The 60,948-nt window shown below is 52.7% G+C and overlaps 3 protein-coding genes across 3 annotated transcripts; 1 reads left to right on the top strand and 2 right to left on the bottom strand.

Annotated features, from left to right (window-relative positions):
* Positions 1-427: 427 nt before the first annotated feature.
* Positions 428-4,790, bottom strand: LOC136302536 (olfactory receptor 14C36-like). Its single transcript, XM_066206009.1, has 2 exons — positions 4,773-4,790; positions 428-1,363 (listed from the first exon to the last, which is right to left on the bottom strand). The coding sequence occupies exon 2, from the start codon at positions 1,358-1,360 to the stop codon at positions 428-430; it is 933 nt and encodes a 310-aa protein (XP_066062106.1). The 5' UTR covers positions 1,361-1,363; positions 4,773-4,790.
* A 21,753-nt stretch (positions 4,791-26,543) lies between these two features.
* On the top strand, positions 26,544-27,509 carry LOC136302526 (olfactory receptor 14J1-like). The gene has a single exon (XM_066205996.1). The coding sequence runs from the start codon at positions 26,544-26,546 to the stop codon at positions 27,507-27,509; it is 966 nt and encodes a 321-aa protein (XP_066062093.1).
* Positions 27,510-45,989: 18,480 nt separating this feature from the next.
* On the bottom strand, positions 45,990-46,988 carry LOC136302585 (olfactory receptor 14C36-like). The gene has a single exon (XM_066206052.1). It carries the CDS (start codon positions 46,920-46,922, stop codon positions 45,990-45,992), a length of 933 nt encoding a protein of 310 aa, XP_066062149.1. The 5' UTR covers positions 46,923-46,988.
* Between the last annotated feature and the right edge of the window lie 13,960 nt (positions 46,989-60,948).

The raw sequence follows: 60,948 nt of genomic DNA, 5'->3' as shown, positions 1-60,948 counted from the left end.
AGCCCTGAGGCCTTCAACCAACACAGGGGCCCTGAAGGGGAGTGTAGAAGTAAAGGAAGGGGAGGTTATGGAGGACAAGCCCTGGGGCTCCCTGGCAATGAGGAGCACTGGAGTTCCATTTTCTCCCCCAGCTCTGCACAGAAGCACCAACCCTTCAGCTCCAGAGAAGTCAGGGTGGAAAGATGTCCGGCAAACATGGCAATACAGAATTCTTTATGTTCTGTAAGCACATATGTAGCACAACTCCTTGGTTGTACCGTCTCTGGGTTTGCTAGAAAGGCAAATACTGAACCAAAAATTGTGTAGTCACAGACGTTTGCGGGAACAAATTCTCAGAAGTGTAACTCCTGTGTCAGCAGCAAAAAATACAGGACACAGAGTGAGCATAAATGAGTAACGCAAGAACACTGTGCAGAAGAATGAGAGTTTATGGCTTCTGAAAACCAGGTGTGATCATTTTCCTCATGGCATCCTTGAGCTCCTGATTCCTCAGGCTGTAGATGAGGGGGTTCAGAGCTGGAGGCACCACCGAGTACAGAACTGACAATGCCAGATCCAGGGATGGGGAGGAGATGGAGGAAGGCTTCAGGTAGGCAAATGTGCCAGTGCTGAGGAACAGGGAGAGCACGGCCAGGTGGGGGAGGCAGGTGGAGAAGGCTTTGTGCCGTCCCTGCTCAGAGGAGATCCTCAGCACAGCCCTGAAGATCTGCACATACGTGAAAACCATGAACACAAAACAACCAAGATATAGAGAAGCACTTAGAACAACAAGCCCAAGTTCCCTGAGGTAGGATTTGGAGCAGGAGAGCTTGAGGATGTGTGGGATTTCACAGAAGAACTGGCCCAGGGCATTGCCATGGCACAGGGGCAGGGAAAATGTATTGGCCGTGTGCAGCAGAGCGTTGAGAAAGGCACTGGCCCAGGCAGCTGTTGCCATGTGGGCACAAGCTCTGCTGCCCAGGAGGGTCCCGTAGTGCAGGGGTTTGCAGGTGGACACGTAGCGGTCGTAGTACATGATGGTCAAGAGGAAATACTCTGCCGAAATGAAAAACACAAACAGAAAGAGCTGTGCAGAACATCCTGCATAGGAGATGGTCCTGGTGTCCCAGAGGGAATTGTGCATGGCTTTGGGGACAGTGGTGAGGATGGAGCCCAGGTCGGTGAGGGCCAGGTTGAGCAGGAAGAAGAACATGGGGCTGTGCAGGTGGTGGCCGCAGGCTACGGCGCTGATGACGAGGCCGTTGCCCAGGAGGGCAGCCAGGGAGATGCCCAGGAAGAGGCAGAAGTGCAGGAGCTGCAGCTGCCACATGTCTGCCAATGCCAGCAGGAGGAAGTGGCTGATGGAGCTGCTGTTGGACATTTTCTGCATTGGGGTATTGAAATCTGTTGAAGGAGGGAAGAAAGTGACTTGGAGGGAAGATTTCTCGCAGTAAAGTCAAAGGTCTTTCTCACAGACCAGTCCCTGCCAGTAAATATATCCCTCTTGTCTATGTCTAGGAGAACTTCCTTCACCTTGGTTGCTCAAGACCTGATTGCTGCTGGCCAATGTTCAGTGAGGAGCCAGACCTTGACCTCCAGGACACCTGCAAGTAAGCCCTGACCCCCAGTCAGTGCAGGGGAACAGTGAGGGCAGGGGCCAGTCCTAGGGTTTGAACTTGAGTCTCCTCCTAAGGCACAGGAGACACCAAGTGAAAGGGATAGGGATTGCAGGTGGCAGAACAAGAGATTCTGCTGCATCTGGATAGAACAGAGAGTCCAGTGAGGCAGGGGCATTGTCTGAGCCTTAGTGCAGACTGAGGGGAGCTGCTCTGTCCCTCTCTCCTGTTCCCAGCAGCCCTGGATTTGCACCTTTCTGAGCTCCAATCCTGTGCTACCCTAGAAAGCCAGGTGACACTGCTGAGAGCAGAGGGATCCCTGACACACAAAGTGGCCCCTGCCTTTCCCTAAATCAGGGAGATTCGGCTCATTCCCAGCCTGCCCTGCCCAGAGCTCCCCGGGGCAGAGGGAGCTGGGACACCCCATTGCTGTGCTCAGCCTGCACAGGAGGAGCCCAAGGGCTGGGCCTGAGCCTGCAGCTGGAACTGCCATTCCCAGAGAGCCCGTCAGCAATGCCAACAGCACCTGGGCAAGGCAGGGTGAGAGAGAGCCGGGCCCTGAGGAAAAGCCTTTCCCTGCCCAGCCCTGAACAGCCCCTCCCAGGCAGCAGCAGTGCAGGACAGTGGCCCTCAGGCCCTGGTCAGCAGGCAATGGGCACATGGCAGGAGAGATGCCCTGCATCTCTGGGGCTGCTCTGCCGGCCCAGGAGGGGACTGAGGGCCCCGAGCCCCCGGGCTGAGGGCTGTGCTGGCTGGGAGGGGACACAAGAGCTGTGCTGCTCAGGGCAGTGTGTGCCCTGCAGGGCAGGGCCGGCAGGTGCCACATGTCCCCTGCAGCAGGGCTTCCCTCAGCACTGCCTCCCTCCCTCCCTGCCCACGGCTCTGCTGCTGGAGCTGTCCCAACTTTGCCAAGGCACATCCTGTCCCTCCCTCAGTGCTCAGGGCTCTTCCTGGCCCACTGGGATGTGGGGATGTGCAATGCCAAGGGCAGAACCATGGGGCGGCCCCTGCTGGCTGCTGGGCAGGGACAAGGAGGCAATGAGGCCCCAGGCCTGCAAGGGTCACTTGTCTCCTCCTCATGGCTCAGGCCCAGGCCCAGCAGCCATGGCCAAAGTGCTGCAGGAGTTGGCTCTGTCAGGGCCTTGCAGCTGCTGCCCATCCCTGTGCCCTGTGCAGCCCAGGCTGTCCTAAGGTGTTCGTGCTCTGCGCCTCTGTTCCTGCAGGCTGTCGTCATCCCCCGGCTGCCCCACCTGGCTGGGCCGTTCCTTTGCTGACAGCTCTGCATCCTGCCTGCCTCTGCCTGGCCACACAAAACCTTGGGCTTTAATCCAGGAGGGTTTATTCAACTTTTCCTGTGCCTGTGATGTTTTAGCACAGGGAAAAGTCATGCAGGGCCTGGTTTCCCAGCAAGGATGGTTATAAAACACGGACAAGACATCTAGCTCGAGAGTGCAGTGATAGAAAATCATGGAGTGAATCTCAGAACTTGGTGTGAGTTTTATGATAATGGGTAAATTGTAATTCACATGTAGCAACTGTAATTAAGAAACACTCTTTTAGAATCACATGTCCATGTAAGATTATGAGTTACCCCACTTTAGACCTCGAGGCTGCATAACTGATGCTCTCTTATTTGCAAATTAGTGTTAAGGAGTTTTATTCTGATATTTATGTAAATTGGGTTACAGAAGGGCCTCAAAGAACCAAAGACTCTACTGTGACACCTTGGAACCTCATGGAACCAAAATCCTTTTTGACACATGTCCTGGGTTGAAGTATATTCTATCACCATCTTCAAGAACTGTTGAAACCAGGTGAGGCAGTGCTCCCTGCCTCCTCCACTCTGGCTTATCTTCTGTTAATGGGCCATCAGCACCTTTGCTACACAGCTCACAGATAACCCCCTCCTGGACTACCTCCTGTTAATGGGCCCATCAGGCCTTATCACATGACTCACCATCCCATTGTGGGATGCTCCGCCCAGAGGGAGAAACCAAGCATTCCAGCCTGGATATAAGCTGAGACTCTGAACACCAGAGGGGCGCTTACCCACTGGATTCCCAGAGGACCCGAGCTACCAGACTTTTCTACAGGATCACTGCTTCAGGAAGACCACCTCATCTGGACTGCTTCCATCACTACGCTCAGGTTGTATTCTGACTCTGTCAGTGGTCTTTTGTATTATTGCATTGATTTTATTTTACTTTCTTTCCTTTTTTTCTTTTTTCCTATTAAATTGTATCTCTGACTTGGAGCCTCTCATTTGTTTTGCCTTGAAACTACTACATTTTTGGCGCCCAACGTGGGGCACAAGGCACTGAGAAAAGTCAGAATTACAATTTTGTATTGAAGAAGACACCTGTTCGCTATGATGCTCAACATGCTTACATGTGTCTTATATCTATCTCTCTATATTTTTCCACAACTGGGGTACTATCTGCCAGTCTTAATGCTCCTGCGTAGACCAGGGTATGGTACTAAAATTGCTTTAGTAGTCTATTATGTCCATTGCTTGATAAACTCTGAGGCAATGAACATTATTCAGAATATACACCCACTTTTGTTTTCTTGTTCTGGTCTAGGATGCTACATCTGGGGCCTCAACAATCTCACCCAGCCCCTGTGGGGAGGGGTGAAGAATGATTTTTTCCAGCTTTTCAGGCATGACACAGCAGTTTTTGAAAATATGGAATACCCTCTGGATGCCAAGGACAGCATGATGTTGTTGTTAGTCCTGCTTTGTCTTCTCTGCACGGCCCGCACCATGCTTAGAATCAAAACACTACATGGTGTGATACAGCGTGTTCTGAAGGAAGAGGAAGAGGGAAAAAGAAGCAGAGCAACGATATCAGTGTCTACACAGAGTGTCACAGAGGTGAAAGGAACCAAAGGCAAGGCAACAGTGTCCTCATCTACACAGACCGTCACAGAGGAGAAAGAAGCCAAAAGTGAGGCAACAGTGTCCACATCTACGCAGACTGTCACAGAGGAGAAAGGGACTAAGGGTGCCATCAGCATCTCCACACAAACCATCACCGAACCGGAACAGCCTAAACCAGTAGCAGTTGCCCCCGTTCAGAAGAAGAAATCAAGGACCAAATCAGTCCGCATAGTGACTGATGAGGGTGCAGCAGGACCTTCACAATCAGCAGAAGAGACAGAGCCAGAAATCATCACTCGCTCTCTATCTCTGGGTGAGCTGCGTGACCTGCGAAGGGAATTCACCCGCCAGACCAACGAGTCCATCCTGACCTGGCTGCTCCGCATCTGGGACGCTGCAGCCAATGACACCATTCTGGATGGAAGTGAGGCCAGGCAACTGGGATCGTTGTCCCGGGATGTGGTCATTGACCAGGGGATTGGGAAAAGCCAAGAACCTCTCAGCCTCTGGCAGCGACTGCTAACAAGTGTGAAGGATAGATACCTTTGTAAAGAAGACCTCCAAGTGCACCAAGGAAAATGGAACACAATAGAACAAGGTATCCAATGCCTGAGGGAATTGGCTGTGTTGGAAATCATTTTTTCAGAAGATGAGAGATTTCCTAAAAACCCAGATGGTGTCCAGTGCACATCACGGATGTGGTTGAGATTTGCACGGCTTGGACCCGAGATGTACTCACGTTACCTGGCAACACTGCAATGGAGGGAAGGTGAGGACAGGGTAGGTGTCTTGGCTAATAAACTAAGAATTTACGAGGACACTGTCACTGCCCCAGTTCGTACCCATGTCTCGTCTGTGGAAACAAGACTGGCTGAGCAAGTCCGGAACTTGATTGAAGAAGGCCATCAGAAACTGAAAAAAGAACTCAAGGAAGAAATTTACCATATCCAGCCAGAGCCAATGAGAGTCTCTGCCATTAGGAGCAGGCGCTCCCCAGCCAGGGAGAGAGGATACACACCCCGAGGTAACCTCTGGTCTTTTCTTCGGGAGCATGGAGAAGACATGAGGAAGTGGGATGGAAAACCCACCTCCTCCTTAGCAGCCCGGGTACGTGAACTGAAAAGAGAAACACCTACCACAAAGAGCCCATCTAGAATCAATGTTGCTCCGGTCTCTCGTGCACAGAACTCCAGACGGTACAGGAATGATGATATGACTGATCCTCTTGAAGGAACCTCAGAAACATATTTACAAGAAGAGAGCAATGTATGCCATGACCAGGAATAGGGGGGCCCTGCCTCTAGCCAGGTAGAGGAAAGGGACAATCGGATCTACTGGACTGTGTGGATCCGATGGCCTGGAACATCTGACCCACAAAGATATACGGCTCTGGTTGATACCGGTGCTCAGTGTACTCTGATGCCATCAAGGTACGTGGGAGCAGAACCCATTTCCATTTCTGGGGTGACAGGAGGATCCCAGGAGCTGACTGTACTGGAAGCTGAAGTAAGTCTAACTGGGAAAGAATGGCAGAAACACCCCATTGTGACTGGTCCAGAGGCCCCATGCATTTTGGGCATAGACTATCTCAGAAATGGGTATTTCAAAGACCCAAGAGGATACCGCTGGGTTTTTGGCATAGCTGCTCTAGAGACAGAAGGCATCAGACAACTGAGTACCTTGCCTGGACTCTCAGACGACCCCTCTGCTGTGGGACTACTGAAAGTTGAAGAACAACAGGTGCCGATCGCCCGAGCAACAGTGCACCGTCGGCAATATCGCACCGACAGAGACTCTGTGGTCCCCATCCATAAGATGATTCGTGAGCTGGAGAGCCAAGGGGTGGTAAGCAAGGCTCGTTCACCCTTTAATAGCCCTATATGGCCCGTGCGTAAGTCCAGTGGAGAATGGAGACTGACAGTGGATTACCGTGGCCTGAATGAAGTCACACCACCACTGAGCGCTGCCATACCAGACATGTTGGAGCTTCAGTATGAGCTGGAATCCAAGGCAGCAAAATGGTATGCGACCATTGATATTGCAAATGCCTTTTTCTCCATTCCTCTGGCAGCAGAATGCAGGCCTCAGTTTGCCTTCACCTGGAGGGGCGTGCAGTACACCTGGAACCGACTGCCCCAGGGGTGGAAGCACAGTCCCACCATTTGCCATGGACTGATCCAGGCTGCACTGGAAAAGGGTGAGGCTCCAGAACACCTGCAATACATTGACGACATTATCGTGTGGGGAAACACCGCAACAGAAGTCTTTGAGAAGGGAGAGAAGATCATTCAGATTCTCCTGAAGGCCGGCTTCGCCATCAAGAGGAGCAAAGTCAAGGGACCTGCTCGAGAGATCCAGTTCCTGGGAGTGAAGTGGCAAGATGGACGGCGTCAGATTCCCACTGAAGTCATCAATAAGATCACTGCAATGTCTCCACCGACCAACAAGAAGGAAACACAAGCTTTCCTAGGTGCCATAGGTTTCTGGAGGATGCACATTCCCGAGTATAGCCAAATTGTGAGCCCTCTCTACCTGGTCACCCGCAAGAAGAACGATTTCCACTGGGGCCCAGAACAGCAGCAAGCTTTCGCCCAGATCAAGCAGGAAATCGCTCATGCGGTAGCCCTTGGCCCAGTCAGGACGGGATCAGAGGTGAAGAATGTGCTTTACTCTGCAGCCGGGAGCCATGGTCTGTCATGGAGCCTTTGGCAGAAGGTGCCGGGTGAGACTCGGGGACGACCACTGGGATTCTGGAGCCGAAGCTACAGAGGATCCGAAGCCAACTACACTCCCACAGAGAAGGAAATCTTAGCCGCCTATGAAGGAGTCCAAGCTGCCTCAGAGGTGATTGGTACTGAAGCACAGCTGCTTCTGGCACCTCGACTACCGGTGCTGGGGTGGATGTTCAAGGGAAAGGTTCCTACCACACATCACGCCACCGACACCACGTGGAGCAAATGGATCGCCCTGATCACGCAGCGCGCCCGTATTGGAAACCTGAATCGCCCTGGGATTCTGGAAATTATAACAAACTGGCCTGAAGGTGAGACCTTTGGATTATCCTCTGAAGAAGAGGAGGAGCAAGTGACACGGGCCGAGGAAGCCCCACCATATAACGAGCTACCAGAGAGTGAGAGACGATATGCCCTTTTCACCGACGGTTCCTGCCGAATTGTAGGTGCTAACCGGAAATGGAAAGCTGCTGTATGGAGCCCCACACGACGAGTTGCACAGGCTACCGAGGGAGAAGGTGGATCGAGTCAGGTCGCAGAGCTTAAAGCTGTCCAGCTGGCTTTGGATATTGCTGAACGAGAGAAGTGGCCAAGGCTCTATCTCTACACTGACTCATGGATGGTAGCTAATGCTCTGTGGGGATGGCTGGACCGCTGGAGAAAGGCCAACTGGCAGCGCAGAGGGAAACCCATCTGGGCTGCTGAGATTTGGCAGGACATCGCCACCCGAGTAGAAAGGCTGACCGTGAAGGTTCGACACGTGGATGCGCATGTACCCAAGAGTCGGGCTAATGAAGAACATCATAACAACGAGCAGGTGGATCGAGCTGCCAAGGTGAAAGTATCTCAGGTTGATCTAGACTGGCAGCACAAAGGAGAATTGTTCCTAGCTCGTTGGGCTCATGATGCCTCTGGTCATCAAGGGAGAGATGCAACATATCGATGGGCTCGTGACCGAGGGGTGGACATTACTATGGACAGCATCTCCCAGGCTATCCATGACTGCGAGACCTGTGCTGCGATCAAACAGGCCAAGCGAGTGAAGCCTCTGTGGTATGGCGGACGATGGTCAAAGTATAGGTATGGGGAAGCCTGGCAAATTGACTACATCACCCTTCCCCAAACCCGCCAAGGCAAGCGCTACGTCCTCACCATGGTGGAAGCAACCACTGGATGGCTGGAGACCTACCCTGTGCCTCATGCTACTGCCCGGAACACCATCTTGGGCCTGGAAAAGCAGGTCCTGTGGAGACATGGCACCCCTGAGAGAATTGAGTCAGACAACGGGACTCATTTCAAGAATGGCCTCATAAGCACTTGGGCCAGAGAACACGGAATCGAATGGATATACCATATCCCATACCATGCACCAGCTGCCGGGAAGGTGGAACGCTGCAATGGACTGCTTAAAACTACCCTTAAGGCACTTGGTGGAGGGACCTTCAAAAATTGGGAACAGAACTTAGCGAAGGCCACCTGGATGGTCAATACCCGAGGGTCCATCAATCGAGCTGGTCCTGCCCAGTCTGAATCCTTGCATACAGTGGATGGAGATAGGGTCCCTGTGGTACACATGAGAGGTATGTTAGGAAAGACTGTTTGGATTAATCCCACCTCGGGCAAGGGCAAACCCATCCGTGGGGTTGTCTTTGCACAAGGACCTGGTTACACTTGGTGGGTGATGCAAAAGGATGGGGACACCCACTGTGTACCACAAGGAGACCTTATTTTAAGTGAGAACTGTGTGTAGGATTTCATTATATATATATATGTGTGTGTGTGTAGTTTAAGGAAGGTATTGATTTGGGATGATGTAGATGGTAATAGAATAAGGGGTGGATAATGTCCTGGGTTGAAGTATATTCTATCACCATCTTCAAGAACTGTTGAAACCAGGTGAGGCAGTGCTCCCTGCCTCCTCCACTCTGGCTTATCTTCTGTTAATGGGCCATCAGCACCTTTGCTACACAGCTCACAGATAACCCCCTCCTGGACTACCTCCTGTTAATGGGCCCATCAGGCCTTATCACATGACTCACCATCCCATTGTGGGATGCTCCGCCCAGAGGGAGAAACCAAGCATTCCAGCCTGGATATAAGCTGAGACTCTGAACACCAGAGGGGCGCTTACCCACTGGATTCCCAGAGGACCCGAGCTACCAGACTTTTCTACAGGATCACTGCTTCAGGAAGACCACCTCATCTGGACTGCTTCCATCACTACGCTCAGGTTGTATTCTGACTCTGTCAGTGGTCTTTTGTATTATTGCATTGATTTTATTTTACTTTCTTTCCTTTTTTTCTTTTTTCCTATTAAATTGTATCTCTGACTTGGAGCCTCTCATTTGTTTTGCCTTGAAACTACTACAACACAGCAGAGCCACATGGAACCAATGGCCCATTGTGATATTGCAGATCCAAGGAGACCATGGTCACACTCTGCAACCTCATGGAATCAAAAGTACATTGTGACAGAGAAAGGCTTCATGGAACCAAGAGTCCATTGTGACACAGCAGGGCCTTGTTGGAACAATGGAACAATTGCTGATAGTGCAGAAACTCATGGAACCAAGGGGCCGCTGTGTCATTGTGCAGCTCCATGGAACCAAGGAAACCATTTGGGCACTGCAAGGTCTCATGGAAGCAAGGGACCATTGTGACACTATGGGGCCCCACGGAAACCAGGGGGCAATGGGACACAGCGGGGCCTGATGGAACCAAGGATCCAATATGACACCACCATTGCTACACTGTGAGGCCCCATGGATCCAAGACAACAGGGAACAGGTCTCGTTGACTTGGCCTGACTAAATTGACCTTGGCATGTTGGGGGTCCCTTCTCATGTGCCCCTGAAACACTGGGGCTCTGTGCTTTCCTTCCTATGGGAATGTACTGCCCTTCTCATGCAGGTGCTTATGGCTGAAATAAAGATTCTGCCCCTAAAATTCCATATATCCAAGGTACAGAATCCAAGATATTTATTCCATTGTTCCCAGATGAAAGCTGCCAGGACAGAGAGACCTGGCTGGCCATGGCCTCTGGTGGCTGCCGTTCATCAGCCCCTGAAGCACTGGGGCTCTGTGCTTTCCTTCCAGTGGAGACTATGGTGACACTCCAGGGCATCATGGATCACAGGGACCATTGTTACACTGAGAGAAATCATGGAACCAAGGGGATCATTGTGGCACTGCTGGGCCCCATGGGACCAAGGGGCCACTGTGCAGCAGCAGGGCTTTGTGGAACCAAGAGGCCATTGTTGCATTACAGGGCCTGGTGGAACCAAATGTGAACCATTGTGATCCTGCAGGGCACTGTGGATCCATGGAGACCATTGTGACATTGCAAGGCCACATGAAATCATGGAGACCATGGTGACACTGCAGGGCCCCACAGAACCAACTGTGACCCTGCTGGGCCTCATGGCAGCAAGGGGCCAATGTGACACCTCAGAAGCAAGGAGAACATTGTGACACTACAGGGCCTCATGGAACCAAGGGAGCATGGAACAGATCTGGCTGGTTTGGCCTCCCAAGGGCCACTTGACAGGTCCAGCTGATTTTGTAATGTTGAGGGCTGCCTCTCATCAGTGCCTCTGGAGTATAGTGCCTCAGTGCTTTCCTTCCTATGGAAAAGAACCATCTGTCTTTCCAGGTGGTCATGGGCAAATATAATACTCTCCCTGAAAAATTCCCTATATGCAAGGGTTCTCTGAGAAAAAAGCTGCCAGGACATAGAGCCCTGGCTGGCCTTGGCCTCTGGTGGTCACCTCTCATCTCAAGGAGGTTCTGAGGAAAGTATTTGAACAGGTTGGACTACTGGAGCATCACTGAGTCTCTCATCCTCCAGCACTAGGGCTGATCTGGAGCCTGATCTCCCTCTCCGCCCCTCAGCAGCTGCTGAGCCTTTCAAGGGGGCCAGGGCTGTGGGGTGAGTGCACCCAGTGCTGGAGCAGCCCAGAGCAGGCACTGCCATGCGGTTTACCCAGATTTGGCTGGGCTGGGTTGAGGGCAGGGGAGGTGGGCAGAGCTGGGCAGAAGCTGGGCTAGACTGGGAAGTGTCCAGGAGATAAAACGCACCCATGTCAGCTGAGCTGTGTGACTCTGCAGGGCCAGGACACGTTCCAGCAGGTGTGTGGTGCTGTGCCAGTCCCCTGGCAAGGATCCCACACTGGCAGGTGCAGCACTGAGGAGGTTGGTCTGTGGCCTTGGCGGCATGGCCAGTGTGAGAAGGTGCCCCAGGGCTTTGACCATCCCTCCAGCCTCTTCCATCAGCCACTGGCACACCTGGGCACTCACCCCAGTTTATTGGTCTATTTGTTCTGTGGTTGTCTCCTTCCTCCTGCTGATTTCAGCACCAGTGTAGGGGCAGCATCAGCCCTGCCCAGGCTCCCTCCTCACCCAGCCCTTGGCAGTCCCCAGGGCTGGGCTCTCTGTGAACCCTGGCATGGGATGTGGGTGTTGGAACTGGACACTGAGGTCTGCTGTGGACACTCTGGTTGGAACATTTGCCCACCCAAAACACACCCTGTGCTGTGCCGTGTCTACTGAGGGGGATGTGGGGCCTGTGCTGGGAATGGGGGGCTGTGCTGCCTCAGGGACAAATGACAGGGATGAGCCACAACACAACGACCAGGAGGTGGAAGTGAGGACAAGCTATGGCAGAGGAATTCAGAGATCTGACCTGAGCGTGTGTTCATGTGTTTAGGAAAGCCAAAGCTCAGCTGGAGCTGATGGAGGCCTCAGGCAATATCTAGAGCAAGGGTAATTCTGCTGCTGTATTTGCAGGAAATGGCTGCAAAAGGAACATGTCAACCTGCTGCTAAATGAGAGCAGGAGGGGCAAATCTAGGATCATGGAATGGCCTGGGTTGGAATCCTAAAGATCATCCAGTTCTAATCTCATGCCATGAGTAGGGACACCTTCCACTGGACCAGATTGCTCCATGCAACCTGGCCTTGAACACGGCCAGAGGTGGGGAGTCTGCAGCCTCTCTGGGTAACCTGTGCCAGGGCCTCACCGTCCTCACTGGGAAGAATTTCTTCCCAATATCCTATCTAAACCTGCCCTCCTTGCCCTCATGGCCATTCCCTGTTGTCCTGTCACTCTGAAAGCCACTCCCTCTTTTCCTGTCACTTTGTTCAAAGTCCCTCTCCAGCTCTCTCAAAGCCCCTTTAGGTGCTGGAATGGACTCCAATGTCTCCCTGGCGCCTTCTCACACCCAGGCTGAACAGCTCCAGCTCTCTCAGCCTGGCTCCAGAGCAGTTCCAGCCTTGCAAATGTCCATTGTGACACTGCAGGGCTTCCTGTAACCAAGGGTGCATTGTCACACTGTGGAACCAAGGAGACCCTTATGACACTGGGGTCCCCATGGAAACAAGGGGCCACTGTGACACTTTGGGGCCTCAAGGAACCATAAGTGTCCTTTGCGATACTGCGGAACCAAGGGGCCTTTGTGACACTCTGGGGCCCCATAGAAGCAATGGGACATTGTGACGCTTCAGGCCCTCATGGAACCAAGGAGAGCAGTGTGGCACTACAAGGGCTCATGGAATAAAGGAACCCTTGTGACACAGGGGAGGCCAAGGAAACCAAGTGGTCCATTGTGACATTGAGGGGCCTCCGAGAACCAAGGGGCCATTATGACACTTTTGGGCGTTATGAAAGCAAAGGGGATCCTTGTGGCTCTGTGGGGTCTTGTGTAACCAAGGGTCTGTGTGGCACAGCAGGGCCTCATGGAACCAAGGCCATTTCAAAACTGCTGAGCCAAGTAGACCATTGGGACACTGTGGGGCCTGATTGAACTGATGAGAATATGGTGACACAGTGAGACTTTATGGCAACAAGGATCCATTGTGACACTTTGGGGTCTCCTTTAACCAGGAGTCCAATTGTGACACTGCAGAGCCAAGGAGATCATTGTGATCCTACAAGGTCTCATGGAACCAAGTGGCCATTGTGTCACTTTGGGGCCCCATTGGACCAAGGACACCGTTGTGACACTGTAGGGCATCATGGAACCAAAGGGCCCTTGGGACACTGCAGGGCCCCATGTGTAAGAGACAATCCAAAGATCCCTCATCTGCCTCATGACCATTGTCAAGGACAGAGACTGAAACCCCTAAAAGGGACTTTAAAATCTCAACACGGGAGTTCTGGCCTGGCTGAGGTGGGATGTTGACCAAGTGCTGCATGCCGGTGTGTTTGATGGAAAAAACCCAGCACGCATTTCTATCGGAACATCAGAACCTGAGCAGAAACAATGGGCAAGTCACGGTGAAGTGACTGCGCCTGCTGACTTGTACTGGTTGACACTGTACCTGCTGACAGCTGACCTGTTCTGAGTTCTCAAAATGAGCACACTGTATTGATTTCCCCCACCTGTTTGGCCAACTGCCTGTCGCTTTGGAGAGGACTATAAGGACCCCTGAGTTAACCACAGACTTTGAGATCTCCCCACAGAAGAAGACGGATCTATTGGCCAGACGACGAGGATTTCGTCTCTTCGTTGGTAGCTATAACCCACCTCCTCTTTCTCTTTTCTCGCTATCCTTTATTTCCCTTCAAATCTCCACTATTGCATTTGTTGGCACTAAATAAAGGTGCATTTTTGATTGAGTAAACTGAGTTGTCCCCTGCTGTGTCTTTTGCGCCTTGAGATCCTTAAAACAAACCCTCAGGTTCCCTGCATATATTTGCGGACCCTGACATTAAATTGGCGTCACGGACAGAATCTTGATGGACAGAGGGGTTGCGGGTTTTATATAGTTTGTAAATGGGGAAGGACCCTCGTCTCAGCCGCACCTAGCACGCCACTTTGGTGAGCGCTGTTAGAAAGCAAGGGGGGCGAGAGAAAATTCCCACAAACTCTATATGCCCAGGCAAATAGCACTCCCTGCCATCATGATTTCACAAAAAGATCTCATTGTGCAAAAGATGGGACTGTAGTTAGGTTTTTTTGTGTGTTTTGGGCTGCTTGGTGTAGTTGAGGAGACAACTATTTGTAACTAAGGTGAACCTCCCAGGCAGTTTTGGTCTCCTCGCCCATTCCAGGGAAGCGAAGGGAAACACAGTTGTAGCTGTGCTTTTGGTGTAACTTTAAAAATACCTCCCTGAGAGTGGTTTTGGTCCCTTCACAAAATGACTGAAAAAGATAAGAATGCATTTTATGCTTTGTTAGCGAAACATGACGCTAGACCTTCTCCAGATGGAGAAAGGTGGGCACAGAATAATTGGTTTAACTTTGAAAACATAGTAAATAGAATATATTCTTTACAACATGATGTTAGATATAAACTGGGCAGAAATAAAACCATTCTTTGCTCAGTTTTGGGGGCCTGTCTCTCGGCAGCCATAGCAACCCGTTTTAAACGGGTAAGTGAAGAAAAAGCTGTAATAGAATCCCTGCAAAATTTGGTAGAAGCTTTGCAAACACAATTAGAACAGGAGAGAAAGAATTATTTGCTGCAGACTTCCCTTGCAGAAGGGCGAAGTAAAAACTTAAAATCTGCAGATTCACCCACAGAAATAGAAGGAAAGGAGACATACAACATTAAACAAATCTACCCTCAGAAAGAATTAGAACACATGCAAAATTGTGGGGAACACTGTTGCTCCAACTTGAGACCTCTCATCAAAACAGAATATAATTCTGTAAATGAAGAGGATCATGATCCCCACATAACCACCAAAGAAATACCATACACGGCCACTGAATTAGCTAAATTAAAGAAAGAATACTCCCGCCTCCCAAGTGAATAAGAGACGGAGTATGTGTTTAGAGTTTCCCTCACTGGGGTTGACCAAATTAAATTAAGTGAACAAGAAGCAAGTGGCTATTGGGGACATGGAGTTTTCTTAACAACAGGAAATACACGTGCTCCATGGTCCCTGACACAGCGTGCAGCTTACTGGGCAGGGGGGTTAAACCCCCTTGAGAGGGGTGACCCTCTGGCAATAGTCAGCACTCCAGACCAACTCCTAGAAAATTTATACAAAGCTTCATGCTTGCAAATGATACATGAAAGGAAATTAATCTCTGGCTATGAGTCACCAATGCAACAGCCTGCCAAACCTGAGATTATGACCCCCCTAATTCGAGGTTTGCCAGAGTCTCTTAAACCAACAGCAATTCTTCTTCAATAAACAAGAGCATCTATCTCTCCGGCAGATAGACTTGAAAGATTTCTTGGCCATACAAGAGATCAAACTGGTTCCACTGACTCCACTGACTCCTCACCGTTTACAACTCCTAGCACACAATATAACAGCAATCGTAAACTTTGGACATGGAGTGAGGTAGCAGAGGAGTTAATAAGTTACAGTAGAAAATATGGACCAGTGAAGTACTCAGAGGACAAACAAGAAAAACCCAGAGGAGTCAGGCACATTGCCTCTCCTAATGAAAAATCAGAAAAGGGAAAACAAATTTCCAACTGGCAGCAACGGTGGTGGCTAGGACTGAAAAGGGGAGTGCCACAAGAAGTAATGGATAAATTGCCATATGATAAATTGGCTAAAATAATTTCTAATTGGCTCTGTCCCAAACATATTGTATTGGAACCATCAAACCAACAACCCAGCGCACCTCCTCTCCGCAAAGACGACAGCCCATCCTCCACTAACGTGGAAATCCAAGCAATTTTTGGACAAAGATCTGCAGAACTAAGGCCATCTGCTGGATTCGGAGAACCAGTGTCCCAAGAACAGTAGCAGGAGCCAGTGAAGAGAACATCGCTCAGTGTTACTCCAGGCATGGCTGATGCCGGGAACAGCTCAGCCTGTGGGGAGCTCCCATAGCTCCTGCCTTCTCCCTCCCTTCTGACAGCTCCCTCCCTCCAGCCCTCAGACCCTGCCCATCCCCCCTTATTCCCTCTCAGCTCATCCCTTTGCTTCGCATTCCATTAATAAACACTTTGGCTTCTTCACTTTACCTGCGTCTCTGTGGAGCTGAAGCGGCGTAAAAACCTGAGCCCTGGCACACACAGGCCCCTGCTGCCGTCGTCTTCCGCGCCGTGTTTTGTGCAGAGACACAGAGGAGCGAGGCCGGGTCAGGCTGGAAAGGTGCCTGTGCTGAAGGTCCAGTTCCACAACACTGTGGCGTTTAAGGCCCTACTGAGCAGCCTGAAGCTCCTGGATTTTGGAAGAGCCAACCTGAGTATGCTCTGAACCCAGCTGTGAGGGATTCCATGGCAAGCATCTACAGAGGGCAAAGGAGCTTGGAATGCTGGAAGCTTTCAAGAATAGCTTCCTGAAAGCACAGCAGTGCACCATCCCTGCACAGGGTCAGGGAGAGGGCAGAAGCAGAGACCATCAGGCCTTAACAGGGAGCTTTGGGTGTGCCTTAGGGCAAGTGAAGCAGCAGCAGCATGGTGGCCGAGACTCGGACGCGTGACCGAGCCAATGTCCCGAGCGCCGTCAGGCAGTGCCAGGATTCCGGCTGCGGTTCTGGTCCCCAGAGCTTAGGAATCGCAGCCCCTGCCTCAGAGCCTGTCAGAAAGCCAAGCAAGTGAAAGCAGAGGGAGGGCAGCCTTCCAGTCTCCCTTGGACATGGCCACAAAGCAGCCCCTGCTTCTCCTTCCTCCGCCTGTGTTTGAGGTGTGCTGATGGCAGCGCCAGCCAGGCTGTGCTCTGTGTTCCAAAGGCTGTGGAGAGCGGGCATGAAAAGTGCTGCGTGCACAGCAGAGAGTCCTGGAAGGTGCTGGCAAGAGCGTCCTGCGGGAACAGGGCTCTGGTCTCTGGCCAGGAAGAGCCTGGTTTTGCTGCTGTGAGCGCAGGCAGGCGTCGAGGCAGGTGAAGAGGCAGCGGGCAGCTTGTATTTGTAGAGGGCCTGGGGCTGCATGTGCGAACCTCCACCTGGAATCACACTGGGGGAAATCCCAGCTAGAGCTGGAGCGCCTGTCCAAAAAGCACCAGAAGGAATTCAGCCGTGCCAGGGTTTCTTAAGAGTGTGTTGGTGTTCCCCAGGAAAGGTACACATTTGGGGAAACGCCTCTGGGGGAAAGGGGCTTGCTGCGGAAGGAAAGCGCTTTCCTAGGAGCTCCCGGTGCTGTAGGAGCAACTGTCCCCCTTTGGCTCTCTGTGGTCCTTTCAGTCCTTGAGGCCCGTTGCACTTGGCAGATGGACAACGGAAAGGAGCAGGCTGTGAAGAGCAGGTTAGGAATCCACTCGGACCTGCGGAGACCAAGGCCAGCACCTGCAGCAGGGTGTGTTCCCCCCCGTTTGGACACAGGTGTGAGCAGGAGCATCTCTGTCCAGCTGCCAGCCCCAAAGCTGTCTTTGAGAGCTGTGAATTCAAAGGCCTTCACTCACACACCTCTCACATCTTACCTGTCTGCTGTGTTTCAACTCTTGGCAATATGCATTTGCCTCTTGCTTGCTGGAAGCTGCTGCGGCCCAGATGGCCGGCACCGAGCTGGGCTGTGTGGGCCAGGCAGCACGGAGAGTCTTGGCTGATCTTGGGGTGTCCGTGGCCTCAGAAAAGGCTTGGAAGGTTTGCCTCCCAAGGCACCCTGCTCACTGGCTTTTCCTGTGCATTTTGGAGAGAACAAGGCAGGCATTTCTGGCACCTGGGCATTAGCAGGCCTTCAAATGGGGGCGTGTTTTTGAGCAGGCCCAGCTGAGACACCCTGAGAGCAGGCCAGAGTTCCTGGCCCCTCCCCGCAGACACGTGAGCGTTGTTCGCTTTAGGGATGACCACGGCTGTGTCAGGGAGTGCTGCTACGTGGACACGAGAAAGCCGGTCCTGTCCTGCCGGGTCCCAGAAGTGCCTCGCAGCAGTCCTGCATCCCCGTCAGGATGCCAGCCAAGAGAGGTCCTGGATGCTGAGGCAGCTGATTTGAAGCTTGCGCAAGTGCCTACAGGTCAAGGCCAAGGGCGTTCCCTCAGGATAGAGCAGTCCTGAGAGGTCTCTAGAATTCAAAGAAATCAGCAGACAAATGCATTGTCCACCAAAAGCTCTTTGATTGGCAGGAGGTTAGGGCTCTGCACCCCACCACAAGGCTTCTTTGCCAGGTCCAAATTGCAGTGGATTTCTGTAGGAATTCTATCAAAAATACCTTCCGTCTTTAGACTGCTGAGGTGATTCCATAGGCAGGGGCTTAGAAAGAAACACATTGCATCAGAATCCTAGACTTGAAGCTAATGTCTACCTGCTGGCCAGGAGGAGTCTCAGCGCACCAAAGCAGCTCATCTTCCTCACCCCTTCCCTGCACAGGGCTGATTCTGTAGCCGCCCTTAGGTCTTCCCCAAGGCTATGTCTATAGCTTTTTGTCAAGTCACTCTCTTGCCAAGTTAGGCTTCCAGGTTTTTCTTATGTTAACTGGTGCTAAGTACTTCTGGATATGTGTGCTAAGTACTCTTTCCTTCTGTCAATTGCCTGTGCTTCCTTACATCAAACAAAGGCCTTGTTTCATTCCTAAATGTGCCTGAAGCTGGCCCAAGTCTTTTGGCACTGCTTGCTTTCTACTGGCATGCTCTACCTCCCCCGAGAGGAAAGAGGGAGATGGAGAAGGAGCTTGCCAGGCTGCTCTCCATCCTTTACCAGCAGTCTTGCTTAAGCGGACAAGTCCCAGCTGAGTGCAAATGGAACAGCCGTGCACGGGAAGGGTGGGTGGGAAGGATGATCCAGGAACCATAGGCCTGGCAGCCTGAGCTTGCTGCTGGGGAAGGCCTTGGAGCACATCCTCCTGAGTGCCATGCCACGGCATGTGCAGGGAACCAGGGGGTGGGAAAGCTCTGCGGCGGGATGGGGACAGCTGCGGGTCCTGGCAGGGCGTTGAGCTGGGTTTGGTGTTGCTGGGCGTGTTGGGGAAGGAGTCGTCTGGAAGAGGAGAGGTCTAGGCTGGAACTGGAGTCACTTTGAAGGCACCACCTGTGGTATGGCACAGCTTTGGTTATGGAGGACAGAAGGAACAGCTGAGACTTATCAAAAGCCTGATGTCTCTGTGGAAGTGAAGAACGACTCAAGAAAAATGCAGAACACTTCCACAAGCCAAACACAGGTCCCAAATGGGAAAAAAAAGAAACAAAACCTTGTGACCTCCAGAAGGAGCCCATGCACCCTTGGGCTAGAGCGCTGCAGAAGCCAAGACATAGAGCTTCACTGAGCCAGATGCTCACCTAGAGCACCAGCCCTTTGGTGCCTCAACATGGCAGATCAAAGCCCATTTTCCAGCTGTCACTGGCTGGGGCAAATGCTAGGTCCTGGCAGGACTGCAGCACTCAGCATCCTTAGCCAGCAGCAGAGAGTGCTGTCTGGGCATAAACTTGCACCTCTGCCTTGCACTAAAGACAGCACCCTCCAGAATTGGCATTTACTATCTCAGGAAAATCTGACTCTGCTGTCACCAGAGCTGTAGGATTGTGGTAACTTTGCTCATTTTGCTCCTCTTTGGTCTCTTCTCCAGCAGAAGAGAGAGCCATCAGCACTGCAGGTGGCTGAGGAGCTACCACTAACTGTAGCAATGTATCTGCAGAAATGTATCTGCATAACTTGGAATACAAAGTGCTCAAGCCCAACTACCACCTAGAGATATTAGTTACAAGTAGCAGCTCTTTGGGAATATATCAAGGCCACAGAGACATAAACTGGTCTAAAAAGAAGAGGAGCCTGGGAAATTGAATACCAGGACAAGAAAAATGAGCTAGAGGCCATGAAGGCTCGGAATTATAGCCAATCAAATTGCCTAAGGCATGTGTGCTGAGCCAACAAAGCAGTTGAACCAATCAAGAAAGGCATGAAGGTCTGAACAGTGGTCTTACAATCTATAAACATAGTGTAATGTAAATATGAAATGGCTTCTGCAGAAATCCTATTGGTTCTGTCGTTCAGAGGTACCGAGCTCCCAGAAGTATCATTCAGATGTATTTGCTGGCAGCCAGAAATGAAAATTCCGGACTCAAGCTGTAGCCCAAAAGAGCAGGGAGATGCTCGAGGAGGCACCACCTTTGTTTTAGCAATTCAGCAAGCGAGCGAGTCCTTCTGTGAAAGGAACCACTACCCTCCTTGCCTTCCTTCTGGCACCTGAGAAGGACAAAGACTGTCCCAAATGCAATTTGCAGGCTGCCACAAGTCTGTGCTTCTTGTTTCTTTTCAACACAGCTCTACCCAAAGCTGCAGCCACAGCTGACACCAGAGGCGAAAGCCCCTGAGAGCAGCAGAGTCTGTAGGGGCTGTTGGCATTTACCTCTCCTCCTGTGGCAGTGTTGAGTGCTTTACAAACCTCTCCAAAAGTCCGAGAAACAAAAGAGCCACAAAGAAAGGAGAAAGCGTTTAGATCTTGGAGTGCAAGCCAGCCCAGACTGGAGATCTCTGCTGGAAATGCCTAAAACCTGCAGGATGCAGAAGGGCTCTGTCAGAAGGCAGATGAGGCATTTTGCTCTCAAGTGCATGGCCACTGGGCCTGAAGCATTGAGGATGACTGCCTCAGCTCAGAAGGAGAGTTTCTTCTTTCTTCTCGGGTTTCAGTCTCTAAATTATGCAGTTCTAATCCTGACCATGGAGTATTTCCTTCAGCAAACTCTTGGAAAGAAAGCTATGATAGGGGGTAGGTTTCTCTTTCAGGCAAGCAAGATTCTACTCCCTCTGTACGTGTAGCCAGCTGAGTATAGATATACAAAAATGCTAAGGAAATAAACACAGAGATGTCCCATGCTTGAGAGACCAGGAGATCTACCAGGTCATTTTCCTTGCTCCAGGCAAGACCTTGGCAGTGTGACAATTTGACAATTTGACAATGCCTTCTGGCCACGCTTACAAATTCTGACTGGTACTGAGAGATGGGACAATCTATCCTCAGTGTCTGAACATTTTTGCAGCTTGCCTGACTTCAGACTTGATAGATATTCTACCAGGAAAACACCTGGCCCATGGTTTTGTGGTTGGACTCACCCGCTGCCGATATTTTTGACTTTGATGGATTTTGTCATGGGATTTTCCATGCTCACAATTGTCCCTGAGGAAAACAAAATTCAAGATGCTCGCTTTGAAGCAGAGATCCCAGCTTCCAGGAGGCACAAAAGGCAGCCCCATTGCTGGGGCTCTGAACACTTTGTGGTCAGCTGGGTAACAACAACAAAACAACCAGACAGACAGCTCTGAAGCAGAAATGGCCAGCAGAGACTGATTTTCTCCAGAAGTTCCTATGGGGAATCCTAAATGTCCCTGTGATATCAAACTGAGGAAAAACATTTGGTCCAGCTACGCTGCCACGTGCACACAATACGCTATCCTCCAGACAACAAATACACACGATGTACTCAGTAGCTCCAGGGAGTCCTCCTCGATCTGCTGTTGCTGAGCAGCAGCTGTGTCAGCGCAGGAGATGAACCGACTGCCCGGGATCACCGTCTCAGCTCGGGGAGCAAAGGCTCCTTGACACAATGCTCCTGCTGCAGCTGGTTTGGTGCAAGAGCCTGTGTAGATCTGGGAGAAGAAATGAGTTTGGTTCAGAAAGGTGGCTGGCAGAGATGACCCTGAGATGCCATTCCAAATGCCAGCCCTTAGGAAGATGCTGTCAGCCTGCCACCAGCAGGGCTCTTCAAATGGATTTTTTGCACGTCCACTTCCCTTTGACTGGATGGCTCAAAGCCAAAGGCTGGTGTTACTGGAGTTCATGGCCAGATTCATCTTCCATTTTCAGGGATTTTCTGAAGGAGGACTGCCACAAGGACCATATTCCACTTCCTCCCAAGGACCATATTCCACTTCCTCTTTTCCCCCTCCGAGGGCTACAGACACACTTGCAGCTCCTTGTTCAAATGTTCTACCTCCTCCCACGGAGTGCTCTTGTCCTCCACCACGTTCAGGTCATGCTCAACTGGCAGCACTTCTGGTGGAGGCAGTTCCTGTGGCTCACACCGATCCTGGGGCTCCTCCTCCTCAGTCATTTGCAGGAGGCCTTTGTAGGCTGCCTGGGGAGACGTCAGCACTTCCACCTCGAGTCAAACAGAACAAAGCAGTCAGAGACTACAGCTTGTCCCTGTCAGCCAAGAGTCATCAGCTGTGAGCAAAGGGAAAGAAGAGATTTGCAAGGGCTACAGACAGCTTGTTTCCATCCTCCGTCTTGGGCACCATGTTCCACTGTTAAAACACCACAGGATCAGGAAAGGCCGAGCCATGGGGGAGGGAAATGCACAGGGACTCCCCATGGGAGGGACCTCGGGAGGTTTCCAGGCCAGGCCAAAGCACAGTCAGTGGAGAAAGGGACATAGGGAGGGGCTGTCTGTGTGCTCTGCCATGGCAGGATGAGATGCAGAGCTGCACAGACACCCAGACCATGTGGATCCCTGCAGGAGCTGATCTCACTCAGTGACTCTCTGGCCTCTGCTGCTCTCTGGTTGCTCTGGTTTGATGTTCCCTGGTGGTCACACCCAGCCCCACACACACCAGTGCTGTGTGCACACACACCAGTCTCAACAGTGCCTGGGCCCCAAAGGACACAGGACCTGATGGTTTGTGGTCCCCACGCCAGTATCTGGCACTTGGACATCCCTCAGTACCATGAGCAGAGAGAGCTCCCTTGTCCCAGAGAGTTCTTGGCAGCAGGGGGTTTAGGAAAATGGCACAGGCTGTGGGGATCAGCTGTAGGGCATGGCCAGGGATGGGCACTGACCATCACCTCTGAGCAAACCACCTTGATCCCCCATCCTTTCCCTTCCTGGGGTCCTTTCTTAGATACTCCATCGGAAATCTCGCACATTGGCCAAATGCCCTTTGGGAATTTCCATCGTAAATCTCAGACCCCAACGCAGAACCTCCCATGCTCAGATGACATCATGCTGGAAAGCTCTGCCATTGACCCCCTTGGTGAGGCTTTCATGAGGAGGTGTCAGAACTTCCCTAAAATTAAATGTTTATCTTCTGTTTTTTTAAAATTGGAATGGCCCTAAAATATTATGTACTGCAGCCCCCTTGCTGTGAGAGGGCACAACTACCACTGCAACAGATGGTCAAAGCTCCAGATCTTGAACACTTTTTGGGATGGGGCACTCACTTTTGTGGACAACCTGTTCCTGTCCTGTCAGCATAAACACAAAATATTTCATTCTTATATCAAGTCTGAATTTATGCTTGACAATTTTAAAGGCTTTTCCCTTTCCACTGCCAATACAGGCTTGTAAAAATATGCCAATTTTTCTGGGATTATGACCACGATGTTTTAATCTGAAAAGACCTTGAAAAGACACAAAAATCTCCCAAGATATGATCTGGAGGCCACAAGCACAAAGCCCGTGAGACTAAGGGCCCTGGGCTCAGTGGTGTGAGTAGCCTGAGAGGGCCTGAAGGGGTGTTTCAGAGATGGTGGAGCTCTTCTTCATTGTGTGAAACTGCCTGAGGATGAAATAATGCCAAACGAATCTCCTGGGCAGTTCCAAACTGGACACAAGGGGAGAGGAATTTCTGTCCCAGGGCAGGGCTGTGGTGCAAAACATCCCCCAGAAAGAGTGAAGCAGCCCAAGGCTCTGTGTGGCCAGGCAGAGGCAGGCAGGACGCAGAGCTGTCAGCAAAGGAAGGGCTCAGCCAGGTGGGGCAGCCGGGGAATGACGACAGCCTGCAGGGACACAGGCGCAGGGCACGGACACCGGAGGACAGCCTGGGCTGCACAGGGCACAGGGATGGGCAGCAGCTGCAAGGCCCTGACAGAGCCAACTCCTGCAGCACTTTGGCCATGGCTGCTGGGCCTGAGCCTGAGCCATGAGGAGGAGACAAGTGACCCTTGCAGGCCTGGGGCCTCATTGCCTCCTTGTCCCTGCTCAGCAGCCTGGCAGGGGCCGCCCCATGGTGCTGCCCTTGGCATTGCACATCCCCACATCCCAGTGGGCCGGGAAGAGCCCTGAGCACTGAGGGAGGGACAGGATGTGCCTTGGCAGGGGCTGGGGCTCAGGCCTTGGCCTTTGCATTTCTGAAACACATGCAGGATTGCTCAGCATCAGAGACACCTTTGCCTTGTTTGTCCCCACCTGTCATCAGTGCCTACAGTATTCTGCTCTAACTGGAACCTGGGGACATTTTCTCAGTCATGTCTGTCAGTGGGACCCATTAAAACTTCAAGAAACTTTGGAGTTTCAATCTGATTAGGAGTTCTCAGAAAGTTATTTTAACACTCTCTTAGGGACTGAGTCTGATGTAAACAACACCAAAGCCCCAAGAGGGTCATTAAAATCCTGGTACTGTGTCTGTGCTGCTGAGCTGGGCCGGGCTCCTGGCACAGAGGCACCTCCTGGCAACCAAGAAGAGCTTTAAAAAGACATTTCTCCTCAGGAGCAGCTCCACTCCCAGCCCAACAGGGCTGAGGGCACTGCCTGCAGGTACCTGACAGCAGTGAGGCAGACAGAGGCTTAAACACCTGGAAGGAAAATTCTGAGCTTCTTCGTGAAGAAATGTTCACCACTTCAGACACAGTCAGTCTGTGGCTGCAGGGATCTCCTAAAGCTGACCCAGGACAGGACTGACAGCACTGTAAGGATGGCTCTGCTGCCCTTTCTGCTTTGGGGAAGGATGTGCTCCAGAGCGGAGCTGCCCGGGGCACCGTCAGAGGGACAGGGCAGGACGGCTCCTGCTGCCAGGGACGGCTGCAGGGGCTGAAGCTGGGGCTGCAGCCAGGGGTGCCCAGGGCTGTCGTGCAGAGCAGGTGCTGCAGCCCTGAGGGCTCTTGGCCAGGCCGGGGGATCTGTCACCTGCCAGGGGCAGCTCTCAGCCAGCCTGGCATCTCCCATGGATGCTGGAGGGGAGCTGTGAGTGCAGTGAGTGACTCCTGCCAGGGTAGGTCCTGCTGCTGTGGAGAGGGTGCTGTGTGTGCCAGGGCTGCTCAGAGCTCCAGCTCATGCCCAGGTAATTTCTGAAGGGACTTTTCATGAGCTCATTCAGGGCAGGAGTTTCCTGCTTGTGTTTCTGCTTTCCTCAATCTGTGCTCCCATTTTTCCCTGACTCAACTTGGCAGCAATGGAAACTCAGCTGTGCAGGGCAGAGCAAGGGCTGTGGCTCTTAAAGCATCAGGATGAGGATTCCTGGGAACCTCAGCAAGTGCCTGCACTTCCCCAGCCTCCAGATCCATCCAGCATCACCTTTCCATGGTGCCCAGTCCTGGGGGAGCTGCTCTTTAATCCCTGCAGCCCCGAGCAGCTGCAGGGCAGAGCTGGCCCAGGGCTGGGCTGGGCTCCGGCAGCTCTGGCAGGGAAGGAGCCCGGGGCCACAGGAACAGCTCGGGCTGGGACAGCTCCAGCAGCAGAGCCGTGGGCAGGGAGGGAGGGAGGCAGTGCTGAGGGAAGCCCTGCTGCAGGGGACATGTGGCACCTGCCGGCCCTGCCCTGCAGGGCACACACTGCCCTGAGCAGCACAGCTCTTGTGTCCCCTCCCAGCCAGCACAGCCCTCAGCCCGGGGGCTCGGGGCCCTCAGTCCCCTCCTGGGCCGGCAGAGCAGCCCCAGAGATGCAGGGCATCTCTCCTGCCATGTGCCCATTGCCTGCTGACCAGGGCTTGAGGGCCACTGTCCTGCACTGCTGCTGCCTGGGAGGGGCTGTGCAGGGCTGGGCAGGGAAAGGCTTTTCCTCAGGGCCCGGCTCTCTCTCTCCTTGCCTTGCCCAGGTGCTGCTGGCATTGCTGACGGGCTCTCTGGGAATGGCAGTTCCAGCTGCAGGCTCAGGCCCAGCCCTTGGGCTCCTCCTGTGCAGGCTGAGCACAGCAATGGGGTGTCCCAGCTCCCTCTGCCCCAGGGAGCTCTGGGCAGGGCAGGCTGGGAATGAGCCGAATCTCCCTGATTTAGGGAAAGGCAGGGGCCACTTTGTGTGCCAGGGTTCCCTCTGCTCTCAGCAGTGTCACCTGGCTTTCCAGGGTAGCACAGGATTGGAGCTCAGAAAGGTGCAAATCCAGGGCTGCTGGGAACAGGAGAGAGGGACAGAGCAGCTCCCCTCAGTCTGCACTAAGGCTCAGACAATGCCCCTGCCTCACTGGACTCTCTGTTCTATCCAGATGCAGCAGAATCTCTAGTTCTGCCACCTGCAATCCCTATCCCTTTCACTTGTTGTCTCCTGTGCCTTAGGAGGAGACTCAAGTTCAAACCCTAGGACTGGCCCCTGCCCTCACTGTTCCCCTGCACTGACTGGGGGTCAGGACTGACTTGCAGGTGTCCTGCAGGTCAATGTCTGGCTCCTCACTGAACATTGGCCAGCAGCAATCTGGGCTTGAGCAACCAAGGTGAAGGAAGTTCTCCTAGACATAGACAAGGGGGATATGTTTAGTGGCAGGGACTGGTCTGTGAGAAAGACCTTTGACTTTACTGTGAGAAATCTTCCCTCAAAGTCACTTTCTTCCTTCCTTCAACAGATTTCAAGACCCCAATGCAGCAAAAGTCCAACAGCAGCTCCATCAGCCACTTCCTCCTGCTGGCATTGGCAGACACGCGGCAGCTGCAGCTCCTGCACTTCTGCCTCTTCCTGGGCATCTCCCTGGCTGCCCTCCTGGGCAACGGCCTCGTCATCAGCGCCGTAGCCTGCGGCCACCACCTGCACAGCCCCATGTTCTTCTTCCTGCTCAACCTGGCCCTCGCTGACCTGGGCTCCATCTGCACCACTGTCCCCAAAGCCATGCACAATTCCCTCTGGGACACCAGGACCATCTCCTATGCAGGATGTTCTGAACAGCTCTTTCTGTTTGTGTTTTTCATTTCAGCAGAATTTTCCCTCCTGACCATCATGTGCTACGACCGCTACGTGTCCATCTGCAAACCCCTGCACTACGGGACCCTCCTGGGCAGCAGAGCTTGTGCCCACATGGCAGCAGCTGCCTGGGCCAGTGCCTTTCTCAACGCTCTGCTGCACACGGCCAATACATTTTCCCTGCCCCTGTGCCAGGGCAATGCCGTGGGCCAGTTCTTCTGTGAAATCCCACAGATCCTCAAACTTTCCTGCTCACATTCCAATCTCAGGGTACTTGGGGTTCTTTTGTTTTCCATCTGTTTATGTCTTGGTTGTTTTGTGTTCATGGTTTTCTCGTATCTGCAGATCTTCAGGGCTGTGCTGAGGATCCCCTCGGAGCAGGGACGGCACAAAGCCTTTTCCACCTGCCTCCCCCACCTGGCCGTGCTCTCCCTGTTCCTCAGCGCTGGCACATTTGCCTACCTGAAGCCCCCCTTTATCTCTTCCCCATCCCTGGATCTGGCATTGTCAGTTCTGTACTCAGTGGTGCCTCCAGCCCTGAACCCCGTCATCTACAGCCTGAGGGACAAGGAGCTCAAGGATGCCCTGAGGAAAATGATGAGTAGATGCTTTTCAGGAGCAACAAACTGCCTGTTTTCTTCTGCATAGTGTTCGCAATGGAACTCATGAAAGGCCCAACAGGCCTACCCAGGTCTTTGGAAGTATTCAATTGGTTTTTCTGACAGAAAATTATCCCAAATTATTTTTTTTAATCACCTCCATCTAATTCACTGTCTTCCTCTTGAATTTGACCAAGAAGCTCTGTAAAGCATGATGTGTGCTATTGCTACATTTGAAGAAAATAAACCAGCTTGCAGTGCTGTTTTATCTGGGATCCCAACTCTGAGACCTGCATGAAATAAGAAGGGAGAAGGGGAAAAGAGTCCCAGCAGAGCAGCACTGCCAGGGAGCAGTAGTGCGTGGTCCTTTCAGTGCTGCTCTTCCCAGCTCCAGCCTCTCCTTCCCTGCCCTTCTGTGGCTGTAAGGCCGCAGTGCTCTGGCACATTGGTCACTGTCCTGCTGCATGTCCCTGCTGTGACCACAGGCAGGGACTGGCCATGGGCACTGCTGGGACACAGCTGGGCTCCAGCACAGCAGCTCCAGCAGCACAGGGAGGGCAGGGCAGGAAGGCTTTGCTCTCCCTGCAGAGTCACTCTCAGGAAGAGGCCCAAGGAACAGACTCTGAAGAGGCTCCTTGTGCTCCTTTTTCTCCCAGGGCTCAGTGGGATGACATCAGGGTCCCAGCGTGGCCTTCAGGGGACTCAGGGCTGCCTCAGGTTCTGCTTGTTGGTGGCCAGGGCCCATCAGATGGTGAATGGCCTGTGCTGAACCTTCCTGGGGCTCTGCAGCTTGTGCCAGGGCTGATGGCAGGGGAATGTTTGTCTGGAGGGCCTTGGGAGCTGCCAGGAGAACACAGGGGAGCTGCAGGGACAGCGTGTGCCAGGGATCAGCAGGGAGTGGAGCTCCCTGGGCACAGGTCTGGCCAGGGTGGGGTCACCCCGAGATCAAGGACTGAATGTCTGCTGTGAGCCAGGAGAGCTCTGCAGCCCCAGGGGACACAGCAGGCACAGGGAGAGGAGTCTGGGCACTGACTGCTCTGGGCCTCAGGGAACTTCCCCAGGAGGATCCAGGGCAGCCCCAAGGCCATGTGGCAGCCCTGGAACAAGGCAGGCAGCTCTGAGCAGCCTCCATGGCCCCAGCAGAGCCTGTGTGGAAGGGGGTCAGTGCAGGGAGCACCATCAGCTGCCTCTGTCTCCCGGGCTGAGCAGCAGAGCCCAGCAGAGGCAGCCCAGGGCCCCGGGCAGCACAGCCCCTGTGCTCTGCAGAGCAGCAGCCCCAGCTCGGGGCTGTGGGCAGCAGGGCAGGGGCCGCAGCAATAGCTGCTCAGGCCAGCACAGATGTGTTCCCCTGGGAAAGGCTCTGTGGGCAGCTGCCGTGTGCCAGGAGCAGAGCAGGAGCCCGTGGGTGTGCAGAGGAGCCCTGGCAAGAGGCTGCCCTGTCCCTGGGGCAGCAGCAGCAGCCTGAGGAGCCCCGGGGCCAACTCTCTGTTGCTGTGCTGGGCAGCGGGGCTGGCCCTGGGGCTGCAGGAGCTGCCTGAGCTGAGCATCTCCTGAGCATTGCAGACACAGAGTGGCTGTCCATGACCTCCAGTGCCTCCAGTTCCTGCTGCTGGGCCAGACTGGACTGGGCTGCTCTGCAGGGCTGGGACAGGGAGAGGATATCAATGGGCCCTTGATTATAAGAGTCTACGCAGTTTCACGCCGGTCCCTTGGTTCCATGGGGCCCCACGGTGTCACTCTGGTCCCCTTGGTCACACCAGGCCCCGCAGTGTCACAATGTACCCTTGGTTCTGTGGGGCTGCAGTGTCTGTTCTGCCACTGAGCAGGGTCAGCACCAAAAACACAGACACAAGGTTCAGGTATGGTGTGATTTATTATAACACAAAACTGCAAAGAATGACAAAAGGAGAAGCTCAGCAATGCACCCAATCATCACTACCAAAGATTGCCTGCAGTGATTATGAAAAAAGATGTACCAGTTACTCTCAGACTTTCCCATCAACCAGATCCACACATCAGCTGGGGGAAGCTGTCACAGCCAAGGACTGCAGAGCCACTCCTGGACACTGGGAATTCCTGCAGGTGCCTCCAGCCACAGGTGAGGCTCCAACCCGGCTGTGAGAGGGCCCAGCTCTGATAGCACTGAATAAACAAACTGACAGCACTTCTGGTGCGGGAACATCTGGTTTCATTCTCCTCTTGGGTTTGTTCCAAAGCCTGGTCAGAGCTCAAATATAACCAATAACCAATACCATCCACCCCCAAACAAGGCCAGATGTGGGATTTCATGGCCTTGGCCAGTTTCTAAATACAGAAAGATCAATCCATGTTTCACTGATGAGGGGATACATCTATCACAGCACTAATGACCATGCATATTTCATTAATGAGCACATACAAAGATAATCTTTGGTTGGAAGATGCATCCAGAGGACACCTTGGCCTCAGGGCCTGTTGTCCAGGCCTTGGTACTTCAGGGACCAGGTTTAGTGTTGGGCTTGACACTGCTGGGTGAACGGCTGGACTTGATGTGCTCAGAGGTCTTTCCCAACAGAAAGAATTCTATAATTCCAGGATTCCATCTGCTGGATTCAGTTAGGTCCATGTTAGCAGCATTACTTGACTCAAGAATTTCCTCTTGGTCAGTGCTTGTGGCCTAAGGCTTCAGCTCCTCCAGCTCCTGCTGCTAAGCTGCTCACACTGAACGAGACGACTCGGAGAGAAGAATACAGTTCATCCAATTCCTTCTGGGACACTGAGAGGGGAGGGTGTGAAAACAGGACCACTGTTTGGTGTGGACTCCTCTTTGCTCTTCATGCCTTTCAGCACTTTGAAGCAGCCAAGAGCTTTCTCCAAGAGTGCAATGAAGCAGCTGCTCCTGCTCCCAGGTCTGGCTCTTCCCAGTCTCTGACCTTGCCTGGTTTTGTCCCTCTTGCTGTGCCCTCTGTTCCCCCTGTGCTCGGTGGCTGCTGCCCAGGACTGTGGAACTGGCACAGATCCAGTGGTGGAGACCCTCCTTTCTCTGCCCTTGCAGTTGCCTGCTCACAGCAGCCTTTTCCATCTGGGAAGCTCTACGTGGAGAAGGAGTCCCCACCTCTCTTCCTTTCACAACCCCCAGGAGCCCAGGGCTGCCATCTCAAGTCCCAACTGGCCCTGAGGGCTCCCGGGTGCCTCAGGCTGCTGTGACACCACTGCACACGGGAGGGAACAGTGGCAGGGGCTGTGCTGAAAGTCAGCTCCATGTGCTGCTGCTTCTGCTGCTGCTGTGGGGTCGTTTGTCCAGCCCGGCCCCAGACTGAGGGATCAGATGCAGGCCCTGCTGCTGCTCCCTGGGGATCAGGCACAATTTGGTTGTTGCTGTCAGGGCCAGCAGAAGCCGTGGCTGGAGCAGCAGGTGCTGACAGGGCCCCAGGGCCCGGGGCCGGAGGGCTCCCTGGGCTGGGGGCTGGCAGGAGCTGCCCCTTGTTCTCCCTCTGCCTCCCGCAGAGCTGGGCCGGGCACAAGTGGGGCAGCACAGCAAACAGGGAGCCTGCCAGTCTCTTCCAGCCCTGTCTGCTCAGAGTTTGGGCCTTGGAGCTTCAGGTGGACAAAGGCAGCTGCTTCTGCTCCCTCTGTGTGTCCCCGTGTTCAGCAGTGCTGCTCCATCAGTCTGTGCCCAGCAACGGGGAAAAGCCTCAGCCCTGCAGGGCCAGGAGCTGCCGGGCTCTGCCTGAGCAGCTTGGCCACCAGGAAGGGAGCAGTTCCACAGGGGAACCAGGAGCAAAGGAAATGCCTTTTATAGGATGTGTTTTATGTTTTGAAAAAAAAAAAAAGAAAAAAGAAAAAGAAAATATTAGAAAATATATAAAAGATAAAACTACCCCAAATGTTTAGTGAAAAGTCTTCTGTAACTTTGGATTAGGAAAGAGGTAACTGATTTTTTGAACAGACAACTCAGTGACTTACTTTGTTAATGTGCTGGTGGAAAAAATCCGTCAGCTGAATTCCTTTGGCAGATTTTGGGCTTTTTAACCAATATTAAGTTAATTTAAATAGTGGATTGAAGCAATAGGAAATTGAAAGATGGATTGTGCATGACTGCATCGTGAGTGTAAAAATTTTGCAGTTTGAAACTTAGACATAAAGTATTGCAAAAAAAAAGATGTATAAATCTCAGTAGATTGTGTGACAGCAGCTTTCCTTTGAGCATGTGCAGCATCACAAAGACTTCATCAGTGGGATTGGGGGTGCTTGGAGCTTCGTCCTGTTCCATTCATGAATGTCATGAAATGGGTCTTCACCTGCCACCAGCCCTGGTCACCCTCTGCCACCACAGTTCCTTGGACCTTGTGTCCCCCAAAGAAGATACAAAGTTTTCCTGCTGCTCTCCCCTTTCCACAGATCCACAGAGAGATGGGATTTTTCCAAGTCTAGTGGCTCCATCGTGCCATATTCCTAAAGAACCAGCAGCCCATCCTGATGAATAGGGCGAGTTACACTGATGGTTGTCAGCTCCATTTCCTGCCTAGAAATCCTGCAACTGCATCTGAATGCTGCTCCCCTCAGCTCTTGGAAACCTACTCACAAAGAGCTGGGAAAAAAATTCCCTGACCATCAGCAAACAAGTGAGTTGTGCCAAAGTTAGAGCTCTGTGGGAAATCTCTATCCATCCCTATCCTTTTAAAATATCTGTATGTGGGGGTGTGCATAGATGTGTCTTGTATGGAAAGGAAGGAGTGCACAAGCAACATGACTGACACCTTCACTCTGTGTTCATTCCATATCCAAGGGAACAAAGATGTTATGGAAACCCTTGTATAGATAGACCCTTCTGTCCATGGATTCAGAGACATCCCAGAGCCCCTGGCACACACAGACCCTTCTGTCCATGGGTACAGAGACATCCCAGAGCCCCTGGCACACACAGACCCTTCTGTCCATGGATACAGAGACAACCCAGAGCCCCTGGCACACACAGACCCTTCTGTCCATGGGTACAGAGATATCCCACAGCCCCTGGCACACACAGACCCTTCTGTTCCTGTAGGACGGAGCGCGGCGGGTGGGGGCGGTTGGTGGGCAGCGAGTCCCGCACAGCAGGCAAGACCCGGCTCCAGCCCTGCCAAGGCTCAGTGCCGGCTCCTCTGGAATGGGAAAGCCCTTCAGCCTGGTCCCTGCACAGAGGGGCACTGCTGGCCTGGCAACACTCGTTGTCTTCCCCACGAGCTGCAGGAGATGAGAACACAACACTTGCAAACACTGACTGCAAGCCACAGCTCTGGCTGCTCCCCATGAACCTCAGCTCTGGCACCACTATCTGCCCCAAGCTCCAGGGGATGCAGTGGGAGCCCGGCTGGGCTCTGCCCTGGGGCCATCCTGCAGGGACAGCTGCAAACAGGGAGCATTTGGCTGCCACAAACAGCCAAGCCAGGGGTGGAGGGCAGCTGGTCCAGCCCGGACTGCACTGCTGTGTGCTGTGCTCTGGGCTCCCCGCAGAAGGGACTGCACTGGTGTGCCAGAGGAGACAAAGAAGCTTCAGCTTCACCCTAACTGAGGTGGGTGGGTGGGCCGGGAAGAGTGGGGTGGCTCATGGGACTTCACAGAGCTCATCCTGCTGGAAGGATGAGGAAAAGGGAGTGTGAACTCAGCAGTGAGGAGAGCTGAGGGCAAGAGAGCAGCTCTGAATGACACTAAAATGCCACCAGACCTCTGAGGCATTGCTGCCCCTCAGCCAGTGACAGGATGAGTCCCTAAGCCTGGGGCTCGGTCTTCCTCATGGTGAGGAGCATCAAGGATGGCAATAGTGTGATGGAGACTGCAATCCGCTGGGAAGTCACTGGGGGAAAATAGGGAGCAGTTGTGAAGGAAAATGCAGGTGGGGGACAGAACTGTTCAGAGAAGGGCTGAGCTACAGCTTGAGCAAGCTGAAAAATGTCATTTGGCGTCACCCAAGATTGATTTCATTTCAGAAGGTATTAAACAAGTTTATTTTGGGGGGGTGTCATGTTTTCCCTTGGAGATGCACCCTCTGCAAACTTGAACTGCATTGCCAAAATGCTCAAGGCAAGTCTGCTGCAGGTCACACCGTTTCTTCTTTGGCTGATCCCGGCCCGGTGCTGAGCTCCAGCAGAGCCCTGGCAGAGCCCAGAGCAGCCTCAACATCCGCAGAGCCCGGCTGCAAGGACAGAAACCAGAAACCGCCTGTCAGCTGAAGGCTCCTGTGCCCTTGTCCCAGCCGCCCGCGGTGCCCAGGCAATGCTGGCCGTGCTCAGAGCGGGGCCCAAAGCTGCCCATCATTGCTGCCTTTGGCAGCAGAGCAGGAGGGCAGGACACGTGCCCAGCCTGCAGCCAGCCAGGGCAGATCCACCTCCCCAGCAGCTGCCCAGAGCAGGATGCTCCTGTGCTGGCTGCCATCTCCCAAAAGCTCTTACCCCACCCGTGCCAACAAGACGGGGACACACCTCACGCCATCCGCCGCGAGAAGAAAAGCTGCTCCCAAACCACGTCCTCAGCCTTCTCCTTCATCCACTCAACAGCTGGTCCCAAGCACTTCCCAGTCAAGACTGGACGCCACCTAGAAGGCTTCCTTTAGAACAACAAACATCAAATTAACAGAAAGAGATTACAGACAAAAAAGGGAAAAAAGGGAAAAGGTAAAAGATCCTATCTCTGTCAGAGGTTGAGGAAGCCCCCATGCCCTGCATGCTAGGGAAAAACCCACTCACCAGTGAGGGAAGCCCATGCTTTCACTCTTCCCCCCCTACACTGCCCCCCAAAATAATGGTGATCCCAAAGAAAACAAAGGGAGTGGAGCAGCCCAAGTCCTTCCTTGCCGGCAAAGCAAAGCAGCCGAGCACAGGTTCTGGAGTCCCACCGCTGCTCCCACCTTGGGGCTTTGTGTCGGGCTGGCTGCCCCAGCCCCAGCCCAGGGCATGGTGGGGGGTGGCGGCTGTTGGAAGGGCCAGGAGCCGAGTCCCATTTCAGAACCACCCCAGCCCGTGCCCCCAGCCCTGCCACAAAGCAGCTTGGCAGCCCACTGAACAATCAGTTGCATCAGCCCCATTAAAGGGGGGAACCTTTGGTTCCTGGCCAGGCTGTGCAATGCCCAAATCTGAGAGCATCCCCCTGTGTGTGAACTCATCTGCAAATTGGCTGTGGAGCCTGGCTTTGAAGAAGGTGCCAGAATTGAAGTCCATCACCTTCAATTGCTGGTGGCCAGGTTCAGGAAGAGGTTGTCATCCTTGTTGTCGTCCTCGCTGTTTCCAGCAGCAGCAGCCCCACCTGGTCCAGCTTCTCCAGGGGCTCCTTCTCCTTCCCTGGGGGTGAGACCAGGCTGTCACTGTTCTGCCCAGGGCCCCAGCTGTCAGTGAACCAGCACAAGCCAAAAGGACTCGCATGGCAGCCACCAGTGGTAGGCAGAGCATCTCAGCTCCAGCACAAGGGCTGCCTGTTCCCACCTGATGACCCCGTGCAGTGACACAGGCAGCACAAAAAAGTCTGGGTTTCTTTGCTTCTGATTGCCAAGGCATGTGTACAGCTGGAACTCACCAGGGCCCTGCATCAAAATGAGCCTCTGGCTCTCTCCCTTCTTCTACTCCAGATGAATATCCTGCATCCAAGGATCACCAAAAAGGTCTTCTAATGAAGGCCTTTCCATGTCATCCACGGATAAACAGCACCTGATGAGATCCTTGCACTCTGGGAAGAGAAACCAGAAACTGCCAGTCAGTTGGAGAAGGCCCCTGGCTGCTTTGCCCCATATTCCCATGCCCAGGCCATGCTGGATGTGCTCAGAGCTGGGCCTAAACATTCCCATCAATTCCCTGCTTTGGAGGAGAGCAGGAGAGCAGGACATGTGCCACCTCCTCAGCAGCTGCCAGAGCAGGATGCTCACGAGCCAACTGCTGTCTCCCAGCACTGGTATTCCCGCCGTGCCCAGAGATGAGGATCCAACTTGAGAGAGCTGTTGTGGCAGCGGGAGCTGGCCCCAGCTGATGTTCCAGCCACTCCTGAAAGGGTGCTGCCCGCAGACCATCTGGTGCAGGAGCATGCCCAGGGACCAGATGGTAGCTGGCTCGCCATAGTACCAGCCAAAGTCGGTCCATTCTGGCGGGCATGTGGGGACTGCCCCAGTGGCACATGGTGTGACCCGCTGCCCTCCCACCAGGACCTGGGACTTGTGTGAAAAACTGGCATTGGAAAAGAAACCACTGGTGTAGGAAAAGGGTGGCAGAAGCCCTGGAAAGGCCTGACCAGAACAAGAAAAAACCCACTCAGAGCAGGAGGAAAACCATGCCTTCCTCCTCCCTGCCTGCATTGCCCCAAATAACATTATGAACACAAGACAAAGAAGGCCAGAGGAGCAGTCCAAGCCCTTTCTCACCTGCACACCAAACTGGCTGGTGCACAGGTTCTGACTCCACGCTCTCTGATACCCCCACCCATGGGTGTTTCTGTCGGGCTGGCTGCCCCAGCCCCAGTCCTGGGCAGAGTGGCTGGCAAAGGCTGCCAGCAAAACTGGAATGTGGGCCCCAACCCACCCCTGCTCAAAAGCAATTCAGCTGAAGTCTCAGTGCCATGACTGGCAGCAAAAGGGAGAATCCCCACTGCCACACCCAGGTTGGGCTGTGAGATGTTGGGCCATGAGATGTCAGCAACTGGGAGCATATCCTTGCGTGGGCTCACCTGCAAATTGAGTGTATGCCGTGTCTTGAATGTAGGTGCCACAGCCAAAATTGATCAATTTGGCCTGCCCAGTGGCAAGGTCAACCAGGACGTTCTCTGGTTTGATGTCTCTGTGCAGGACCCCGCAGCTGGTGCTGTGCCGCACGGCCTCCAGCACCTGGCGGAACAGCTCCCGCGCCACCTCCTCAGACAGGAACCTCCATGCCCGAATGAAATGCTGGAGGTCCTGACACCGCTCCGGGCGCTCCAGCACCATCACGATTTCACTGGGGAGCTCAAGCCACTCCAGCAGCTGGACGACACCAGGGAAGCCAGTGGAGACCCTGTCCAGCAGCACGATCTCCAGCGGTGCACTGGTGCCGTTGGGCTGTGGGAGGACCACGATGCTGTCAGTGGGGCTGAGGCCGTGCCAGGGGTGGGGAAGCCCTCACCCAGCCCGGGATGTTCTGCACCCTCAGCTGGCCCCACGCCCGCTCTCCCTCGAGGCGTCCTGGCGGCTTCCACCCTGCCGGGCCTCTGCTCGTCCCCGCCCAGCACGCCCCGGCTTCTCCCGCTGGCCCCCGCTCACTCACCAGCTCTCCTCAGTGCCGAACGCGGTTCCGTGGCACCCTTTTTGATGGCCACCTGCAAGCCAAGGGGAGCAGTGGGCTGAGCTCGCTGCCCACGCTGCCCACGCTGCCCAGCCCCATGCTCTTCCTCCTCCGCCCTCCTCCTCCTCCTCCTGCGCCCGCCGCCAGCCCCGCCGCTCACCGCTGCGCCGTCCGAGAGCAACGTCCCTGCGAAGACTCTTCCGAAGCCGCCGCGCCCCAGCAGCGAACCCAGCCGGTACTGCTCCTGGAGGCCCTGCTGCGCCTTCCCTGCCGGCGAGACGTGGCTGTCAGTGCTCGGCCCGGGGCCAGGAACGGCCCCCGAGCGCCCCTCAACCGCCCGGGGCTGGGAATTCCCAGGCGTTTGCTCCTGGCAACGCGACAGCGGCAGCTCGGGGCCGGCGGCCACGCTGCCGAGCGGCGGAGCTCAGGCCGGGGAAGCCGCAGCGGAGGCGGCGAGAGCGGCTGCGTCGCGTGTGTCCTCCGCGGGGCCTGGGAGGGGCCGGGGCCGGGGCTGGGGCCGAGGTCGGCAAAGGCGGAGGCAAAGGGCGGCGATGCCGCCGCAGCCCCAGGCACTGATCCTCCTCCGGCACCGCCATCGCCAGGACAGCCAGAGCCCGGCAGAGGCGAGACCGCGGTGGGAGGCCCGGGGCCGGGGGCGGGGATGGGGCAGCCCTGCCCGGGGCCGGGGGCAGGCCAATGGCATGGCCCGGCCCTGCAGGGGAGAGGGAGACTGCGAGAGGACGGGGACACCGGGACAGGGAGATCGGGAGAGGGTGCGGGACTGCGGGAGAGGGTGCGGGCCTGCGGGAGAGGGAGAGGAAAAGCAGGAGGAAGTCGCCAAAAGTCGCTTTTTCTGCTGCTGCTGCCGCTGCTGCTGCCGCTGCTGCCACTGCTGCCGCTGCTGCCGTAGCAACTGAAGCCCCGGGGCCGTTTTTCCTCGGGTCCATTTGTCCGTTGCTAGCTCAGCCCCACGCCGAGCCCCGTGCTCCCCGGGGGCAGCCCCGGTCCTGTCCAAACATGGGAACTTTGCCCACAGGAGCCAAGACCCAGAGTCTTGACTCCTGCACTGTGGCAGAGCAATCCCCTTGGTTGCTGCTGTGCATTGTCCCTGATGAGGGTCAGACACTGTCAGAGCACGTTCCCTGAATGCAGAATTCGTACCTGGCCCAAGCACTGCACTTGTGTCTCCAGCATTGCTTTCCAAGAAAAACAGGGGAAGGCAAATTGTGTGTAGCTCATGGTATTTTACAGCATCTCCAACTTGCCAAATCATGGATCTTAGAGGTGAGATCCATTTGTAGTTCATGGGATGGAGAAAGATGGAAAAGGGGAGCATCAAAATCATTTGACAAGGACAAGGACATCTTTGATTGCTTCTTTACATTTTCATTTCATTTCTTAAAAGCTCCTTCAGTTTTCCCAGAATCTTCTCCACACTCCTGTCTGCTCTTTCCAAGAACACTTCCTGGAGAACGAGGTGCAGCTTCTGTCACAAGACGTGCCACCAACTGCAGCTTCCCTTGGCTTTCCACACCGTGTGTGAAGTAGGAGTCTTGCAGCAAAGCAGGACAAATATTTGAAGAACTTGACAGCTTGTCTGTTCTTTTCCTTGTGGACTTGGGAGTTGTGCCCTTGGTAAGGTTTTCATTGTTACCATTGTACCCTAAGAAAACAGGACGGGGTACCAGGGGAACCTGCTGGGAGTCTGTTATCATCCACCCAGCCAGGAAGAAGAGGTGGACAACTTAATCTATAAGCAGCTGGAGAATGTTTCAGGATCACCAGCCCTTGTTCTTGTAGGTGACTTTAAGCTGCCGGATATCAGCTGGGAACTTAATACCACAGGAAAGAGGCAGTCCCGGAAGGTTTTGGAGTGTATGGAGGACAACTTTTTGTTGCAGCTGGTGAGTGAGCCCCACCAGGGGAGGGCCTATGTTCGACCTGTTGTTTGCAAATAGAGAAGGGCTGGTGGGAGATGTGGTGGTTGGAGGCTCCTTGGGACACAGTGATGATGAAATTATAGAGTTCTCGATATTTGGTGAAATCAGGAAGAACATCAAGAAGACTTTTACACTGGACTTCCAATCAGCAGACTTTGGCCTATTTACGAGACTTATTCAGGGAGTTGCTAGGGAAGCAGCCCTTAAAAACAAAGGAGTCCAGGAAAGGTGAGCGTGCTTCAAAGCAGAGATCTTGAGGGCAGAGGAACAGGCTTTCCCTGTGTGCCAAAAGATGAGCTGACGAGGCAAACGTCCAGCCTGGATGGGCAAAGAGGTTTTGAAGGAACTTAGGAATAAAAAGAGGATGTATCATCTTTGGAATGAGGGTCAGGTCAAGGAGTATTTAAGGGGATTGCTAGGGCATGTAGGAAAAGTGTTTGGGAGTCCAACGCTCAATTCAAACTTAATTTGGCAATTTTGTACAGGATATTAAAAAAAGTTTTTCAAATATATTAACTGCAATAGGAAGGCCAACCTTTGTTCTGTACTGGATGTGGGAGGGAACTTAGTGTCTAGGAGGAGGCAGTCAGAGAACTGCTGAGCTGCTTGGATGTTCATAGATCAATGGGCCCAGGTGGGATCCACCCCAGGGTGATGAGGGAGCTTGCAGATGAGCTTGTGAAGCCGCTCTCCATCATTTACCAACAGTCCTGGCCCACTGGTGAGATTCCAGATGACTGGAAGCTGGGCAATGTGACACCCATTCACAAGAAGGGTGGGAAGGAGGATCCTGGTAATTATAGGCCGGTTAGCCTGACCTCAGTACCTGGTAAAGGTCATGGAGCAGTTTATATTGTGTCATGGCCAGGGTATCAGAGCCACCCAGCATGGGTTTAGGAGGGGTAGGTCATGTTTGACCAGTTTTTACATCTCCTTTCATGGCCAGGTGACCTGTGTGGTGGATGTGGGAAAGGCTGTGGATGTTGTGTGTTGGGACTTCAGCAAGGCCTTAGGCACTGTCTCCCACAGCACGCTCCTGGAAAAGCTGGCAGCCCACAGCTTGGACACGAGCACTCTTTGCTGGGTTAGCAACTTGCTGCATGGCCGGGCCCAGAGAGTGGTGGGGAAGAGTGCTGCATCTAGCTGGCAGCCAGTCACCAGGGGTGTTCCTCAGGGGTCTGTGCTGGGGCCAGCTCTGTTCAACATTTGTATTGACGACATGGATGGGGCTATTGAATCTCCTATTAGTAAATTTTTAGATGACACTAAGTTTGGAACATTTGTCGATCTGTTGGCAGGTAGGAGGGCTCTGCAGAGAGACCTGGAACAGTTGGATGGGTGGGCAGAGTGCAACAAGGTGAAGTTTATTAAGTCCAAGTGCTGAGTCCTGCATTTTGGCCACAATAACCCCTGCAGTGCTCTAGGCTGGGGATGGTGTGGCTGGACAGTGCCCAGGCAGAAAGGGCCCTGGGGGTTCTGGTCGACAGGAAACTGAACATGAGGCAGCAGTGTGCCCAGGTGGCCAAGAAGGCAAATGGCATCTGGCCGGGATCAGGAATGGTGTGGCCAGCAGGAGCAGGGAGGTCATTCTTCTCCTGTACTCGGCACTGGTGAGGCCAAACCTCGAGTGCTGTGTCCAGTTCTGGGCCCTCAGTTAAGAATAACCTTGAGATGCTTAAATGTGTCCAGAGGAGGCAACAAGGCTGGTGAGGGGCTTGGAACACAACTCCTGTGAGGAACGACTGAGGGAGCTGGGGTTGTTTAGCCTGGTGTAGTATTTTGAAGGCAAAACAAATGAGAGGCTCCAAGTCAGAGATATAATTTAATAGGAAAAAAGGAAAGAAAGTAAAATAAAATAGATGCAATAATACAAAAGACCACTGACAGAGTCAGAATACAACCTGAGCGTAGTGATGGAAGCAGTCCAGATGAGGTGGTCTTCCTGAAGCAGTGATCCTGTAGAAAGGTCTGGTAGCTCGGGTCCTCTGGGAATCCAGTGGGTAAGCACCCCTCTGGTGTTTAGAGTCTCAGCTTATATCCAGGCTGGAATGCTTGGTTTCTCCCTCTGGGCGGAGCATCTCACAATGGGATGGTGAGTCATGTGATAAGGCCTGATGGGCCCATTAACAGGAGGTAGTCCAGGAGGGGGTTATCTGTCAGCTGTGTCGCAAAGGTGCTGATGGGCCCATTAACAGAAGATAAGCCAGAGTGGAGGAGGCAGGGAGCACTGCCTCACCTGGTTTCAACAGTTCTTGAAGATGGTGATAGAATATACTTCAACCCAGGACACCTGGAGAAAAGGAGACTCAGAGGTGACCTTATCACTCTCTACAACTCCCTGAAAGGTGTTTGTAGTCAGATGGGGCTTGGTCTCTTTCTCCAGGCAGCCACTGACAGAATGAGAGGACAGAGTCTTAAGGCTGCACAAACGGAAATATAGGTTGGAAATTAGGAAAAAGATTTTTACGGAAAGGGTGATAAAGTTCTGGAATGATCTGACTGGAGAGGTGGTGGCATCACCATCTCTGGATGTGTTTTAAAAAAGACTGGATGAGGCACTAGGTGCCATGGCTTAGGTGAGGTGTTGGGACATGGGTTGAACTCAGTGATCTTGGAGGTCTCTTCCAATCTAGTCATTTTGTCATTCTGTAATTCTGTAAAGGTTTCCAGGTCAAATGGTCTAAGTCAATGAAGCTACTGCTATGATAAGAGTTTTATTTTGAGTTGGATGTTTTATTAAATGGTTTTCCAAGTTCATTGATTTTCTATATTTTGCCAGTTAACCAGTGGATTGCTTTGACCTCTTAGCTCGGTTAAAGTATGGTGCTAATATCACCGAGGTTTAGGGTTCCAGCCCTCTATGGGCCATTAACTTCAGAATTGGACTTATGATCCTTGACTGTTCCTTGCAAATAAGAATATTCTGTGCATCTGTTCATCCTGAGACTATCTGGTTGGCATTTCTCCTTGTGCACCAAACTCGAGTAAGAGAACCTTTGGGTACCCCCATTATTTCAGTGTTCTGGGGTGTTACAGCCCCGCAGGCTCATTATGGCCTCTTGTTTCCATGAGGCCCTGCTGTGTCACACTGTCCCACAGTGCCATGAGGATCGGGAGTGTCACACAGCTTTGTGCCATTTGTCCTCGCTGCCCCTCCCATCCCACTGCCCCACAACCAGCCCCGAGCCACCCGGGAGGGACAGGCCTAAAAGGGGCCACTTTGGAGTCCACGGAGACATTTCTGAGGCACATTTGGGGCAGTTCTAAACCTGGGGATGGAATCTGAAGAAAATTTGGGAATCTGAAGGACATCTGGGGGAGCCGGGTGGGCACTTGGAGGTCAGGGAGGGGAATCTGGGGCCCTTCAGCGTCCGGGCGGGCACTTGGGGGGCCCTGAGGGGACTCTCTGGGGCGCGGGAAATGATGGGAGTTGTAGGCGCGGGTAGAACACGGTGTAACGGGGCCGCGGAGCATCACGGGAGTTCGAGGCGCAGCTCCAATGGCTGTCGGTAGGGCGCGGGGCATGACGGGAGATGGAGTCACGGCTGGAATACGGCTCTGTGTGCGCCGCGGAGCATGCTGGGAGCTGTAGTCCCGGGCGTGCATAAAGCGGAGCTGTGGAGGGTCCGGGAAGGTGCTTGGCGGACACTTCTGCGTCCGAGTCGCGACTTGAGGCCCTCGGAGGAAACGTGTGCGGTTCGGGAGGAATTGGGGGGAACTTGGGGAGCTCGAAGCGGGCGCTTTAGGACACGGGGCACAGCAGGAATTTTCGGCGCGAAACTGTGTTCGGCAGAGCTCTGAGAGCACGGGGAATGATCGGAGATGAATTCCCAGAAGTGGCTGTAACGGGCATCTCTGGGGTTGGGAGCATTCAGGGGAGTCGGGGACGATTTGGGGGGCTTCCAAATAAATACTGAGGGGGCACTTAGGGATCTTGGAGGGTCTGGGGGAAACGTAGGGTACACATGGGGGGGAGGGGGGATACAGGGGCGGGGTTCTGTGGAGCGCGGGGCATGACGGGCAGTGTAGTCCAGCTACCAGCCCGGGACTTTTCCACTGTTCCAGCTTGGTGCTCTGAAAATCCTGCAAAAACACCGAAAACAAACTGCCCTGGGTTTTGTGAAACAAAGCCCTCAAAGTTCTTGATACTGTTGTCGTTTGTCATTAATGCTGTAGTTGTTTGGTGGGGGGGGGAGTTTTTTTGTGTTTGTTTGCTTTGTATTAAATACTAGTAAAAAACTGCTATTCCTATTTCCCAAATCTTTGCCAAAAAGCCTCTGATTGTAATTTTACCTAGCAGATACCTGTCTTTCTAAACCAAGACAGTGGGTGAGGTTAGATATGGTGAGGTTGGGGTGAGGAGCAGGTTGTCCAAACAAGGTCAGCCTGCAAGGGGCTCAATCTTCACCATGCCCAGACCTCCTAAGGAGACATTCAAATTAAGATCACTTGGAGAATGCTTCTGTCACTTCTTCAATGAACTGAAATATTAAAAATGTGCCCTTGATTTAAAAAAAAAAAAAAACAAAAAAAACCCCAACAAAATCATGAGATGCACTTTGAAATCTCCCTCAACAAAACTCCAAACTGACTCCAAGCAGCTGCACAAGCCCTGGAGACTTGAAGACAACTGAAGAGAGAGAAAGAGCTCGTGAAGGTATTCTGTATTTTCATGAGCCCCACACTGGATTTGGGGCTGAGTCCAGGACGCTTAGGCATGGAAAGAGGGTTGAAGAAGCTGCTCAAGGAGGCAGAAGCAAAACTCCAAGTCCCTTGGAGCATCCCTGGGCCCCACTGAGGGCAGGGAGTGCCAAAGGCTCCCCAGGGACTGGTGAGAGCAGATCCTTGAGGCCAGGATTGCAGGGAGCCGCAGGCTGTGAGCAGGGAACTGCAATGCTGAGCAAGGCCTGGGCTGGTTGGAGGGAGCAGAAAGGCCAAGCCCTGAGCCCAGGCCTGGCACAGCAGGGCCTTTCCCTCCCGGGTGGCTCGGGGCTGGTTGTGGGGCAGTGGGATGGGAGGGGCAGCAAGGACAAATGGCACTAAGCTGCAAGGCCTGCCAGCCTCCTCAGGGAGGGGCCGGGCAGGAGCAAAGTGCAGCCCCTGAAAGGAAAGTTCCTTCTGTGGGGCCTCCAGAGGCGCTGGCAGAGCCCAGGGGACAAAGGCCTGGGTGCCTGTGGCCCTGCCAGCCCTGCCCGGCCCTTGGCCATGTGTCTTGCAGGCTGTGCCCCCTGTGCGTGCTGCTGCTGTGCCCTGGCTGGCTGCACACGCCCATCTCGCTGTCCCCCCAGCATTTCTCAGCCCAGCATTTCTGTGCCCTCCCTGGGCTCCCTGCACCCAGCGCTGCCAGCTCCTGGCACACAGAGCCAGGCCATGGCCCGGCCTCACGCTGGGACACCTCCTGCACCAAAATTCTGCCCTGGAGGGACTTTTCTTTTTGCTCAGCTCCAGGCTGAACCTTTCAAGCTTTGGGGAGGTTTCCTTGTCTTCCCACTGCCAAGGAAAGCTCTGTCTCTTGCTGTTCAAAAACAGAAAAGGGCTGGTGGGAGATAAATGGTGGTCAGAGGCATTTTGGGGCAAAGTGACCATGAAATTATTGAGTTTTAAATAGTCTGTGAAAGAAGGAGGGGCATCAAAAAAACTTGTACACTGGCCTGACAGAGAGCAGTCTTCAGTCTAATCAGGATGCAGATTTGGGGAGTGCCAAATCAGGTACTGATATTTTTAAGAGAAACAGCCCTTAAAAACAAAGGATTCCAAGAAGGATGGACACACTTCAAGAAAGAAATCTGGAAGGAGCAGGAACAGCGTGTCCCTCTGTGCCAAAATATGAGCTAGCAAGGAAAATGACTGGCCTGGCTGGGCATGGGGCCTTTGCAGGAACTCATGTGAGAAAAAGACAGTGCATCTCCTTTGGACAGATGAGCAGGACACTCAGGAAATGTTTAAAGATGTTGTTAGGTCATGCACAATAAAAATTAGAGAGGTGAAAGCTCAGTTTGAGCTTAACCAGGCCACTTCGGTGAGAGACAATAAAAATGTTCTTATAAATACATTAATGGCAAAAGGAGAAAAGGAGAGGTCAGGACAACAGCCATTCTTTATTAGATATGGTGGGGGGAATATAGCAACTAAAGATAAGGAAAAGGCTGAGGTATTTAACCTCTTCTTTGCCTCAGTTTCCAACAATTAAGACAGATTGTCCTCAGGACAAGTGTTCTCCTGAGCTGATAGATGGGCACAGGGAGCAGAACAGCCCCCCTGTAATCCAGGAGGAAGCAGCTGCTGACCTGCTGAGCCACTCAGATGCTCACAGGTGTCCCTGGGACCAGATGGGACCCCTCCTAGGGGGATGAGGGAGCTGGGGGATGAGCTCCCCAAGCTGCTCTCCATCATTTCTCATCAGTCCTGGCTCCCCAGGGAGGTCCCAGAGGACTGGAGGTGCCAATGTGAGCCCATCCCCAAGAAGGGCTGGAAGGAGGATCTGGGGAACTCCAGGCCTGTCAGCCTGACCTTGGTGCCCAGCAAGGTTATGGAACAGATCACCTTGAGTGCCATCACACGGCACCCACAGGATGGCCGAGGGATAAGACCCAGCCAGCGTGGATTTCAATATTTGCATTGATGGTCTGGATGAGAGGATTGAGTCCACCATCAGGAAATTTGCAGCTCACACCAAGCTGGGTGTGAGTGTGGATCTGCTGGAGGGTAGGAGGGCTCTGCACAGGGCCCTGGACAGGCTGGATCCAGGGCCCAAATCCAGCAATGGAAGGTTTAACAAGACCAAGGGCTGGGTCCTGCACTTTGGCCACAACAACCCCTGCAGTGCTACAGGCTGGGGACAGAGTGGCTGGACAGTGGCCAGGCAGAAACGGACCTGAGGGGACTGCTGGACAGCAGGCTGGACATGAGGCAGCAGTGTGGCCAGGTGGCCAAGAAGGCCAATGGCTCCTGGCCTGGATCAGGAATGGTGTGGCCAGCAGGCCAGAGCTGCTGTGCCCGCACTTATCTGTCCCCAGCCCTGCACACAGACATTGCTGCTGCAGCTGCCAAGGAAGGGAACAAAACAAGGGATCTCCAGTGAAAACATTTCTGGGAGATCCTTTAGTTCATTTAAAGCCACTGAGTGCACAGCTCCTCATTGACACAGTCTTTTGACCATAGAAAATGTGGAGTGAAACAAAACAAGTCAGGGCACAAACAATGGCCTTTCTTTGTGAACATAATTGAAAATTAATCATAGGAAATAAATAAAAAAAAAAAAAACTGCAAGCAAAGCAACAAGATCTATCAAAGATGACCTTTATTACAAATGATTTGCAAGAACTGGGCAGCAGATTAATGTTTCTGAACTTGCCTAGTCATCAGTTTCCAAACTGCAGCCTTGAGCTCCTGGTTCCTCAGGCTGTAGATGACGAGGTTCAGGGCTGGAGGCACCACCGAGTACAGAATTGACAGGGCCAGATCCAGGGATGGGGAGGAGATGGAGGGAGGCTTCAGGTAGGCAAATGTGCCAGTGCTGAAGAACAGGGACAGCACGGCCAGGTGGGGGAGGCAGGTGGAAAAGGCTTTGTGCCGACTCCGCTCAGAGGAGATCCTCAGCACAGCCCTGAAGATCTGCACATACGAGAAAACCATGAACACAAAACAGCCAAAATATAGAGAAGCACTTAGCAGAATGAGCCCATGGTTTCTGAGTTTGGAGTGTGAGCAGGAGAGCTTGAGGATGAGTGGGATTTCACAGAAGAACTGGCCCAGGGCATTGCCATGGCACAGGGGCAGGGAAAATGTATTGGCCGTGTGCAGCAGAGCATTGAGAAAGGCACTGGCCCAGGCAGCTGCTGCCATGTGGGCACAAACTCTGCTGCCCAGGAGGGTCCCGTAGTGCAGGGGTTTGCAGATGGACACGTAGCGGTCGTAGCACATGATGGTCAGGAGGGAAACCTCTGCTGAAATGAAAAACACAAACAGAAAGAGCTGTGCAGCACATCCTTCATAGGAGATGGTCCTGGTGTCCCAGAGGGAATTGTGCATGGCTTTGGGGACAGTGGTGAGGATGGAGCCCAGGTTGGTGAGGGCCAGGTTGAGCAGGAAGAAGAACATGGGGCTGTGCAGGTGGTGGCCGCAGGCTACGGCGCTGATGACGAGGCCGTTGCCCAGGAGGGCAGCCAGGGAGATGCCCAGGAAGAGGCAGAAGTGCAGGAGCTGCAGCTGCCGCGTGTCTGCCAACGCCAGCAGGAGGAAGTGGCTGATGGAGCTGCTGTTGGACATTTGCTGTGTCTGGCCATGGGGGCCTGTTCAAGGAGAAAAGATCAGTGACAGGTTAGGAGAAAGTTCTTTCAGTAAAATCAAAGCCTTTTCCCACAGACCATTCTTCTGTATCACACTGATAGCCTTTTGATTTTCTAGCAGATTTTCCTTAAACTCCAACTGGGGAGCCCTGGTTGGTGCTGGCTGAGTGGGTCTTCAGGTTCAGGGCAATTACATGCAGGGTTTTTATAATTCAGCCTTGCCGTGCAGACGTGAGACGGGGACAGGGAACCTGTCCTCGTGTTCCACTTTGAAACCCTGTTAATACAGAAGTCTCTGTCAGCTTGTACTCCCACTGCCAGTGACCAGGAATGGTAAAGTCTGTTTAAATGTTCTAGAGTTTTTTCAACAGCTTTTCTTCATCTCCACTTGACTATTTTTGATGTCAGAAACTCTCAGCATTTCTGCTGCTGCGCTCAGAGAGAACAGAGCAAGTTCTCTGAGGCAAGGTGGTGCATGGAGAATGAGGGGAGGAGGTCTGTCACCCTGTCCTGTTCCAGGATTCTCTGGGCTTTCACCTGTCCCCTACACAGGATGATCACCCTCCCAAGTTTCCTTTAAAAACCATCCTGACACTTCTGAGAGCTGATGGATCCACCACAGTCCACCCAATGTCCATCCTCTTCTCAAGGGCTCAGCCCCACATTTGTACCCAAGGACACACGGGACTCATTCCACCAACCCAACAGCATTTTCTCCATCACAGAACTTGTGTGTCTCCCCGTGGGGCTTTCAGATAACACAAAGATGCTACAGGGCACGTTTGCATTGTGGAGGGAAGCTGGAAGCTTGGAAGGAAATCTCAGGGAGACTTTCAAGTGTCCTAATGATGGCACTGGATTAAATGAGATGGAGCTCCTTCCCTGGCTGCACTGACAGCATTGCCCACAGCCGGGCACTGGGGACAGGGTCACCCTGAGCCAGCTGTGCCCCCTCCCAGAGCCCCCCAGTGCCAGGCAGCTGCTCCCAGCCCTGTGCTCTGCAAAGGGAACTGGGCCCGGGGCTGCAGAGCTGCCCCACGGCTCTGCTGCAGCTCTGCCTGCACAGGAGGGGCTTCATGCCTTGGACCCCCAGCCCTGAGGGCAGAGGCTTGGCTGGGGGACAAGAGGGAGGGGGCTTGTTCCGAGGGAGGGGCTGCACTGGAAAGGATCCTCTGGAGATCTCTCCCTGCCACAGCATTTCTGGGTTTTGTTTTCTCTCATTGCCTGATCTTCTCCCTGCTTCCTGGAGATTTTTCTCCTGGAGGTATTTCCCTGTTCCTGATCTCTCCCTGCCAGCACTCACAGACCCCAAATCTCTGTGCACTCTCCTTGGCCCTACAGAAACCTGCCTGTTTGCAGGGCACTGGCTGGGGGCAGGTTCTGTTTGGAGCTTGGAGAAAGGACCGGTCAGACTAAGCCTGATGGCTCCAGTGAAGGTGATGCTGGTGCTGTCCATGGGCAAAGGAGTGGATGAAAGCACTTTTGGGAACCCATGAATAGCACTGGAGGTATAGTTCAGATGCCTTAGGGACTTTTAAACATGATGTTGTTTATTATTTATCCCCCCCGTTCACCAGGAGTAAGAAACTGAAAACAATGACTGAGTAAATTTTATCTTTATAAAAATTATTGTCCTGGAAATATTCCTGGAGTGAGCAGAAGCCCTGAGCATGTCCACATGCTTACAGCAGAGATAGTCTGAGTTGTACTTACAGAATCCATAATGGGATGTTCCTGCTTTAGGAGATCATTGCAGGAGCTGCAGCTGCATTGTCCTGCAGCCAGAGGCTTCCAGTGTCAAGGGCTGGAAATGATTCTCGCCCAGTCAGTCCCCAGCATCTTCCCAGCCCTGAGTGATTGAAGCTCTCTGTGCCTGTGTGCTGTGCCCAGGGTGGCTGCAAGCAGTGCCCCAGCCCTGCTGGGCTGTGCACAGGAGCCACTTTGATGGAGAAATGCCTTTTTGAAGCTCATCTTGCTTGCCAGGAGATGCCTCTGTGTCAGGAGCCCGGCCCAGCTCAGCAGCACAGACACAGCACAAGGATGCTAATGAGCCTCTTGGGGATTTGGTGTTGTTTACATCAGACTCAGTCCCTGAGAGAGTGTTCAAAAAACTTCTCAAGGACTCAAAGTCAGATTAAAAAGGCCAACGTTTCTTGAAGTTTTAAATGGGTCCCATTGAGGGACACGCCTGAGAAAGTGTCCCCAGGTTCCCGTTAGAGCAGAACACCGCAGGCACTGATGACAGGTGGGGACAAACAAGGCAAAGGTGTCTCTGATGCTGAGCAAACCTGCATGTGTTTCAGGAATGCAAAAGGCCAAGGCCTGAGCTCCAGCCCCTGGCAAGGCAGATGCTGTCCCTTCCTGTGGTGGTTTTATGTTTGCTGAATTTTGTTTACTAGCTGGGAGATAAGATTTTGGGAGAAAAAGCTGGAACAGGCTCAACTTAAAAGTAAAAACAGATAGATTTTATTAGCATACACTAAGAGAAGAGAAAAAGGAAAAATGAGACATTCAAACATCTTTCCACTTACCACAAACCGTTCACTTTCCCACACAACAGAGAGAAAACTATGATTTTTAGCCAGTTGCAACTATTTAAACACAATCCTGCATCACCTTGGGAGAGGAGCCTCTCTAGAGTTTATGGAGATACGTGCCACAGGAAAAGGTCTGGTGGTTCTCATAATCACAAATCTGCAACCACACGGAATTTTTGCAGATTCTGTGCAGTCCCACCCATATAACAGTTTCCCAAGCTGCTTATGGGCCTCTGCATGTTTGGGGTACCATTTTAAGAATGCTTTTCTAGTATAAAGCAAGGATTCTCTTCTTCTTTCTCTAAAATCATCACTATCTCAAAAGAAATAGAGACCTCCTTTTATGCCTAGGAGCCGGAACTTCAAACTTACTTCCTTTCTAGAAGTATCTTTGTCTCAGAGGCTGAGACTTCCTTATTTTTTCCCAGGAGCCGGGTATATTTTCTATTCAAAATCCTAAATTAAATCTCATTCATATCAGTACATACAACTGTTTGACTAGAACTTGCGTTCTCCCAAACAGCATTTTAATAATCTATTTTTTCTGTTATTCACATCCAGAGAAGTCTGGTCAGAAATATCCACTTCTTCCAATAGTCTTTATCAGTTCTTTTGCTAACTTTTGTCTCATACTCTCTCCTTACATTTCAAATCACTCTGTCTTCTATGAAGGAAGGAAAAAGGTTAATGTCTTTGCCTAAAGTCTTTTTTTTTCTCCTTCTCCAGCTGACTCCCAGAACTTCAAGGCTGAAAGTCATAGCAGGGGGAGCATGGAGAAGAATCATGTTCAAGAACACTGATGGATGACCCTCCTCCACCCCTGGTCTGATCTAAAGCAACTCAAACTTGGATTAGCTCCCTGGAGCTCCAGAGAAGAATTTTCAAAATTCTCTCCTCCATCAGCCAGCACGGGTTTAGGATAGGTAAGTCATGTTTGAGCAACCTGATCTCCTTTTATGACCAGACGACCCGCCTGGTGGATGTGGGAAAGGCTGTGGATGTTGTCTGTTGGGACTTCAGCAAGGCCTTAGGCACTGTCTCCCACAGCACGCTCCTGGAAAAGCTGGCAGCCCATGGCTTGAACAGGAGCACTCTTTGCTGGGTTAACAACTGGCTGCATGGCCAGGCCCAGAGAGTGGTGGGGAAGGGTGCTGCATCCAGCTGGCAGCCAGTCACCAGGGATGTTCCTCAGGGGTCTGTTCTGGGGCCAGCTCTGTTCAATGTTTGTATTGATGGCATTGATGAGGGTATCGAATATTTCATTAGTAAATTCCTGGACAACACTAAGCTGGGAGTGTGTGTCGACCGCTTGGAAGATAGGATAGCTCTGCAGAGAGACCTGGAACAGTTGGATGGGTGGGCAGAGTCTAACAAAATGAAGTTTAATGAGTCCAAGTTTCGATTCCTGCATTTTGGCCACAATAACCCCCTGCAGCATTATAGGCTGGGCACGGCATGGCTGGACAGTGCCCAGGTGGAAAGGGACCTGGGGGTTCTAGTCAGCAGTCAGCTGAACATGAGGCAGCAGTGTGCCCAGCTGGCCAAGAAGGCCAATGGCACCTGGCCTGGATCAGGAATGGTGTGGCCAGCAGGAGCAGGGAAGTGATTCTTCTCCTGTACTCGGCACTGGTGAGGCCACACCTTGAGTGCTGTGTCCAGTTCTGGGCCCTCAGTTTAGGAAGGGCATTGAGAAGCTTAAATGTATCCAGAGGAGGCAACAAGGCTGGTGAGGGGCTTGGAACACAACTCCTGTGAGCAATGACTGAGGGAGCTGGGCTTGTTTAGCCTGGAGAAAAGGAGAGGCAGAAGTGACCTTATCACTCTCTACAACTCCCTGAAAGTTGTTTGTAGTCAGGGGGGGGTTGGTCTCTTTCTCCAGGCAGCAACTGACAGAACGAGAGGACACAGTCTTAAGCTGCATCAAGGGAAATCCAGGTTGGAAATTAGGAAGAAGTTTTTCACTGAACGAGTGATTAAAAAGTGGAATAGTCTGCCCAGGGAGGTGGTGGCATCACCATCCCTGGATGTGTTGAGAAAGAGACTGGATGTGGCACTTGATGCCATGATCTAGTTGAGGTGTTAGGGCTGGGTTGGACTCGATGACCTTGAAGGTCTCTTCCAGCCTACACATTCTGTGATTTTGTGAGACAAGAGGTTCCGGCAGTCAAGCCCAGAGCACAGCCACCGGCCACCGCGGCCCCTGGCACAGGGCCAGCACTGCTGATCTGCAATGCTCCTCCTCTCGCCATCAGAGGAGCTGGAAGAAAAAGGGGACAGTGCCTGCCCAGGCAGCTCTCCTACAGGCAGTGGCCCTCCCAAGGCCTTGCCGGGCCTGGCTCTGGGGAGGCCTAGCCTGAACCTCTGACTTATGAAGTGGTGTTAACTCCTTGCCAGCCAGAAACAGAAAGATGACTGAGTCACTTGGTACCTTTGATTCAAGACTGGGTCCCAAGAGACATGTACAACACTCTTATTTGTCAACCAAGCTGTCAATCCATACTATTCCTTCTTAAAAAAAAAAAAAAAAAATCTTTCACATTCATGCTAAACCACCACATTCCCTCAGTGCTCAGGGCTCTTCCCAGACCACTGGGATGTGGGGATGTGCAATGCCAAGGGCAGCAGCATGGGGCGGCCCCTGCCAGGCTGCTGAGCAGGGACAAGGAGGCAATGAGGCCCCAGGCCTGCAAGGGTCACTTGTCTCCTCCTCATGGCTCAGGCCCAGGCCCAGCAGCCATGGCCAAAGTGCTGCAGGAGTTGGCTCTGTCAGGGCCTTGCAGCTGCTGCCCATCCCTGTGCCCTGTGCAGCCCAGGCTGTCCTACGGTGTCCGTGCCCTGCGCCTCTGTCCCTGCAGGCTGTCGTCATCCCCCGGCTGCCCCACCTGGCTGGCCCTTCCTTTGCTGACAGCTCTGCGTCCTGCCTGCCTCTGCCTGGCCACACAGAGCCTTGCACTGGAAACCAGAAGGCTTAATTAGACTTTTCCTGTGCCTGTGATGTTTTAGCACAGGAACAAGGCATGCAGGGCCTGCTTTCCCTGCAAGGACGGTTTTAAGACAAGTAGAAGACATCTGGCTCAAGAGTGCAGGGATAGAAGAAACAAGGAGTGAATTTGGGAACTTGGGGTGGGTGGTACAGTAATGGGTAAATTGTAATACACATGTAGCAACTGTATATAAGTAACACTCTTTTAGAATCACATGTCCATGGAACCTTATGAGTTACCATGGGATGGAAAAGAACCATCTGTCTTTCCAGGTGCCCATGGCCAAAATTGATACTCCCCCTGAAAAATTCCCTATATGCAAGGGTTCTTCCAGACAAAAGCTGCCAGGACAGAGAGCTCTGGCTGGCTTTGGCCTCTGCTGGTCACCTGTCATCTCAAGGAAGCCCTGAGGGAAGTATTTGAATAGGTTTGATCACTGCAACATCAATGAATCTCTTATCATCTGAAAAGCTCAGATGCTCTTCTGATCAGAGGTGTCCTTTTTTTCTCATTGTGTATTATGCATGACATATTTTTTCAGCTAAATAATATTATTCTTCTAACTCTGTCAGTGTGATCTGACACAAAACCCCTCCTCTACATACGGATCCAGGTCACGTGTAGAAGTAAAGACAATAAGGAATTCTGCAGGAATTTTTGTCTCTGCTCCCATCTGTCACATCTCTGGAGATGGAGGTGCAGCCCCAGCACGTGGGAGGGCTCAAGGGGTCACAGGTTCAGCTCCCACACAGAGAACTTGCACACCCTGGGGTGCCCCTTTCAGCCTCAGTGCCCAGAGCCTTTCTGCAACCTTCCCCTGGAGCTGCTGCTTCCTTGCAGCCCCGGCCATGGACAGCAGCAGAACCTGGTGTGTCCCGAGCAGCAGGGCCAGCTCAGGGCCCTGTGGGGAGCAGGGCTTGGGCAGTGTAACGATCCGCTTACACAAGCGGGGTTCGTGATGGTTCGTTTTAGGGATCTCAGAGCACGAAAGACACAGCGGGGGACAAACTCAGTTTACTCAATCACAAATGCACCTTTATTTAGTGCCAACAAATGCGATAGTATGGAGAGAAAAAGAGAATAGTTAGAAAAACAGAAAAGAGGGGAAGGGGATTATAGCTACCAACATGGAGGGTCGAGTCCTCGAGGCTTTTGAAGATGCCCATAGACGCGAGTTTCTTCAGTGGGGTGATCACAAAAGTGAGCGGGGGTCTCCAGGGTTTTATAGTCCTCTCCAAAGCGACAGGCAGTTGGCCAAACAGGTGGGGGAAATCAATGTAGTGTGTTCATTTACAGAACCCAGAACAAATCGGTCGTCAGCAGGTACGGTGTCAACCAGTACAAGTCAGCAGGAGCGGTCACTTCACCATGACTTGCCCATTGTTTCTGCTCAGGTTCTGATGTTCCGATATGGGTGCTGGGTTTTTCCATCGAACACACCTGCAGGCAGCACTTGGCCAACATCCAACCTTAGCCAGGCCAGAACTCCTGTGCTGAGATTTTAAAGTCCCTTTTAGGGGTTTCAGTCTCTGTCCTTGACGATGGTTGTGAGGCAGATGAGGGATCTTCGGACCGTCTCTTACAGGCAGCAGGATAAGCCAGCCCGGCCAGCCAGGGCACACTCAGCTGGGGAAAGGGATGTCCAGGGAGAAGAGCAAGGGAGAGTTTCTGTGCCTGCAGGGAGGAATCTAGAGGAAGCTGCTGCTGCGGCAGGCACCAGCTCTGGCCAGGCCCCTCTCTTCCCTGCCCAGGGCTGCTGTGCCGGCCTGGGGAGAGGGGCTGGCACTGAGTGGGCAGAGGCAGCCTGTGCTGGGCATCTCCTGGAGCCAGGAGCAGGAGTCGTGCACTGTCACATTGTCACACTGTGGAACCAAGGAGACCCTTATGACACTGGGGTCCCCATGGAAACAAGGGGCCACTGTGACACTTTGGGGCCTCAAGGAACCATAAGTGTCCTTTGCGATACTGCGGAACCAAGGGGCCTTTGTGACACTCTGGGGTCCCACAGAAGCAATGGGACGTTGTGACACTTCAGGCCCTCATGGAACCAAGGAGAGCAGTGTGGCACTACAAGGGCTCATGGAATAAAGGAACCCTTGTGACACAGGGGAGGCCAAGGAAACCAAGTGGTCCATTGTGATATTGAGGGGCCTCCGAGAACCAAGGGGCCATTATGACACTTTCAGACGTTATGAAAGCAAAGGGGATCCTTGTGGCACTGTGGGGTCTTGTGTAACCAAGGGTCTGTGTGGCACAGCAGGGCCTCATGGAACCAAGGCCATTTCAAAACTGCTGAGCCAAGTAGACCATTGGGACACTGTGGGGCCTGATTGAACTGATGAGAATATGGTGACACAGTGAGACTTTATGGCAACAAGGATCCATTGTGACACTTTGGGGTCTCCTTTAACCAGGAGTCCAATTGTGACACTGCAGAGCCAAGGAGATCATTGTGATCCTACAAGGTCTCATGGAACCAAGTGGCCACTGTGTCACTTTGGGGCCCCATTGGACCAAGGCCAGCGTTGTGACACTGTAGGGCATCATGGAAGCAAAGGGCCTTTGTGACACTGCAGGGCCCCATGTGTAAGAGACAATCCAAAGATCCCTCATCTGCCTCACGACCATCGTCAAGGACAGAGACTGAAACCCCTAAAAGGGACTTTAAAATCTCAGCACAGGAGTACTGGCCTGGCTGAGGTGGGATGATGACCAAGTGCTGCCTGCCGGTGTGTTTGATGGAAAAAACCCAGCACGCATTTCTCTCGGAACATCAGAACCTGAGCAGAAACAATGGGCAAGTCACGGTGAAGTGACTGCGCCTGCTGACTTGTACTGGTTGACACTCTACCTGCTGACGACTGACCTGTTCTGAGTTCTCAAAACGAACACACTGTAATGATTTCCCCCACCTGTTTGGCCAACTGCCTGTCGCTTTGGAGAGGACTATAAGGACCCCTGAGTTAACCACAGACTTTGAGATCTCCCCACAGAAGAAGACGGATTCATTGACCAGACCACGAGGATTTCGTCTCTCCGTTGGCAGCTATAACCCACCTCCACTTTCTCTTTTCATGCTATCCTTTATTTCCCTTCAAATCCCCACTATCGCATTTGTTGGCACTAAATAAAGGTGCATTTTTGATTGAGTAAACTGAGTTGTCCCCTGCTGTGTCTTTTGCGCCTTGAGATCCTTAAAACAAACCATCAGGTTCCCTGCATATATTTGCGGACCCTGACATTAAATTGGCGTCACGGACAGGATCTTGATGGACAGAGGGGTTGCGGGTTTTATATAGTTTGTAAAAGGGGAAGGACCCTCGTCTCAGCCGCACCTAGCACGCCATTTTGGTGAGCACTGTTAGAAAGCAAGGGGGGGGAAGGAAAATTCCCACAAACTCTATAGACCCAGGCGAATAGCACTCCCTGTCATCAGGATTTCACAAAAAGATCTCATTGTGCAAAAGATTAGACTGTAGTTAGGTTTTTTTGTGTGTTTTGGGCTGCTTGGTGTAGTTGAGGAGACAAGTATTTGTAACTAAGGTGAACCTCCCAGGCAGTTTTGGTCTCCTCGCCCATTCCAGAGAAGCGAAGGGAAACACAGTTGTAGCTGCGCTTTTGGTGTAACCTTAAGAATACCTCCCTGAGAGTGGTTTTGGTCCCTTCACAAAATGACTGAAAAAGATAAGAATGCCTTTTATGCTTTGTTAGCGAAACATAGCGCTAGACCTTCTCCAGATGGAGAAAAGTGGGCACAGAATAATTGGTTTAACTTTGAAAACATAGTAAATAGAATATATTCTTTACAACATGATGTTAGATACAAACTGGGCAGAAATAAAACCATTCTTTGCTCAGTTTTGGGGGCCTGTCTCTCGGCAGCCATAGCAACCCGTTTTAAACGGGTAAGTGAAGAAAAAGCAGTAATAGAATCCCTGCAAAATTTGGTAGAAGCTTTGCAAACACAATTAGAACAGGAGAGAAAGAATTATTTGCTGCAGACTTCCCTTGCAGAAGGGCGAAGTAAAAACTTAAAATCTGCAGATTCACCCACAGAAATAGAAGGAAAGGAGACATACAATATTAAACAAATCTACCCTCAGAAAGAATTAGAACACATGCAAAATTGTGGGGAACACTGTTGCTCCAACTTGAGACCTCTCATCAAAACAGAATATAATTCTATAAATGAAGAGGATCGTGATCCTTACATAACCACCAAAGAAATACCATACACGGCCACTGAATTAGCTAAATTAAAGAAAGAATACTCCCGCCTCCCAAGTGAATAAGAGACGGAGTATGTGTTTAGAGTTTCCCTCACTGGGGTTGACCAAATTAAATTAAGTGAACAAGAAGCAAGTGGCTATTGGGGACATGGAGTTTTCTTAACAACAGGAAATACACGTGCTCCATGGTCCCTGACACAGCGTGCAGCTTACTGGGCAGGGGGTTTAAACCCCCTTGAGAGGGGTGACCCTCTGGCAATAGTCGGCACTCCAGACCAACTCCTAGAAAACATACACAAAGCTGCATGCTTGCAAATGATACATGAAAGGAAATTAATCTCTGGCTATGAGTCACCAATGCAACAGCCTGCCAAACCTGAGATTATGACCCCCCTAATTCGAGGTTTGCCAGAGTCTCTTAAACCAACAGCAATTCTTCTTCAATAAACAAGAGCATCTATCTCTCCGGCAGATAGACTTGAAAGATTTCTTGGCCATACAAGAGATCAAACTGGTTCCACTGACTCCACTGACTCCTCACCTTTTACAACACCTAGCACACAATATAACAGCAGTCATAAACTTTGGACATGGAGTGAGGTAGCAGAGGAGTTAATAAGTTACAGTAGAAAATATGGACCAGTGAAGTACTCAGAGGACAAACAAGAAAAACCCAGAGGAGTCAGGCACATTGCCTCTCCTAATGAAAAATCAGAAAAGGGAAAACAAATTTCCAAGTGGCAGCAACGGTGGTGGCTAGGACTGAAAAGGGGAGTGCCAAAAGAAGTAATGGATAAATTGCCATATGATAAATTGGCTAAAATAATTTCTAATTGGCTCTGTCGCAAACATATTGTGTTGGAACCATCAAACCGACAACCCAGCGCACCTCCTCTCCGCAAAGACGACAGCCCATCCTCCACTAACGTGGAAATCCAAGCAATTTTTGGACAAAGATCTGCAGAATTAAGGTCTTCTGCTGGATTTGGAGAACCAGTGTCCCAAGAACAGTAGCAGGAGCCAGTGAAGAGAACATCGCTCAGTGTCACTCCAGGCACGGCTGATGCCGGGCACAGCTCAGCCTGTGGGGAGCTCCCATAGCTCCTGCCTTCTCCCTCCCTGATGAAAGCTCCCTCCCTCCAGCCCTCAGACCCTGCCCATCCCCCCTCATTCCCTCCCAGCTCATCCCTTTGCTTTGCCTTCCATTAATAAACACTTTGGCTTCTTCACTTTACCTGCGTCTCTGTGGAGCTGAAGCGGCGTAAAAACCTGAGCCCTGGCACACACAGGCCCCTGCTGCCGTCCTCTTCCGCGCCGTGTTTTGTGCAGAGACACAGAGGAGCGAGGCCGCATCAGGCTGGAAAGGTGCCTGTGCTGAAGGTCCAGTTCCACAACACTGTGGAGTTTAAGGTCCTACTGAGCAGCCTGAAGCTCCTGGATTTTGGAAGAGCCAACCTGAGTATGCTCTGAACCCAGCTGTGAGGGATTCCATGGCAAGCATCTACAGAGGGCAAAGGAGCTTGGAATGCTGGAAGCTTTCAAGAATAGCTTCCTGAAAGCACAGCAGTGCTCCATCCCTGCACAGGGTCAGGGAGAGGGCAGAAGCAGAGACCATCAGGCCTTAACAGGGAGCTTTGGGTGTGCCTAAGGGCAAGTGAAGCAGCAGCAGCACGGTGGCCGAGACTCGGATGGGTGACCGAGCCAATGTCCCGAGTGCCATCAGGCAGTGCCGGGATCCCGGCTGCGGTTCTGGTCCCCAGAGCTGAGGAATCACAGCCCCTGCCTCAGAGCCTGTCAGAAAGCCAAGCAAGTGAGAGCAGAGGGAGGGCAGCCTTCCAGTCTCTCCTGGGCATGGCCACAAAGCAGCCCCTGCTTCTCCTTCCTCCACCTGTGTTTGGGGTGTGCTGATGGCAGCGCCACCCAGGCTGTGCTCTGTGTTCCAAAGGCTGTGGAGAGCGGGCATGAAAAGTGCTGGGTGCATAGCGGAGAGTCCTGGAAGGTGCTGGCAAGAGCGTCCTGCAGGAACAGGGCTCTGGTCTCTTGCCGGGAAGAGCCTGGTTTTGCTGCTGTGAGCGCAGGCAGGCGTCGAGGCAGGTGAAGAGGCAGCAGGCAGCTTGTGTTTGTAGAGGGCCTGGGGCTGCATGTGCGAACCTCCACCTGGAATCACACTGGGGGAAATCCCAGCTAGAGCTGGAGCGCCTGTCCAGAAAGCACCAGAAGGAATTCAGCCTTGCCAGGGTTTCTTAAGAGTGTGTTGGTGCTCCCCAGGAAAGGTACACATTTGGGGAAACGCCTCTGGGGGAAAGGGGCTTGCTGCTGAAGGAAAGCGCTTTCCTAGGAGCTCCCGGTGCTGTAGGAGCAACTGTCCCCCTTTGGCTCTCTGTGGTCCTTTCAGTCCTTGAGGCCCGTTGCACTTCGCAGATGGACAAGGGAAGGGAGAAGGCTGTGAAGAGCAGATTTGGAATCCACCTGGACTTGCGGAGACCAAGGCCAACACCTACAGCAGGGTGTGTTCCCCCCCGTTTGGACACAGGTGTGAGCAGGAGCATCTCTGTCCAGCTGCCAGCCCCAAGGCTGTCTTTGAGAGCTGTGAATTCAAAGGCCTTCATGCACACACCTCTCACATCTTACCTGTCTGCTGTGTTTCAACTCTTGGCAATATGCATTTGCCTCTTGCTTGCTGGAAGCTGCTGCGGTCCAAAATACCAGCACTGTACTGGGCTGTGTGGGCCAGGCAGCACGGAGAGTCTTGGCTGATCCTGGGGTGTCCTTGGCCTCAGAAAAGGCTTGGAAGGTTTGCCTCCCAAGGCGCCCTGCTCACTGGCTCTTCCTGTGCATCTTGGAGAGAACAAGGCAGGCATTTCTGGCAGCTGGGCATTAGCAGGCCTTCAAATGGGGGCGTGTTGTGGAGCAGGCACAGCTGAGACACCCTGAGAGGAGCCCAGCACTCCTTGTCCCTCTCCGCAGACACGTGAGCGTTGTCTGCTTTCGGGATGACCCCGGCTGTGTCAGGGGGTGCTGCTACGTGGACACGAGACAGCCGGTCCTGTCCTGCCGGGTCCCAGCAGTGCCTCGCAGCAGTCCTGCATCCCCGTCAGGATGCCGGCCAAGAGAGGTCCTGGAAGCTGAGGGAGCTGATTTGAAGCTTGCGCAAGTGCCTACAGGTCAAGGCCAAGGGCGTTGCCTCAGGATAGAGCAGTCCTGAGAGGTCTCTAGAATTCAAAGAAATCAGCAGACAAATGCATTGTCCACCAAAAGCTCTTTGATTGGCAGGAGGTTAGGGCTCTGCACCCCACCACAAGGCTTCTTTGCCACGTCCAAAATGCAGTGGGTTTCTGTAGGAATTCTATCAAAAATTCCTTCTGTCTGTAGACTGCTGAGGTGATTCCATAGGCAGGGGCTTAGAAAGAAACACATTGCGTCAGAATCCTAGACTTGAAGCTAATGTCCATCTGCTGGCCAGGAGGAGTCTCAGCGCACCAAAGCAGCTCATCTTCCTCACCCCTTCCCTGCACAGGGCTTATTCCATAGCCGCCCTTAGGTCTTCGCCAAGGCTATGTCTAAAGCTTTTTGTCAAGTCACTCTCTTGCCAAGTTAGGCTTCCAGGTTTTTCTTATGTTAACTGGTGCTAAGTACTTCTGGATATGTGTGCTAAGTACTCTTTCCTTCTGTCAATTGCCTGTGCTTCCTTACATCAAACAAAGGCCTTGTTTCATTCCTACATGTGCCTGATGCTGGCCCAACTCTTTTGGCACTGCTTGCTTTCTAGTGGCATGCTCTACCTCCCCTGAGAGTAAAGAGGGAGCTGGAGAAGGAGCTTTCCAGGCTGCTCTCCATCCTTTACCAGCAGTCCCGCTTAAGTGGACAAGTCCGAGCTGAGCGCAAATGGAACAGCCGTGCACGGGAAGGGTGGGTGGGAAGGATGATCCAGGAACCGTAGGCCTGGCAGCCTGAGCTTTCTGCCGGGGAAGGCCTTGGAGCACATCCTCCTGAGTGCCATGCCACGGCACGTGCAGGGAACCAGGGGGTGGGAAAGCTCTGCGGAGGGATGGGGACAGCTGCGGGTCTTGGCAGGGCGTTGAGCTGGGGTTGGTGTTGCTGGGCATGTTGGGGAAGGAGTCGTCTGGAAGAGGAGAGGTCTAGGCTGGAACTGGAGTCACTTTGAAGGCACCACCTGTGGTATGGCACAGCTTTGGTTATGGAGGACAGAAGGAATAGCTGAGACTTATCAGAAGCCTGATGTCTCTTTGGAAGTG

This window comes from Chamaea fasciata, unplaced genomic scaffold (genome assembly GCF_029207755.1).
Source record: "Chamaea fasciata isolate MVZ Bird 193981 ecotype frontalis unplaced genomic scaffold, bChaFas1.0.hap1 SCAF_29, whole genome shotgun sequence".
Lineage (NCBI taxonomy): Eukaryota > Metazoa > Chordata > Aves > Passeriformes > Sylviidae > Chamaea > Chamaea fasciata.
Note: the sequence above shows the minus strand (reverse complement) of the source record. Positions and strands in the feature narration are given on the sequence as shown.

Excerpts from the sequence above, each read along its gene's own strand:
- LOC136302536 (XM_066206009.1), bottom strand. The coding sequence starts at position 1,360 with ATGTCCAACAGCAGCTCCATCAGCCACTTCCTCCTGCTGGCATTGGCA.
- LOC136302526 (XM_066205996.1), top strand. The coding sequence starts at position 26,544 with ATGCAGCAAAAGTCCAACAGCAGCTCCATCAGCCACTTCCTCCTGCTG.
- LOC136302585 (XM_066206052.1), bottom strand. The coding sequence starts at position 46,922 with ATGTCCAACAGCAGCTCCATCAGCCACTTCCTCCTGCTGGCGTTGGCA.